Below are 72,089 nucleotides of genomic sequence, written 5' to 3' on the forward strand. Positions count from 1 at the left end.
CCCGAGGCCCCCTCTGGGGAACTGTTTGAGTTTTAGCATCGACCCCATTTCCTTTTGATCGTATTACGCTTGACTCGCTGCAAAACATTTCACTTTCTGCGCCACGCTCGTACGTAGTTTACACTCCTTGCCTTTCATCTGACTTTGCCATCGGGCAATTGTTTGTTTTCAACTGGATTGGATTCCGGACCAAGAAAGATAGGCAACTTTCACTTGAAAGAAAGGAGCTTCAGGACTCTTATATTCCACCGAATAATAATAAGAATAAGAATAAGAGCAAGAAGGGGCTATCTTTGTGAAGGGACCGACACTAGAAAGTAGATCATATGGCCTTTCTTTCGCCAAAATCAAGTAAAGCTCCGGCCCAAGAAATGCAGCAAAGAAAGTCGTCTTTGGTTTGGAGCTAAATTCTCGGATGTATAGGCTTGATTGAGTGCCTTACCTGAAATCGACGATATAAAGTGGGCTCTTTAGCTTGCTCCGACAGAGGTCTGCTTCTCCCTTAGCAGTGAGACCAGTCCCTACCTGTTTTCAATCAATCTTTCATACTGCATGTCTTTTCTACACCTAAAACAAGTTCATGTCTCTCCTCTCTGAAGTCGGACCTTATTGAAAAGTAGCACACTTTCTTTCGTGGTGTTCAGGATCCCATGCTTTGTAGTTCACGCATGGCTTTCTATAACGAAGCTAATGCCGAATTAAAGACCTTAAACGGAAAGACACAGGAGGTGGCGAAAAATGAAAAAAAGAGAAAGAGCTTACAAACTTCTCTGAACCCGGTAGCCAGTAGAAAGGGGGTAGGGATGACTTTAGTAGTGAGATAACATGAATTACTGAGTGACGGCTACCTCCGCTCATTAGTGGAAAATGTTTCTTCTTATTGTTATCACCGTAAAACTACTTGTTCAATAGTCCATACCATAAACTAATCACAAGTCGTAATGGTATAAGCCTGGCATTTGATAATGAAGTTATTGCACTTATTTGGAATCTCATTTTCATCCACTTTTATGGAAATTTTTATTTAAATTGATTGGAAGGTGATTCCCTATCAGCGACTTTCCATTTAGTTCTATTCCTTCTGTGCGTTACATTCATTATGTTGTTTCCAAAACCTATCACTTATACCAACGCAGATTTGATTTATGTGCATCCCTCGCTATGACTACTATTCTTGTGTACAAACCTATGGTGGATAAACCTCTATGGTGCATGCATATCTGTTTCGCCCAACTTTTCTTAGTCATTCCCACATTTCATCGAGTAAAATAGGACCAAAAGATGGAGGTTTCTGAACTTTTTTATGCTGATGCCTAATTTTCCAAACCCGTCTTGAAGGTTACTTTACCAGAGAAGTAGGTCCTATTGACCAAGAAGCGGAAAAAGCATAGTCGATACTTCTTAATGCGGTACGTAAGCTGGTTATCCTGACTAACAATCATGCCTTTCTTGGATTTAGGGATTCGGAATTCTTATTGGGAAAGAGATTCGATTGGTATTCAAGTAGGAGTAGATCCTATTGGTGCAAAGTAGGCATTCTTGTATCAATTAAAGTAGCTATCTTCATGAAATAAGCGCTAAGATTATACTTCAAAGATAGGAGCATTAGCTCTAAATCCAGTCAGTCTAGCTAGAAGTTTCACTAACTACTTAGGGAACTAGGGACCAGACCAGAGTTATGATTGGTGTATTCCATTCCTACCGTAATTGAGACCTCGCTCGAGGGTGATTCCTTATAGCTTGATCCATGTGATGGCTGTTCTCTGCAATGAACCACAACGTGTCCATGGACTTCACAGAGAATTGAGTGAATGCACTAAAAACCAAGAAATGACATAGCGAGAACTGAGCAGCTCGAAAAGCTCGGACTTTGTATACAGAAAGTAGAACTAAAAGCAGATCAGTAGAGATTGAATCGAGCATAGAAATAAGAGACTTTTTCTTTGCTTAGCACTGTTTGGTTTGTCTTTCTTTACAAGTCAATCTGTGCATAATTCTATTTCTTGCAGCACTGAATCCGCTTTTGAAATACGGATTACGGGGCGGTATTCTTATTCCTTGGCTCGCCACTCATTAGGCACCCCAGGCTTTACACTTTATGCTTCCGGCTCGTATGTTGTGTGGAATTGTGAGCGGATAACAATTTCACACAGGAAACAGCTATGACCATGATTACGCCAAGCTATTTAGGTGAGACTATAGAATACTCAAGCTTATTGTTAAAGCCAAGACAGGACATAATAGCTTCTAAGTAATGCCTTTGTACCCGCTTTCATCATGCCCAACTCAAAAACCATTTATCCCATACTTCTTATTTTCTTGTTCCTTCGTATGAATAACAGGAATCCCGGTTCGGATGGTTGACCAACATTATGATTGTGTATGAACTAGGGATTTGGCTCAACACCTGCTGTCTTTCTTTCCCATCCTTTTATCGAAGCTGTTCATTGAGATCCATAGGTTCACGTTACAACCCACCAATAGTCGATTCCAGAGCAGAAGGCGAAAAAGATAGGATGGGGACCCTTCGGGAGAAGGTATATGCCCGTAGTCTCTAGAAAATATTCATGGTTGCAAGAGCGAGGTTAGTCATCCTCACCATCACCATCAAATACCGATACTCGCTTTTTCTACAAGCTTGATTTACGAACTCAACCTTTCGCAGGAAGGAAGTTCCGTATACCATCAACGGAGTCAAACCGCTAGAGGGTCACATATATCTAAATACTAGTTCCGATCATACCAGTACTTACTTCCGTGGAGATACGAGAAAGGGGGAGAAGATGCGATTATGTATCATAAATACTAAGGCCAGACAGACTAAAAGGTGCTTTTGGATACGAAGAAGGTTTTCACGTCTTGCTTTGGGTGGTATGCTTCCTCATTGTTGCTATTCTGTCCTTTCCCGGTAGTCAACCACCAACGAACGCAAGGAGATCCGGACCTGCATGTAATGTTTTTTTGCCAATACTCTAAGGCAGCTTCCTTACATCAACATGGGATTGCAAAAGGGAGGGAATTGAAAAAGTCAACTCCTCCTTAGTAGGAATAGTAGCTGAGGCTGCTTCAACTCATAACGAAGCTATTCCAGCACATAAGTCCGGGATGATCTGAGGTCGCTGGTCTCACATGGAAGAGATACGAGCCTCCGCTGGATAAACACCAGAACTGGTATCAGCTTCTTTTGTTCGTAATGAACAAGCAACGTATTGGGGATTGCCAATAGAAAAAGATACAACCAACCAGTAGCTTCTGGAAACCAGGATCACCCCCATTGTAAAGAGAACACGTCACTCCTTTCCGTAGGGGCTCGCAAAGGTATTATACTGGATGTGCGCAGAGAGCTAATGAAACTCCATTCCTTTTTCTCTATACTCAAGGATCTGCTATAGCTTGCCTTTCCAAGAGTATTGTATTGATCTGATTCCCCAGGAAAGAGTTGATGGTATCTCAACGCAAGAAGGTAGAGAAGAATCCCTAGCGAAGATGTGCCGAGAGCGAGAAAGCTTGTCTTCCCCGAGATTATTTATTCCTCTTATTTCTTATATGAATAACTGAAATCAACCCTCACTTGTATTAACTTCATGGGTGAAGAGATAGAGAAACCCTCAATACCGGCACTGCTCCTATCAAAATCAAATAATTGGATTTGTTTCCCCACTTCCTCCACGAGATTCGTACATGAGATGAGGATTCCTACAACGGTACAACGGATCAATCCATTCAAATCAATGAAACCATTAGGTACGCCCCGGGATCTACTCTATTTTTAGATTTGCTAATGCCGAGATCCGATGTGAAAGCAAAGCGAAGGTTGTTATTCAATAGTTGTTGCCGGTAAAGGAACAACATAACGGGTATCTTCAGCAAAGCAATTTTGATTGGTTGAATTGTATTGAGTTCCGGTATCTTATAGGGTCTTTCTTTGTCCTACTTATAGTATATTTCCACCCGCCTATCGAAACTCATGTTTTTATTAACCAACAACACATGCACTTTGTTAGAACTAAAGAAAAGGTTATTCAATCCACTAGTGCAACTAAAGTGAAGGAATTACCTATTCTGAACCTCCACAACAAAGAGCTCATAACCACTGCTTGTGAACAGTTCTCCTCAACTGAAGGCGCACTACTGTTACTATCAGTCTAGTCTCTCGAGGGCACTCTTTCGATCTCGAACAAACTTACTTCTCCGGAAGATAGATATTTAGAAAACCCGATTTCCAGTCCTGTCTTAAGAACCCGACTCCAAAGAAAGAAAAAAGAAAAGCGGACTAAAAGAGAACAACAAAAGAGAGATCACTTTCGACGATTGAACAACACTTTTATATCCAGATTGGAACTGGACTTGAACCTTCATATCCATATTTCACTCCACTTTCACTTTCATATCAGGAATGTTAGCTTGTACTTTTAATAGTGAATTATTCACTTTTCGGAATTGGCTCATATTCACATAGGCCAAGAAATACGAATAAGACCTTGAACTCCCTATTTCACGTACAATCGAGAGACTCATAATATCAGTGCCTTGGGTAAATGCCTAGCAAAGGGAGAAGATTACTGAACTTTTTTCTGTCTTCTTCGCTTCCTAAAATATTTAGGGAACAAGCTGGCTTTCATGTTCATAAGTTCTCTTTGTATCACTTTCGTCTTTCTTGGCTTACTCAGGTGATTTAATTAATGGGCAAGCCCCACTCAAAGCAATTCAGTCCCGAAGCTCTTTCTTCTAAATGCGGATTCAATAGAACCGGTGACGAAAGCAAAGGATATTCAATCCACTTGTCGTCTTGTGGGCCTGCTTCTTTCCATTCTTTCTCTTCTTTTGCAGAGGTGTGTGTTGCGCCACGCATACAAATCATTTTTTAGCCAAAGGGTGACTTTACCACTCGCTTCTGGTTCCAATGGATATGGGTTAGATGGATGGAGTCTTCCTTATTGAAGTGGGCAAGGCAAGCAACTCCTCTCGAATAGGCTGATCGGTACGTGATTTTGGAATAAAAGCTAGACGACTCAGCCCTCTTCTCATCTCAAAGCTCAACCTCTGCCACTACTACTGCTTCCCTAGCCAAGCCATACTTCTCATTCTTTGCTTGAATCCATAAGAAAACAAATTCCGTCGAGTTTCCTTGCATGGGTTGATTGACCTTGAAGTCCATATATAGATTCCCATAGTTCATCTCAACATGACCAACCATTGAGAATGGAACAAATAGGGGAGATGGAATTCTTCTATATTGTCTTTCAACCCTTGCTCATGCATTGGCTTCGCCTTCCACCTTCAGCTAAGCACCTAACCCGTGGGATGGGCCCTTCGGTCTAGCCTTTGTTCGGGTATGGGACCGACCTGGGATTCTTCCATCCAAGCGAGTACCGCCCTTCTGATTTGGTTTGAGTACGGGACCGACCTTCTCTTTTGTTTGTAATTGGGCTTGCCCGAAACAAAGGAACTTTGGTGTGAGAACCCACCCGAGTTGGTAACCCAATGTTTTCACCTACGATTTCTCCCTCGTCTTCTTTGCCTAGCCTTTAGCTTCTTTCTTGTCTGATCTTAGATTTCACTGTTAGGAAATAGGGCATTACCTGTCACTCTGCCTTTCTAAGAAGGCCTTTCGCTTAGTTATCCTTTCTACTAGAACTTCCCTTTAGCAGTTCTGGAACATCTATAGTGTGCTTGAATGTCGGCAATTTTTCTATGTTCTCTTCCTCCTGTCCATTAGTTCAATTCCTTTCCTTAGTGAAATCGGCCCCCTCCATCTTTCGAGAACAACAAGAGGGAATTCTCAAGCAGACATATTCTTCTTAACTTCCTAAGAAGGCATTTTCTTGCTAACAAGCCATTCTGGCAAACAAAAGAGCTACTTCTATCAAAGAGGAGCAAAGGCTAAGCAGAAGTCCTCCCTTCGTGTCTTCTTCCTTTCCAAGCTTGTTGCGGGGAATCTAGGCTCTTTTTTAGCCCCTAAGGACTGCTATTTTGATGAATGAGGCCTGACGGTCTTAATTCCTAATGCTACTCCTACTGCTATTGCTATTGTTACTGCTTTTGGGAATTGGCATCTTTCTTCATAGGGGCCTAGCCAAGGAAAGCTTTCCCATTAAATGAATGTGCTTGCGTACTCTTCGATTCTTGTGGGAAGTGTGGGACTAATTGAATTTAATTCTTGTCTGCTAAGAGAATTATTCTTCCTTACATCTTGCATTCGATGCATCCACCGTACTAAGAGCTCCTTCTTGAAGAACTGATTCTGTAACAACCCCAAAGGCGAATCTATCTAAATAAACCTAAAACCCCATTATGATTGAGATTGGCTTGCCATTGAGCCCCTTGCCTTTCTTACTGGATTTCTAGTTGATGGGGAAGGCCTGGCAAAGAAGCTTGTGTCGGAAGAGAAGTGGAAAACTAAGTTGTTCGGGCTTAACTTAAACCTGATTGCCCTAGTAGGAGTTAGAATAAGGTTGAGGCTTGAAGACAAGCAACTGACATCTCGGATCTTGCCATTGCCAGGAGCATGGATGCCCAGAATGCCCTCAGTCTATGTCTGTCTATATAGGTTTTAAGGAAAAAGGCAAGTAAGCCGTAAGCCACAAATCAAGGCTTTTAAGGACCTTCGACAGCTTATAAATAAGCTAATAATAGATCTTTTGTGTCTTTCGGGATGCGAAGAGAAGTAAGAAGGTTTACTATTGGGATAATGAAGATATGACCATATTTCAGATCGATTTTCAACAGACAAGATCGGATAGTAGAATAAAGAGAAGGATTTGTTGCTTTCTTAAAATGATAGAGAGTTAGGAGAGGGTCTATGTTAATAGAGATCTTTAGATAGGGAGAGGAAAGACGTAACTAGACCGCAGAAAGAATAGAATCTTTTACCATTACATCCGCTGGAGAAGAAAACTTAGCAAAGGAGATCCCTATACTTTCTCTAGTTGAAGACGAATCTGGATATTCCCGAAGATGCTTGACTTCGAGTTCTTGGAGTGACAGCTTTCTTTGTAAACAAGGGTCCCTTACTCTATTACTTTTCCACTTCATTGATCTGAAAGAAGTGACAGAAGAAAGCTACGGGCATATACCCCTGCCCCGGGGGAATAGGTGCCACCTCAACAGCTATATTCTAAATCGTTAAGCCTCGCAACCCTTTCCTTTGTATCAGATCTTTCCCGCTTTCCTTACTTTCCGTCCTCACTCAAACTTCAAAAAGTCCTTCCATGAATCTTGGGAAGGAAAACCACCTATGACTTCACCAAGTCTCCCTTTCTTTGGTCGAAGGCTTCAGGTCAAGATCCTTTTTCCTATCTATTGAAGATGCAAAGAGAGATGCTTCTTCCTCTTCAAGTTGGAAGTGCAAGAAGAAATGCGGTAAATAGGAGTTCCATCTACCACGCACTCGCCCCACACTCCAGCTAACTTCAGCATCCATACTCAGCTAGGAGGAAGGTGCCGGGGACACTATGTACACACATGTACTTGGTTGACTTCACGTCCCGTCTCACAACCGGGTAAGATCAAATAAACAAACAGCTTGCTTTCCCAATCCCTATTGAGAGGATTTCTTGAGCTTGAACTTCCTTTTGTAGCTCCGCTCACAAGGACTTCTTTTCATCCGCAATGAAGCTTATACCACCACTTGGTCAGTAAGGCCTGATTCAAAAAAAGATCAATCACCCCCTTCCCTACTTCAATGGAAAAGGGGGAGTCGTCCTTTCACAGCCGCCCCTCCACAAAATTTATACCTATCCTTTCGCCTAAGATGATCACGAACGAAGACAGAGAATTGTGTAGATAGGAGGAGTAAAGGAACCAACCCGAAAAAACAAACAAAAGGGAATAAGAGAAATGATCGGAACGATTGAGGAAAGAAAGAGAATGGCAGCCCCTTTCCTTTCGCCCAGGGGGCATCGTCGTCGGGGACAGGCTTCGAGGGTTCTTCCATATCTAGATATAGAGATAGATGATGATAGAGATCTAGATCTTTCTATAGATAGATCCTTTGAGAAATGTCTATTGATCCGCTTTCAAGATCTATGAACAAGAAAGATCCAAAAAATCTCCATGTTAAAAAAGGAGATGAATAGATAGGGCTGAGCCGATAGCAGGACCGGGTACGATGATGGGGCGAGAGAGGGAAAAAACCCTTCGGGATGGATCGGGAAAAGTGACCTCCAGCTCAGCCCACGACTTCCTTCCCTTCGCATAGCTCAGGTGACTCCCTTCCCCCTTTTTCCCAGAATGAATTAGCCCGACACAACGAATCTTGCCCTCCTGTCTTTATTTCTCATTGAATGAACCACTGCCTGGGACGCCCCTATGCCTATGAATTCAATGATTTAAGGGCCCCGGGAGGAAACTTCGGAAAGAAAGCCTACTGGTTGGTCTGGTTGTCCCCCGGCGGTGCCCGGGCGGGCCTCGGTTCAATCTTGCCGATTCTACCTAGACATGGCTCAAAATGAAGGGGTAGGGCCAAGTGTTCTTAAAACAAAACTCAAACTGCACACTTCGGAGCACGGTCTTCCGTTAGGTCCTTTACAGACGACGAAAGCCCCTTGGCTATACTCTACTCTTCGCCTCCGGCTGTTCTGTTCTTTTCTTTTGGCTCGGCGGAGCTGAGCTGGGTTCCATTACACTCTGTAGGAAATGCATAGACAGTCCACGCAGCAAACCGAGGCCCTGTGTGCGCTGTATGTACTGCCTACGAATAATAGGTAGCCCCACCCCAGGCAGAGTTTGTGAGCCATGTAATAGGCGACCATTTCGCGCGGTTCGGGGGGCACTTGAATAAACCGCCGGCACCCGGCTGCGTCTTTACCCCTATCCAATTTTTGGGCCAATTCCCCCTTCGTACTACCAAAAATGATATTCTTGCCGAATCCGAGTTTGCTACCCCAACCATTACAAAACTAATACCTATTCTGTTTAGTACTTCAGGTGCTTCTCTAGCGTATAATGTAAATCTCGTAACGTATCAATTCCAACAAGCCTTTCAAACTAGTACTTTTTGTAATCGACTCTATAGCTTCTTCAATAAACGCTGGTTCTTCGATCAAGTTTTGAATGACTTTCTAGTCAGATCGTTTCTGCCTTTCGGATATCCAGTCTCATTCAAAGCTTCAGACAAGGGTGCTATTGAGATATTGGGCCCTTATGGTATCTCATACACATTCCGATGATTGGTCGAGCAAATAAGTGAACTTCAAAGTGGATCTGTTGTGCGAAGAGTGCATTATGAACCGTGGCCGCCTACCTGCTTTGGTTGGTGGGGGCGGCTCCTCTGTTATGGGTAAACGGGAAACCCGACTCTACGAACCTGAGGAAAGGCTGCACAGCTTCCGTAGGGGCGTTAAGAGTGGAGCTTTTTGTAGTGCTAGAAGGAATGCAAGTGAATGAATCCAATCCCATGCCCTTTGAAATCGGCGAGGTAATACCTTATTGAATTAGGGCACGGTACGACAGCACAGGACTGACGGGGTGGGGGCTTGCTGTCTACTTGGTGAGCCTTCACTGCCCCCTTCTGTAACTTCCCTTCTTTCATCCGTCCACGAGGCAGTCAAAAGAAAGAGAGAAAGGGGCGGCTATAACGTAGGAGTCGTGGCGGTTGTATGCCACAAGGTCGCTATAGACAAGGGGACAAGTTAATCATCGCTTTTGGGTGCAGGTAGCCATGTACCATCCATCCCATTGCATTCCTCTCATAGAGTACTGTACTGTCTCAGACCAGATACATCTATGGAAAGAAAGGATTTCATAGAAATTCTGCATTTTTCTTTTTTTATCCCCATGCATTCTGTTATTCCCGTAACTATGGATTGATTGTCCCTACCTAACTAAATGGTAGTGGTCTAGGGAGCGCAATTGCTAGAGCACAGGAGAATGAAGAGTAATGATTTAAGCAAGAGCAGCTGGACTGACTACTATAGTCAGTCTAGTGACTACTATAGTCTTTTCTTTCTTTGTAGTTAAGTAATAATGTTTGGTATAGCAGCCTTTCCGAGTGAGTCTCTGGGATCTCCTGTAAACCCCCGTGATGTGGTAAAGGGAGGATATTAGGGGAAGCAGTGAGTGGAGATTCCCCTGCAGAGAGCCGAATGAGGGGAGACCCTCATGTTCGGTTCGGAGGGCGGGGGTATCCCGACCCTAATATCATTATGCCTTTGCAATGTTACTTCGTTCAACTCCATTTGTGACCTTTTCTCGTATGTGGGACTCTCTATCTTCTTGGGTAGATTCTAGATCATCTTTCATTTTGTTAGTGAGTAGTTTTCTTATTAATAAGTCAAGTCAAGAGTAATAAGAGAACTGTAGGAGCTTGCCAGGAAGGCTTGGTAAGCAAGCTACCTGTTATGTAGGCGCCAACTCCCAGTTCTTTCTCTTCTTTCTTTTTGATTTTTTATTCTCGTTTTTTTACTAAACGTATAATCTCCTTTCCGGGGAAGGGGTAACATAGACAGAGGCACATGTAGACAGATATAGACTTTTTCAATCTTTTGCCTAAGCGAAGTAGTTGATCCCTCCGAGGTAAGGGCAAATCGAGACCGAAAGCTACTAATAAAATAGCATAATCTGGACACATAGTTGAACACATAGTTTAAGTTGAAACTGTTAAAGCTCCCTGGTCTCGAAACGGCCGGTTTGGTTCAGCTCTCGAGGCCACCTTACACACTAATAAAATCGTCAGCTTCCTTCCCCACTCATCGCCCTCACTTTAAGACAAAAAAAATCCAATTTGATTCAAAGATCGGAATCATACCTCCAGCGGGCAAGGTCGGCTCAAGAAATGGAAGTTGTGAGATGGAAAGAAAACCACTAAAAATTAACTGGATTAGGGATCAATCCATACGCGTCTTGCCTTCTCCCCTTCCCCATAGTAAGCCAGCCAATAGTAAGTACCCTAACTTAAGAAGTTCTCTTAGCTAGCGCATGTCCATTAATGTGACCACCGCATGCTCCTGCATGAGTTTCATGAATGGTTTGTTTTCGAATCCTATCTCTCTGGGGAAAGGTATCTTTTTTCAATTCAAACACCGGTATCCCTACCTGGCAAACTATCCTCATTTTCGAAGTCCCTAATTTTGTCCTCTGCTATAGTATTCCCGTTAGTAGACGGCTTCCTTCATCGGAAATCTAGCCAGTGCTTTCCATTAGGTGTGCAATGAAGGATAGCCTTGCTTTTCTTCTAATTCTGATTCAGTCCAAAGATAGAGACAAAAGAAAGGTAATTATTGAATCGGACTTGGCTTCTTTTTCGGCATGGGCAAAGGTTTGGCAATTCCACCATTAGCAAAGGTTTAATCGGTTGACGGTATCCTTGGCGAAAGACACCTGGTGAGAGTAGCTGCTGCTGTTGTGCTACCTCCAACTATGAAGTTCAGCACATGAACAATACAGAGTACTTTGTTTCCAAAAACAATACAGAGAACAAGACCACAAGAAAACAATTTAAAAGAACTACTTTTAGGCAGCAGCATTTGGACAACAGGCTTAAAAGCTTCCAGAAAAATGATAGCATAGACAGCCGAAACAATTTTCCTAATATTTCTTTAACTTTACCTCTTTGCAGTACATCTAACAGCATATAGGCAAATGCCTTTTTTATATTACATTTGCACCAAACCAAGCTATTCTTAATACTAATTCCTTTGCATAGATACTTTCAAAAGTGTTGAGAATAGCAACAGAGAGAAAATGCTGCAGAAGATATCACAATTGAATTACTAACCTGGTACTTGTTCATAGATTTTCTAGCATCTTCAATAAGCTTTGATTCTTACTCTAGTAGTGTAGTTAGCATGCCTTCCGTTCCTTGCTTTCTTATGCACTTTTGAATTAAAGACGACATTTCAATTCATTATTGACTGGATAAAGTAGTATTAGTTAATATACGCTGATTCAGACAAATCAAAAATAAGAGACAGTCTTTTTCGATACTGTATGCTAGGACAGACCTGTAGGTGAGCACAAGCACACCTAGCCTTCCACCTCTTTATACTTATGTTTAGCAGTGTACCTGGTCTTACTTCTTTTTCAGTTTACGCTTGTGCCCCAAGCTTGCAAGTTCAAAGAAGAGTATTGTATTGACCTTAATCAAGTTGTTTGCCTACCCGCCGTTATGTATTAGCTAGGAATGAGCTGTGAACAAAATCGAAATAGTTGTTACTTGAGTCAATAATGACTTTGTGTCGGTTTGCTATTTTCTATAAATTGGACTAGTACCATGTATTGTAATATAAGCTTTTGTATAAGAGCTAAGATGTAGTTAAGATTACACTTGATCCTCTCTCTATTTTGTTTCTTCCTTCCATTGTCTCCAACAACTGCTATCAACACTAGGAACCTTCACAGCCAGGGTTGATTTTATTAGACCACTATGAACACTTGTAATTGGTTCTTTCTACTTCAGGCATGGTTCTCTCTAGTTAGTGGAAGAGTGTACAACATAGGGATTGGTATCAGTCACACATTTAGGAAAGAAAGTGAAAGGGGAGGGCAAGAGCGGTTCGAAGGTCAATGAAATGATAAAAAACCACCAGGTCGAGTTCGCTTCTCCCTTCCTTTTGGTGTTTAGGATGTAAAGTTGATATAAGAAGAGAGGAAAGGGGAACTACGCTAAATGGATAATTTCATCCTGGTGATGGGCTATTCCAATGGGCATGCATCTGAGATATGGACTTTGAGCGTAGGAACGCCCACCTTTACAAGAGCTCAGTTCTAAGATTGTTTTCGCGCAGGCACTACTACTATTCTGTCTTTTCTTGTTATGCATCTGGTCCTATAAATTTTTTTTGACCGGAGGAAGTGAAATGAAAACGTCACTTCGCTCACCTTGGGGGACCTAATTAGGAGCTTATTGATTTCTTTAATAGATATGAAAATGCCTTGAATGAACTCAAGCAAGCCGAAATAGAATACTATAAGTATTAAGTGGACATCTATGGTTTAATTGGAAACATCTCTTTTCTATTTAGATTTTGCCAGTGCCTCCCTTTGTGGAAGATCGAGCGCCTTGACTAAGATAGATTGACTCTTTCATTCTTTTTTTATTTTATTCTGGTTCCAATCGTTTGAGGAAAACCCCCTTTTGCATCAATGAAACTCTTTTATATAGGAGTTCAAAAACCTCATTTCGTTTGAGAGGTAGTGGAATTTCTTCTTTCAACATGTACATCGATGAGGGTGTCGATGACTTGAGTGAGGAATGGTCATGTGCTAGAGGCCGTACCTTTGGAGTAAGACCTGAACAAGGGGGTGTGCAGTTTAAATGTAAATGATGAGCATGGAGAGGCCAAGGTCATTTGTAATTAGGTGTGGCTGATGCAAGAAGACTGGCGAGTTGTCCATGGTGAGAAAAGTTGTGATGCTACTGTAGGGGGCATCCTGGTGTAGTTGAGGGCGCAGAACTTCTGTGCGGGTACAACTGGCACTTAAAAGACCTTCCATGTAGATGAGTTCTCTTGAGTGAGACTAATCGAGTTACGAAGAAACCTTTGCGATGGTGTTGTGCAGTTGGGTTATCTATGGAGGAACTTTGTTGTGGGGACCAAGGGGTCTTCTTAAGAAGAGTTGCTTTGATGAAAAGAGTGTAGCCATGATGGCAAGTCAAGGTGGGGCCCTGTGAAGGCAAGCCTTGTGTATGTTGATGTGATGACGAGAGAAAGGAAATGCCCTGGAACAATAGCTGTCCGTAGCAGACCCTGCAATGACTTCGACTAGTGGACCAGCCTATCCAATACCCTACTCCATGACCTTAGAAGTTCGTACCCGATGATATTCAATGACACCCGTAGACATTTGATCATTCATACCTCACAATACGCTTTCTTTCTTTTTTTGGACTTTGAATTCCAAGGAAGGAAGCTCAGTGAAAGATAGACTAGGATTTGACAGCAAGAAGAAAGCAATCATAGTACGCGGCACACACAGCTGACGAATGAGATTGATGTCCCAAACCAACACAACTTCAAGACTAAGTGTAGAACCAAGAATGCCGTGGATAGAAAAGTGAGTGCTTCCTCAAGCTTCATGAAGGAAGGGTCCAAGGACCTAAGCGGCAACCTCTATGAAAAAGAAAAACCTATATATAGATAGTGGTATGTGTTTGCTGACACTAAATAGACTTGGCTCGGGGCAGAACTGAGTGGCTAGGATAAGTTCCCTAGTCTTCTATTGGCCTACCCACCCCTACGACATGGAGGCGCTTACCCTTCTCCAACAAGCGTTCCACCACGCGGCGATTGATTACCGCTTTCTGTCTCAATTTGTTCCAGACCACGCCCCTTCTCTGATCGGGGGAAGGTCATTCTAAAACATAAGATCTCCCATTGATGCTGATCAAAAATAAGTTTATCCACCTAGAATATATGATAGTTACCGAAAGATTGGATGTCATTTCTCAACACCAGGTGGGACGAGCAGCCCTATACCATGTGTAGCCACACTCTAGTGTCCTTTTCTACTTAGTTGGATAGATCACTTCAGAAAATTGTATAAAAATCAAGCAAGAAAACGGATGAGCTAAAGCGCAACGGCTTTCGCGCTACTTGCTCAAAAAATCGTATAAAATCAAGCAAGAAAAAGGTTCCGGCAGGCTGCGTGGGACTGTAAATCCTCTTTCGCTTGCTGGGCCCTTTGGACTCGAAATCCAAATGGAGTGAGTGGTTCGATTCCACTCTCAGAACGAGACTGAACGAAATAAAATGCAAGTGAAATGAGACGAGAATCAAATTGTAGGCTTCTTTCCTAAAAGCGGTGGTTCTCACCTCCTCGTGCCTAAAGCGGGGTGGGCGACAGCGCTGCGGTTCTTTTCTTTATCGATCGGGTAGATCCATATGTTTTGAGGTGGGACGAGGTGTAGTGCAGTCTCGTCAGCGCATATGTTTTGGGTACAGAGGGCCATAGGTTTGAATCATGTCACCTTGATGTGGTATGCACACAATGGGGCCGAAGTACAAAGCCCCGTAGCCTATCCGCGGTTGGGAAGGCAGGCGAAAAGCACGCACAAAAGAAAAAGAAAGCTAAAAAGCTTATTTTGCAATCCATTATCTTTGGTACTCTTCTATATTTAGATCATATTATATAGTTATTTCACAGGTTTTATTTACATACCTCAGTCATGTTATTTGTCTAGCCTTCAATCAGAATTGCCTCTCCACCGGTTCCGAAGATTATTTCGGCATCAATGTGCTTTTGGAATCTTCCTATGAAACAAATAACATTCTGGAACAGTTTAGGACAGAACATGCCTCAGTAGAAAGCTAGCCTTTTCATGTATAGCCAGCTCGAAGCCCAATTAGCGCATGGGCTGTGTCGGAGTCAAAACCGGCCGGGTAGGGGGTCCCAAACTGTGCGTCTAAGGCGGATGGTAATAGGAGGCGGGGGACACAATGTTTACCCAGGTTCGGGCCCTCTCGATGGAGGTAATACCCTACTTCCTGCTTGATTGATCTTGATGATATGAGTGTTACAAGAGTTGATCTACTACGTGATCAGAGAGGCTAAACCCTAGAATCTAGCCTATGGTATGATTGTTGTTGTCCAACGGACTAAAACCCTCCGGTTTATATAGACACTGGAGGGGCTAGGGTTACACAGAGTCGGTTACAAGGGAGGAGATCTACATATCTGAATCGCCAAGCTTTCCTTCCACGCAAAGGAGAGTCCCATCCGGACACGGGACGAAGTCTTCAATCTTGTATCTTAATAGTCCACCAGTCCGGCCAAAGTATATAGTCCAGCTGTCCGAGGACCCCCTAATTCAGGACTCCCTCAGTAGCCCCTGAACCAGGCTTCAATGACGACGAGTCCGGCGCGCAGATTGTCTTCAGCGTTGCAAGGCGGGTTCCTCCCCCGATTCCATAGAAGATTTTGAACACGAGGATAATGTCCGGCTCTGCAAAACAAATTCCACATACCACCGTAGAGAGTATAACATTTCCACAAATCTAATCTACTGACAACTTTTCATAACGTGACATCACGCCATGGCTCCGGTTATTATTCGAACCATTTTTCTTAACCAACTAGTGCACATATTGCGAGGCGGTTTTCTTGGCACGTCTTGTCGAAGCAGAGATCGTGTCCCCTTATCACGGGATTCTCATCAATACGGGTGTGGGTAACCCAACCGCGCCATCAATCACGATGCTTGGGGAATAAGCGAGTTTTACCAGGCAAGTGGGGAGGCACGCAGTTTCTACCACCCTTATAAATGGATAATGACTCCTCTTCTTTACCCACGCCTTCTTCCTCCCTGCCCATTCATTCTCGTGCACTCGAGCTCCAGCGCCCAAGTTCGCATCTTTCTCCGCAAAAACACTCCGAACATGTCCGGAGCTGGAGGCAAGTGGATGGCCTCCTCCGTCACGGAGGAGCACATCACGAAGCTCCGAGAAGCCGGATACCTGGCCGCAGATATTGTGCACCAGCTCCCAGGTGCGGGGCAGATCGTTCCTACCCCCGAGTCCCACGAAAGGGTTGTATTCCTTACCCATTTTGTCCGCGGGCTGGGATTTCCCCTCCACCCATTTGTTCGCGGGCTCATGTTCTACTACGGGCTGGACTTCCATGATCGGGCCCCCAATTTCATCCTCAACATCTCGGCGTTTATCGTCATGTGCGAGGCCTTCCTCCACATCAAGCCCCACTTCGGCCTGTGGCTGAAGACCTTCAATGTTAAACCAAAGGTGGTGGTCAGCCAGCAAGCGGAGTGCGGAGGCGCCATGGTGGGAAAAATGCCCAACGTCACATGGCTCGAAGGCTCCTATGTGGAGACCATAAAGGGGTGGCAATCGGGGTGTTTCTACATCACCGAGCCGCGCGACATCAACTGGGCGGCGCCCCCCGAATTCCGATCCGGCATCCCCATGCGGCTCACCTCCTGGAAAGAGAAGGGCCTATCTTGGGGTTCATCGGTGGAGCTGACCGGACTCCAGAACTGCGTTAAAAACATGATAAGCAAACATGGTCCAGGTCATGCTCTTCCGCCGGATTCTCCCGTGTCAATGACGGGCATTCAATATGTGGGAGTTCGACTCGGCAAAGCACCAGACGCTGCCAGAGCTCTTCGACACGATGCACTAGGACATCTGGAGGGTGATGTTCAAGTCTGCCGAGGTTCCTCCTCCCCTTACCGAGGACCGCGGACTCAGCGCAAAGCGCCCTGCTAATTCAGTAAGCTCCTTATATCTCATAAGGTGTTTCTTTCCTTAGTATAGTTATGTGAGGGATCTGAGCCTCCACATTTTTTGACAGGAATGGGTCGTGACAGCGGAGCGGATCGACTGTCCGGCCCCGCTGCCCGAAGATCCAGCAAGTACTCTCCTGATGGAGATGCTGGTACCGGTGCCCTATGAGGCGCCGGAGAAGAAGGCCAAGAAGAAGGCCGCGGGGACCAGGAAAGGTCTCCGGCGCAAGGTTGTATTAGAATCGTCGTCCGATAACACCGAGACGCCCTCCTCCCACGAAGACGAGGAGGAGGAAGAGGAAAATTCTCCCCATCCAGCCGGGGGGATAAGAAAAGGAAGGCCGCCCCATCCGGGGATGCCGAAGGGGCCAAGAAGAGAAGAGCCCTCCTTCCGGACCATCCCACCACGACCGTGTTCAACGACGAGGAGTGGTTGCCCAGGGAGAAGCCCCTGGCGAAGTTGTAAGTATCCGGATACCATAACAGTTCTGGTATATCTTGGTTCATTGTTTCTTATCATGCCGAACATGATCATGCAGCCCACCCAAGGATCGTTTCGACGTATCCTCCTCGGATGGGTCTCTGGGCCTGTCGGAGATGAACAGTGATTCGCTCCCGACCGCCTCCTGCCCCCGTCCTACGGACGATGCCAAGGGGTTGTCCCGAAGGGCACCAAGCCAAGGGAAGGTAGTTCTGGGGGCGCCCCAAGGTGACCTCCCAGACGACGGGCGCATGGGAGGCAAGGCTCCCGTGGGCCCTAAGGACGGGGGCAGCAAGTCCGGCCCCCGGCCGAATAATGCGCCGGAACCTCCCGTGGTTCCGAAATCTGTCGGGCGACCCCTCACAAAGGAGGGTGAGCCATCTGTGCCGATGGCCTCTGTCCATCCAGAGGCACCGGACAACTTGCTGGAAGCGCTTCGTGACGCTTCCATTGACGAAGAGCACCGCACTGTCATGAGTGCGGTGGTAGAGAAGGTTCAGTCCGCTAAAAGCGGACTGACTGAAGCTTGTGCCATCCTCTTAACAGGATTTGAGGTAAGTAATCAATTTATAAGAAAATGCTATAGCATAGACAGTAGCCCCTGATGCTCTGTTTGGCGTTCGCAAAGAAAGGCTGAGCAGAGGATCAAATAATAATCACATGAGTCTAATCAGAATGTGTCTTATGTGAATAAGCAGGCTTCGCTGCTGGCCATTGCCGCTCGCACTGCGGAGGTCTCCGCACTAAAGCGGGACCTTGAGCGGTCTGAAAAAGAGCTCGGCCTTACCAAGAGGCAGCTCAAAGAGAACAAAGGTAAGTAATACCCGTCCGTATATTGATAAGGAATAAAAAGGAATGTGGTTGTTAAGTCACAGGATCATCATGAATTTTGCTAGGGACCACGACATAAGTGGCGGCCCTAAAGGAGGCGCTGTCCGAGGCCGAAGACATAGCGGCCAAGGAGCGCACCGAGCGCGAGAAGCAAGAAGATCGAGTCGGCGAGGTGCAGCAAGAGCTCCAGGATTTCATCAAAAAATACGAGTCCTTGGAGCGTGACTCTAAGGCGCAAGGGTCTGAGCTTGCGAAGGCCCTTGAGAGCGCAAAAAATGCCAAGGCCGAAGCCCACAAGGCCCTCCAGGAGCTTCAGGCGGTCCAGAAGATAGTGGCGGGTAAGGAATTCATTATGCAAAGCAAGCATGTGAAGGAAACTTTCCTTTTACTTACCCGAGTTCGGAGCTCTCCAGGAGCGTTCGCAAATCTTCCCCGCAGTGTATCCGATGCCGCGGAATTTTACCGAGCCGAAGAAGGGAGCTCGACGGAGAAGTTGTTCTGGTCTCAGTATACTGGGACCAAACATCCGATGCCCTTGAGAGACCAGTTGAAGCAATTGGTCGAGCTCCACAAGGCGGCCGAACAGGCCATGAAGGGCCTAATAGTCCGGATGTGGCCTGGCGAGCCCCTGCCTTGCAGCTACTTCGGCCTGGTGAGGCGGCTTGTGAATGCCTGCCCACGGCTTGAAGTCATAAAGCGGTCTGTCTGCATTGAGGGTGCGCATGGCTTTTGCCCGAGTGAAAGTGCACTGGGCGATGATGGACGCCGAGAAGCTGGCGAAGGAGGGGCCGCTGGAGGGCAAGGAGCATCGTCGCCCTGAGAATTATTATGACAGCGTCCTGAAGGGTGCCCACCTTGTGGCGGAGGAGTGTTCTAAGGATGTAATATTTGAATGAATGTACTCATGTGGTCCTGTAATATGAAAATGAGTTCGTCTGCGCTATATAACGCTTGTTGATTTAAAATATTACCTTCTGTGCGGCCATTTATAAAATCTGAGAGTTGGCCTGTCATCGGCTTCTGCACCCATGTAGCTAGTACTGAGGTGTTCAGGATAAATATGATCACTCTTTATCCTAGTTTTGGGTCCTTCGAAGGAGGTGTTCAGCACAACGAACCAGGCAATCAGACTATAAGGCTTTATCGCTCTCACTTAGCCATAGAAGTCTACAATTTTAAATTTTGGTGAAGCCCCTAGTATTCGGAAGGCCGAACTTGGGGCGCTATGAACGCCTAAATCGGACAAGGCCAACTCCTCGCTTGACGCGGAAAAAATCTTTAGGGATTTGGGACCTCTCGAATAGCGACCAGCTCTCGCCGCATCATGACAGTCAGTTTTCCGCTTTCTCTACTGAGGTGCTCGTCTGGAAGAACCGGGACACAATCGCAGTAGTTCTCCCAGTGCTACCTTAGCCGATATAGCGGAACGTAAGGCACCAAACACATGGGAGCCAGGAAAACCCAACTATTGACCCAAGACATGATTCGGAGCTGATGCATATAATGCTATAAGTTCGGGGTGCCGCACTATCGAAAGTGTTCAGACTTTTCTTGCCGGGTTATGGGGTACGCTGAAGCCCTTGGTGTACTGAACGTGCCAGAATGTACGGGAGCAACTTGTCATGAATAGACAAACAAAGAAAAAAAGAAGGTGAAGAAATGTAATAATAAGCTGACGCTGTGCATTGTTATTTATAGGATGCGTCAAAGTGTATGTGTATAAGTAGTACAATAAGAAAAAATAGGACTATCTGACATGTCCGATCCGAGGGCCAGCTGCGTGCGGGTAAGTAAAATAGGTATAACGATCGGCATGAGAAACCACCTGGGTATTCCCTTGTACGTCAAAGCTTCTTGCTCCCTTGGTGCTTCCCTCCCGTAATGGGTTCGATGATCAAGCTATCAGAGAGGGCCTCCAGAGAAAAGGGTCCTGAAAGGAAGAGAATGATAAAGATATATTGGTCCTGAGGCGGTTGAACCGTGTTGTGGGACGTGCCATAGCCGTGCCTCCACCTATACCCATGGTATCTTTAGTCCGTAGTTATGTACACGCGGCGTAAATTTCATCGCTTGACTGGGACTAGGAAGGAGGCCGAATTGCTAGGCGATCTCTGAACGCGCCTGGGGATTCTGTTGCAGGTTATTCCGGACTCGCTTGAATGTGTCTATGGACCTTGTCGCTGAACTGGTTGTTTGCCTCAAAAGGTTGCTTTGCATTTCTGCTGCAAGGGCCGCAGTGTGCTCCTCCATGCGGAGCGAGCATTTTGTGTTTCCGTTAACCGTTATAACCCCGCGAGGTCCTGGCATTTTGAGCTTGAGGTATGCATAATGCGGTACCGCATTGAATCTAGCGAATGTGGTTCGTCTGAGTAGTGCGTGATAGCCACTACGGAAGGGGACAATATCGAAGATTAACTCTTCGCTTCGGAAGTTATCCGGAGATCCGAAGACCACTTCCAGTGTGATTGAGCCCATGCAACAGGCCTCTACACCTGGTATGACACCTTTGAATGTGGTTTTTGTGGGTTTGATCCTCAAGGGGTCGATACCCATTTTGTGCACCATATCCTGATAAAGCAGGTTCAGGCTGCTGCCACCGTCCATAAGGACTCGAGTGAGGTGGAATCCGTCAATTATAGGATCGAGGACCAATGTGGCAGAACCGCCATGACAGATACTAGTGGGGTGGTCCCTGCGATCAAAAGTGATCGGTCAAGAAGACCATGGATTGAACTTTGAGGCGACTGGCTCCATCGCGTAGACGTCCCTGAGTGCATGCTTTCGTTCCCGCTTGGGGATACGGGTTGCGTATATCATGTTCACCATTTTCACTTGGGGAGGAAATTTCTTCTGTCCTCCTGTGTTCGGCGGCTGGGGCTCCTCCTCGTCGTCGCTATGCAGCCCCTTTTCCTTGCTTTCGGCATTCAACTTGCCGGCCTGTTTGAACACCCAGCATTCTCTGTTCGTGTGGTTGGCTGGCTTATCGGGGTGCCGTGAATTTGACACGAGCGGTCGAGTATGCGGTCCAAACTAGACGGGCCCGAATTGTTTCTTTTGAACAGCTTTTTCCGCTGACCGGATTTAGAGTCACTGAATCCGGCATTGACTGTCGTGTCTTCGGCGTTATCGCCGTTGTTGCGGCGCTTGTATCTATTGCGACATGGCTTGCCGTTGCTCTCTCTGGCCTCCGATGTGCCAGGGTTGCTTTTTATGTGTTGTTGCTACGGGCCAACCAGCTATCCTCACGCGCGCAGAAGCGGGTCATGAGTGTTGTGAGGGCTGCCATGGAATTTGGCTTCCCTTAGCCGAGATGTCTGGCAAGCCACTCGTCACGGATGTTATGTTTAAAGGCCGCTAGGGCTTCGGCATCCGGACAATCCACAATTTGGTACTTTTTGGTTAGGAACCGAGTCCAAAATTTCCTGGCTGACTCTCCGGGTTGTTGTGTTATGTGACTTAAATCATCGGCATCCGGTGGTCGCACATAAGTGCCCTGGAAGTTGTCCAGGAATGCGTCTGCCAGGTTCTCCCAACTTCCGATGGAGTTTGCTGGCAAGCTATTTAGCCAATGTCGAGCTGGTCCTTTGAGTTTTAACCGGAGGTACTTGATGGCGTGTAGATCATCCCCGCGGGCCATGTGAATGTGGAGGGAGAAATCCTCTATCCATACCGCGGGGTCAGTAGTACCATCGTATGATTCAATATTCACGGGTTTGAACCCTTCTGGGAATTCATGATCCATTATCTCATTAATGAAGCATGGGGGGTGTGCGCCGCCTCTGTGTCGGGCTATGTCACGACGCATTTCATATGAGTCTTGTCTGCTATGTTTGGCCCGGTCGGGTTTGTTTTTGATATATCCGGCATGACGGTCGTCGTCATGTGTTGGGGCGCGCCCTCGTGATCCGAAGATTGATCTTTTGTGTCCTGCTTTGTTTTCCAATACATCTCGCAGGTCCCACGTGTTACCCCGGGCCTTGCTGTTTTTGTTTGATTAGCGAAGGGGTGTGGGCTGGACTTCAGGCTTATATGCCACTTTGTCGCGGCCACGAGGTGGCCGGTCTGCCGCATCATACGCTGGAAGCGCATGCCTTAATGCTTCCTCTTCAAGCTGGGGTAGCAACCTGCGCTTTGGGAACCTTTTGATTGGGCGCTCGAGTTCGTCTTCCTAGGCTGCCAGGACCTCAGTTCATCTATCGGCTAGCACATCTTGCTCAGCTTGAAGCTATTGTTGCCTTTTCTTCAGGCTTTTTGCTGTGGCAATACACTACAAAAAAAAGACACATCCGTGACATTTTGGGCCGAACAAATTTTTTTCTGTCATACATATGACACTTCTATGACGATAATTGTGACAAAACCCGGTATCATCATAGATGTGGCAGGCTCCTACTTCTATGACAAAAAATCATGATAGAAAATGGGCTTTTCGTACTGGGCGGGCCAGAGACGCAGCTGCATGACATTCTTTGATCCGTCCATGACGGAAAAAACCGTGGTAGAAGTGAGGGCGAGGAAAATTTCGGGGAGGTCCCGGTTACGGTGGGAGGTCGGGGGCCGAGCGATGCGCGTTTCTCCCGTACACATACGCGCGTGTGTGCGAGGCATTGGCTCTAACTGAACCCGAGCGAGGCATTGGGCTCTAACTGAACCCGAGCGATTGCACTGCAGGCTACGCGTTACTGAACCCGAGCGATCGATCGATGGCTGTTCACTGAACCCGATCGAGCGATTCTGTTGCTACTACTGCTAACTAAAGCCGATCGATGGGATGAATAGTGAGCATTGCGGGGGGGGGTGTGTTGATGAACAGTGAGCGGTGGCATTGCCTCTGGATGAACATGACCCCATGGTGTGTGGAGGGCTGGATGAACAGTAGACGGTGGAGGGGGTGCCCGTGGAGGGGTGGTGTCAGGACCCCGATCCTAGGTCACACCGATCTAGCATGTAACACTTCATATCACTTTGCGGCCTCACGCACGGTATTCCCACGGGTGCCACCTTACCTGGCCCGGGACCGTTTGCGCCTTTTGGCTCACGTATATGATAGTGTCGCTAGCTTCCATATGACAGAGAACCCGGGCCGACATGACTAGTCGTGAACCCAAAGTGGCACTAACTTACAGGGACAGGCATACATGAATCAACCACGAACATGTCAGTCAATAGCGTATGAATCCGGGCTGTAGCACTGGGCTAACAGGACTCCGGGAACCCGGGCTGTAGCAGGCTAGGCAGGACTCCCGATGTCACCGCGTGACATTTCCTCGAAAGGACAGACACAAGAACGAAGTGAATCACATGCCGGCCAGTAAAGTGTTCCAGAGCAGTAGTGCTGGGCTAGCAGGACTCCGGTGAACCGGGCTGTAGCGGACTACTATGGCGCATGGAAGCACAAGACTACATTTCCCCATAAGAGAGGCTATCAGAGGTAAACAACTAGGTTGTCGGATCCCACACATAGCAATACACGTTACACGTACGCATAACATGCTAGTATGTGCTGTACAACATGGCATCACAACATAACCCAATCTCATATAGATAAAGGCCCAGAAGAGCCACATAGCATTCAATACAAACAGGGTCTCATGACCCATCATTCAGAGCATACAAGCAACGGACGCATTACATGTCTGAGTACAGACAACTACAAAAGGAAAAGACTAAGAAGCTTGACTAAACACGACCCTCCCAAGGGTACAAGATCGTAGCTGGGATACAAGCTACTCGTCGAAGTCACTAGTGTAACCAACTGCAAAACATAAATAAGCAAACGTGAGTACAAAGGTACTCAGCAAGTCTTACATCAGAACTATCTACATATGCAACATTATCATCAAAGGGAGTGGTGGAGTTTTAACAGCAGCAAGCCAGCTTTGACTCAGTGGCTAACCTATACTACGAGGATCAGAAACTTCTTTGAGGGGACGCACACGAGTCCACATATTCACCATATCAATACTCCACTATGGATCCGTTCCCGTCTCCCCACGAGAAGGCCATCCATAGCACTCACGCTTATCTTGCGGATTTTAGAGTATCCACTTCAAGTTTGTCTATGTACTACATAAGTCCTCCAAGTTTCCATATCCGAGGAAAATGGCTATTCGAATAGATAATGTTAACCCTATAGGGGTGTACTTCTTCACACACGCTCTCGCCACTTATAGCCCTCTACACATCATGTACCTCGGCAACCTTCAAGCGGAAGCCGAGCGAGGGTGTCAATCACGACCTGACTAACCACACAAGTCTCTCGTCCAGGTTTATCGCCTATTCGGGTTCCATCCGCAAGGAGATCCGGCTGGGGTGTCGCTCACGGCCCCAAATGATGTGTGCAGGGTTCCCAAGCCCACCATCCGGGTGCCACTTGGTACACCGTGCCATGGTGCCTAGTCTGTCCCAAGCCCGTCCCGTCGGACACCACCTGGTAGACAAGTAGCACTACCTACAAACGCCAGAACTAGTTGCAACTCCTGGACAGAGATCAAGTGGATTAATAAGCCGAGAGGGGCCGGATAACCGGAACCCAATGCGTGGTAGTAACTGGACTTGGATAACATACACAGAACTCAGTGCTTAGGGACGGTTCCAATGAGACAACCCACCATGTACTCCTACATGGCCTCTCATTGCTACCTTTACCAAACCGTGTTCACACACTTAGCCCTTACCAGTAGGACAAGTTCACCACTCCGGTTCATTCCCGGTGAATCAGACCTGACACAACTCTAAGCATGGCTGGCATAAAGAAATCAAGCATGGATGAGTAGGCACATCAAGGCTCAAGCAACTCCTACTCATGCTAGTAGGTTTCAACTATTTACTGTGGCAATGACAGGTCATGCAGAGGAATGGGTTCAACTACCGTAGCAGAAAAGTAGGAGTTGAATCGTTGTTGTCCTAATGCAGTATAAGGAGCAGGAGCGAGAGAGTGGGATTTATCGAAATGCTCAAGGGGGGGGGGGTTGCTTGCCTGATAGATCCACGAAGAAACACTGCTCCTCAGACAGGTACTCGGAACACCTTCCGGAGTAGAACCTATCGAGAAGGGACGGTGCCGGCAATCAATAAACAACCATATGCAACAATATGATGCATGAAGATGACATTTCAAAGATGCTATGATTTGCCCTAATGCATCTAGCATCAATTTGGTTGGAGTCCATATGAACCAAGGGTTCATATGCAAACCCCAAATTAAGTAGATAACATGCCATTATTACGTTTTCACTTATACAGCAAGTATAAGTTGGTTTTTCACGCATGAAACTGGCATAAATGGATTCCTTGCATTTTTCTGATGATTTTTCATATATAAATTATTTCATTCTGAGCTACGATTTAATTTCTATGATTTTTTAGAACTTTTAACTATTTTCTAGAATTCTCTGAAGTATTTAAAATCCAGAAATCAATTACTGCGTCAGTGTGACGTCACAGAGGCGTCAGCAGGGCTGACCAGGTCAAACCTGGCGTGTGGGGGCCACACGTCAGTTACACAGTGGTTAAGCCCGGGTCAAACCCGCACTGATCAGGGTTTGACTTGGCTCTGGGGCCCACTGTCAGTCTCAAGGGGGTGATTAGGCTGTGGGGTTAGCGCTAATTAAGCCGCTACGTCAGCCTCGCCGGAGTTCGGCCGGCGACGACCAAAACCGCGGCGGACGCTCGCCCGAAACGCTGCTCCGGCATCCATTCGACGCGCGGATGGGTGCTGAGGGTGGCTGGCGCTCGCGCGCATCTAACGGAGCAGGTGGGAGGCCATGGGGTGGACGGAGCTCGCCGGAGCAGGGCTCGCGGCGGCGGCCGGACCTCAATTGATGCGGGGTTGCGGCTGCAGCGCGGGGCGGGCGAACGGGCGGGAGGGGGGGTGCTAGGCAGCACCTAATGGGCAACATGAGCCCACCGGAGCAACTAGCAGGAGCGGAGGGCTCAGGGGCACGGAGCTCGCCGGCCATGGCGGACGGCGGCTTCGGGTGCTCGCGAGGCAGCGGCTACGGGGCGTACGTGAATAAAAAGGCGGAGGGGAGCGATTCAGTGGCTCACGGCGAGTCTTCCGGTGCAGACGGCGGGGCCGGGGAGGTGTCGAAGCGAGCGGGGCGGCGAGGCGAATCTCCAGCGACCCGAGGAGGATGAAGGGGTCGGGGACGATGCTTCGATGCGTCCGGCGCCGCGTGGCCCGACGGAGAGGACTAGGGCGATGAGGCGGATCTTCTGGACTGCTCAAGGGAACGAGGGAGAGGCGATGGCTGCGGTGGCGCATGACGGTGCTCTCCGGTGCGCTAGGGATAGAGGGGGAGAGCGAGACAGAGGAGGGGAGAGGAGGTGTGGGGGATCCATACGGCTCCAGGGGGTCACGTGGCATCTCCAGAGCGTCGAGGCAGCGGCGGGAAGCAGGAGGTGGCCGGGCGTGCGCCGGTGCGCGTCGGCCACGCGCTCGGCGTCCTCCTGGCGGGAGTAAGAAGACCTCCCTGCCCCTGGTGGGCTGGGCCGGCCAGATGGGCTGCCAGGTGAGCGCCAGGTAAGTCTTTTCTTATTTGTTGTTTTCTTTTTCTATTTCTGACATTTGTTTTGTATCTAAAAGAAATGTTAAAACATTTCCATAAATGCTGAAAATATTTGTGGCATCCAGATATAATATTCTAGAGGCCCTCACCAAATCCCAACATTTTTGGATCCATTAAAATATATATATAATTTAAACAGCTCCAAATCAAATATTTATGCATTGATTCAAAAATCCGAAATGTGTAGCAAAAATGTGCATCACCTCTGGTTGTTGTTCCCAACATTTTCCAAAGAGCATGAACATTTTTTAAGAGCATTTTGGGTTCATTGAAAATCCATTTTTAAGTTGAACCTATTGGAAAAAACTTTGGTGCTAGGGTTTGCAACTTTCCCCATTTCAAATTCATTTGAAATTTAAACATGATGCACAAAGCAAGCCTAGGTCATACCAGAACTAGGGATGTGACAACTCGCCCCCACTCGAAAAAATCTCGTCCCAAGATTCAGGAGTTGGCGGAAAGAAAGCGGGGTACTCAAGTCGAAGACGATCTTCTCGCTCCCAAGTAGCTTCTATCTTGGAATGATGAGACCATTGAACCTTGAGAGACTTGATGTTATGACGTCGAGTGACACGCTCTGCTTGATCCAGAATGCGAACGGGGTACTCTCGATAAGTGAGGTTATCTTGGAGATCAAGCGTTTCGTGGTTCACTCCGCGGATGGGATCCGAGAAGCAACGCCTGAGTTGAGAGACGTCGAAGACATCATGAACTCGAGAAAGATGTGGGGGTAGTTCCAACTGGTAGGCAACCTCTCCTCGTTTGGTGAGAATGCGAAAAGGACCGATGTAACGAGGAGCCAACTTGCCCTTGATACCGAAACGATGGGTACCCTTCAAAGGAGTAACCCGAAGGTAAGCCTTGTCGCCAACTTCATAAGCCACTTCCTTATGACGACGGTCATACTGGCTCTTTTGACGAGATTGGGCTGTTTTCAAATTCTCACGAATGATGCGAACTTGCTCTTCTGCCTCCTGGATCATATCCGGTCCAAAGAATTGTCTTTCACCGATTTCTGACCAGTTCAAAGGTGTTCGACATCTTCGTCCATACAGAATCTCGAAGGGTGCTTTCTTAAGACTGGATTGATAGCTATTGTTATAAGCAAACTCGGCGAAAGGAAGACATTTCTCCCAATCCATAACGAATGAGATAACGCAAGCTCTAAGCATGTCTTCAAGAATTTGGTTGACTCTTTCCACCTGACCACTTGATTGAGGGTGGAAAGCGGTACTGAAGGAAAGATGGGTGCCAAAGTAGTTTGGAAACTTTCCCAGAAATGAGAGGTGAAAAGACTGCCACGGTCTAAATTGATCTCTAGTGGAACACCATGGAGTGACACTATTCGGGAGATATATAAGTCAGCGAGCTGACTAGCAGTGATACTCTCTCGAATAAGTAGTAAGTGAGCCACATTGGAAAGACGGTCGATGACTACGAAGATAGCATTATTTCCTTTCTTGGTCCTGGGAAAGCCGATGATGAAGTCCATACCAACTTTGTCCCATTTCCACTCGGGAATAGCTAAAGGTTGAAGGATGCCAGCAGGTCTCTGATGCTCTTCCTTAACGCGACGACAAACGTCATAGTTGGCAATATACTGAGCGATTTCTCTCTTCATCCTAGTCCACCAGAACCTTTGGCGTAGGTCCTGATACATCTTTGTAGTACCGGGATGAATCGTGAGAGGGGATTCATGGGCCTCCTTAAGGATCAGTTGCTGCATCTGTTGACATTTGGGAACCACCAAACGATTTCCAAAGTATACAACACCTCGTTCATCCATAGAGAAATAGCCGACAACTCCCTTGGAAATTTTCTTCTTGATTCGGGAGATTCCCGTATCATGCTTCTGAGCCTCTATGATCTGATCCGTAAGGGTAGGATTCGCCACCAAGGTAGAAAGGGAACCACGAGGAGCTATGTGAAGGTTAAGCTTACAGAATTCCTCATGGAGGGGTGGTTGACATTGTTGCAACATGAGGTTGTTGCAATAGGATTTACGACTTAAAGCATCAGCCATGACATTGGCTTTGCCTGGGGTGTAGGTGATTCCTAAGTCGTAATCCAAGATCAACTCCAACCAATGTCTCTGTCTGAGATTCCGATCCGGTTGGGTGAAGATATACTTGAGACTCTGATGGTCAGTGTAGATTTCACAACGGTTACCAAGAAGGTAATGTCGCCAAGTCTTAAGTGCATAGACTACGGCTGCAAGCTCTAGATCATGTGTAGGATAATTCTCCTCATGTGGATGCAACTATCGAGATGCATAGGCAATCACATGGCGATCTTGCATAAGAATGCAACCTAGTCCTTGTCGTGAGGCGTCGCGGTAGATAACAAAGTCTTTAGTGAAATCCGGTGGCACGAGTATGGGCGCAGAAGTCAGGCGTCTTTTCAGTTCCTGAAAACTGTGCTCACACTGTGGGGTCCACTCAAACCTTTTATCTTTCTTGAGAAGCTCCGTGAGGGGTTTGGCCACTTTGGAGAAGTTTTCAACGAAGCGGCGACAATAACTGGCTAGACCAAGGAAACTCCTAACTTGTTTGACCGTTTCGGGTGGAGTCCAATTGAGAACGGCTTTAACTCTCTCGGGATTGACAGCAATGCCCTTACCAGAGATCACGTGGCCCAGATAGGTCACTTCTGGCAACCAAAATTCACACTTGGAGAACTTGGCATAAAGGCGATGCTCTCTGAGTTTTTCTAACACAAGCCTAAGATGTTCGGCATGCTCTTCCTCGTTCTTCGAGTAGATAAGAATATCATCGAGATAAACCATGACGAATTTATCTAAGTACTCCATAAATATCGAGTTCATCAAGCGGGAGAAAGTAGCTGGAGCATTGGTTAGGCCGAAAGACATCACAGTGTACTCGTATTGACCATAACGAGTGACAAAGGCCGTTTTGGGGTTGTCCCCATTTCTGATCTTGATTTGGTGGTAGCCTAACCTCAAATCCATCTTGGAAAGGACTGAGGATCCAGCGAGCTGATCATACAGGTCGTTGATCCTGGGGAGCGGATACTTGTTCTTTATCGTGACCAAATTAACGGGACGATAATCTACAACCATTCGATCCATACCATCCTTCTTCTTGATGAAGAGGACAGGACAAGCCCAAGGAGAAGAACTGGGATGGATGAAACCCTTTCATCAAGCTGTTTCTTAAGCTCGGCTAACTCCAAAGGTGCCATCTTGTATGGTCTCCTAGAGATTGGAACAGTTCCTGGGATAAGTTCTATGACAAACTCTACATCTCTGTCAGGTGGGACACCTGGCAGTTCTTCTGGAAAAACATCCGGGAAGTCACGGACTACCGGAATATCTTCAACGTTTGGAAGAGGGCTGGCATTAAGAGAATAGAGTTGACGGCTTGCAACTCTACTAGAGACAGTGACTATTTTGCCAGATGGATGTGTAAGTTGAATAGATCTGGTGTCACAATCGATCTTGGCATGATGAGCTGTCATCCAGTCCATACCCAAGATGATGTTAATATCTGAGGACTTGAGAGATATCAAAGAAGCAAGGAATACCAGTCTGTCAATAAGGATTTCATTACCATGGCTTACCTTGGAGGTTTGCCATTTGGAACCAGGAGTCTGGATTATTAGTGGAGTTGGCATATCACAAAATGACATGTCATGCAACCGAGCGTAACCTTCGGATATGAAGGAGTGGGATGCTCCAGTATCAAACAGAACTGAAGCTGGGTGAGAATTGACAAGAAGCGTACCCAGCACGACGTCGGGATCATCTTGAGCTTCTGTAGCTGAGACATGGTGCACACATGCTCGTTCAATGGAGGCTGGCTTGGTACTGATCATCTTGACTGATGTCTTTTCACGGCCAGCAGACCTCTCAGACTGGGGTAGAGTATAACTGGACTGAGGGCAGTCACGTGCATAGTGTCCTGGTTCTCCGCAGGTGAAGCAAGTTCTTGAGGTAGGACGTGGACCTACATTGGCAAGTGGTCACTAATAGGCCTGGGTGGAGCACGTTGCTGAGTTGGGTGAGGCGGCACATCGGATGGCCTCGGTGCATATCCAGGTGGAAGAGCCGAGTTCGGAATCCAAATCCATCGCTTCTGAGAGCCACAGCGGGAGGAAGAACCCAGGTCACGGTTGTGCTTACGAGACTCCTCGTAAGTGAGCTGAGCTGTCTCTGCATTAATGGCCTCGTTCACAAGAGCCTGGAAAGTATCACAATGATGCAGGTGGAGATCACGACGCAACTTAGGGTTGAGACCCTTCCGGAACCTAGCCTGCTTCTTAGCGTCCATGGACACTTCTTCTGTAGCATAGCGGGCGAGGCTTCCAAACTCTCTACTGTAAGCATCAATAGGCAGCTTACCCTGGGTATAACTACAAAACTCTTCCCTCTTGCGGCCAATGAGAGCCTGAGGAATGTGGTGCTCACGAAAAGCCTCGGTGAAATCCTTCCACGTGGAAATCTGGCTAGCTGGAAGCATAGCCTCATAGCTCTGCCACCAAATACTAGCAGGACCTTCCAGGTGATTGGTAGCATAGGTGACCTTGTCACCTTCAGCCACATTCGCAGAATGCAACTTGTGAGTGATGCTTCGGAGCCAGTCATCTGCATCGAGTGGCTCAATGGAATGATGGAAGGTGGGTGGTTTCATACCAATGAAGTCAGTGATGGAAACCAACTTCTTACACTGATGTGCGGTGTTCTGCTCAATCTGTGCTAGCAAGCGGTTAGTCTCACGCTTGTTCCTCTCGGATGCTAACAAGAACTCTGCCATCAAAGGTTGGTCGGAGGATCCTCGTCCCTACCATCTCCGTGGTTCTTGCTATGAGCAACTGAACCTCGGTTAGCAGACGACATCCTGGCACAGAAACCAAGGAAACAAGGACGGAATTAGCATCGACATGAGGATGCGGAATGTAATGCAAAAGCATTGGAAGCTCTTGAAATCCTAGGACAATTTCGGCAGCATAACGGTTGTAAATGCTCAAAAGGATTTTGAGACATTCAACAAAGGAATAGCATAATCAATCAACATCATAATATCAAGGTTCTAGGTCAAACTGAGGACACACGGAAGTAGTAGAACTGTACGGAGACACAACCCAACAATCCTAAGACTTTACGGTTTAGTAACACGTCATCCTGAGAGATAGAGGAGAAGCCTAGGCCATAACCCTCGTAGAAAAGAAGAGGCTGACTCAGAAAGAATGACATGAGGTAAAGGAGTAAAAAGAGCCTTACGTTCCCTTCCACAATCAATTCCCTTATATAACTAAAGCATTTCTAGACTCAACTTCGACCAGTTTGGCTTGGTAATCCCACAGTCAGTCAGGCTCTGATACCAACGCTGTCGGCACCCCGATCCTAAGTCACACCGATCTAGCATGTAACACTTCATATCACTTTGCGGCCTCACGCACGGTATTCCCACGGGTGCCACCTTACCTGGCCCGGGACCGTTTGCGCCTTTTGGCTCACGTATATGATAGTGTCGCTAGCTTCCATATGACAGAGAACCCGGGCCGACATGACTAGTCGTGAACCCAAAGTGGCACTAACTTACAGGGACAGGCATACATGAATCAACCATGAACATGTTGGTCAACAGCGTATGAATCCGAGCTGTAGCACTGGGCTAACAGGACTCCGGGAACCCGGGCTGTAGCAGGCTAGGCAGGACTCCGGATGTCACCGCGTGACATTTCCTCGAAGGGACAGACACAAGAACGAAGTGAATCACATGCCGGCCAGTCAAGTGTTCCGGAGCAATAGTGCTAGGCTAGCAGGACTCCGGTGAACCGGGCTGTAGCGGATTACTATGGCTCATGGAAGCACAAGACTACATTTCCCCATAAGAGAGGCTATCAGAGGTAAACAACTAGGTTGTCGGATCCCACACATAGAAATACACCTTACACGTACACATAACATGCAAGTATGTGCTGTACAACATGGCATCACAACATAACTCAATCTCATATAGATAAAGGCTCAGAAGAGCCACATAGCATTCAATACAAACAGGGGTCTCATGACCCATCATTCAGAGCATACAAGCAACGGAAGCATTACATGTCTGAGTACAGACAACTACAAAAGGAAAAGACTAAGAAGCCTGACTAAACACGACCCTCCCAAGGGTACAAGATCGTAGCTGGGATACAAGCTACTCGTCGAAGTCACTAGTGTAACCAACTGCAAAACATAAATAAGCAAACGTGAGTACAAAGGTACTCAGCAAGTCTTACATCAGAACTATCTACATATGCAACATTATCATCAAAGGGAGTGGTGGAGTTTTAACAGCAGCAAGCCAGCTTTGACTCAGTGGCTAACCTATACTACGAGGATCAGAAACTTCTTTGAGGGGAGAAGACGCACACGAGTCCACATATTCACCATATCAATACTCCACTATGGATCCGTTCCCGTCTCCCCACGAGAAGGCCATCCATAGCACTCACGCTTATCTTGCGGATTTTAGAGTATCCACTTCAAGTTTGTCTATGTACTACATAAGTCCTCCAAGTTTCCATATCCGAGGAAAATGGCTATTCGAATAGATAATGTTAACCCTATAGGGGTGTACTTCTTCACACACGCTCTCGCCACTTATAGCCCTCTACACATCATGTACCTCGGCAACCTTCAAGCGGAAGCCGAGCGAGGGTGTCAATCACGACCTGACTAACCACACAAGTCTCTCGTCCAGGTTTATCGCCTATTCGGGTTCCATCCGCAAGGAGATCCGGCTGGGGTGTCGCTCACGGCCCCAAATGATGTGTGCAGGGTTCCCAAGCCCACCATCCGGGTGCCACTTGGTACACCGTGCCATGGTGCCTAGTCTGTCCCAAGCCCGTCCCGTCGGACACCACCTGGTAGACAAGTAGCACTACCTACAAACGCCAGAACTAGTTGCAACTCCTGGACAGAGATCAAGTGGATTAATAAGCTGAGAGGGGCCGGATGACTGGAATCCAATGTGTGGTAGTAACTGGACTTGGATAACATACACAGAACTCAGTGCTTAGGGACGGTTCCAATGAGACAACCCACCATGTACTCCTACATGGCCTCTCATTGCTACCTTTACCAAAACGTGTTCACACAATTAGCCTTTACCGGTAGGACATGTTCACCACTCCGATTCATTCCCGATGAATCAGACCTGACACAACTCTAAGCATGGCTGGCATAAAGAAATCAAGCATGGATGAGTAGGCACATCAAGGCTCAAGCAACTCCTACTCATGCTAGTAGGTTTCAACTATTTACTGTGGCAATGACAGGTCATGCAGAGGAATGGGTTCAACTACCGCAGCAGAAAGTAGCAGTTTGAATCGTTGTTGTCCTAATGCAGTATAAGGAGCAGGAGCGAGAGAGAGGGATTGATCAAAATGCTCAAGGGGGGTTGCTTGCCTGATAGATTCATGAAGAAGCACTGCTCCTCAGACAGGTACACGGGACCCTTCCGGAGTAGAACCTATCGAGAAGGGACGGTGCCGGCAATCAATAAACAACCATATGCAACAATATGATGCATGAAGATGACATTTCAAAGATGCTATGATTTGCCCTAATGCATCTAGCATCAATTTGGTTGAAGTCCATATGAACCAAGGGTTCATATGCAAACCCCAAATTAAGTATATAACATGCCATTATTACGTTTTCACTTATACAGCAAGTATAAGTTGGTTTTTCATGGCATGAAACTGGCATAAATGGATTCCTTGCATTTTTCTGATGATTTTTCATATATAAATTATTTCATTCTGAGCTACGATTTAATTTCTATGATTTTTTAGAACTTTTAACTATTTTCTGGAATTCTCTGAATTATTTAAAATCCAGAAATCAATTACTGCGTCAGTGTGACGTCACAGAGGCGTCAGCAGGGCTGACCAGGTCAAACCTGGCGTGTGGGGGCCACACGTCAGTTACACAGTGGTTAATCCCGGGTCAAACCCGCACTGATCAGGGTTTGACTTGGCTTTGGGGCCCACTGTCAGTCTCAGGGGGGTGATTAGGCTGTGGGGTTAGCGCTAATTAAGCCGCCACGTCAGCCTCGCCGGAGTTCGGCCGGCGACGACCAAAACCGCGGCGGACGCTCGCCGGAAACGCTGCTCCGGCGTCCATTCGACGCGCGGATGGGTGCTGAGGGTGGCTGGTGCTCACGCGCATCTACCGGAGCAGGTGGGAGGCCGTGGGGTGGACGGAGCTCGCCGGAGCAGGGCTCACGGCGGCGGCCGGAGCTCGGTTGATGCGGGGTTGCGGCTGTAGCGCGAGGCGAGCGAACGAGGCGAGCGAGGTGAGCGAATGGGCAACATGATCCCACCGGAGCAACTAGCAGGAGCGGAGGGCTCAGGGGCATGGAGCTTACCGGCCATGGCGGACGGAGGCTTCGGGTGCTCGCGGGGCAGCGGCTACGGGGCGTACGTGAAGAAAAAGGCGGAGGGGAGCGATTCAGTGGCTCACGGCGAGTCTTCCGGTGCAGACGGCGGGGCCGGGGAGGTGTCGGAGCGAGCGGGGTGGCGAGGCGAATCTCCGGCGACCCGAGGAGGATGAAGGGGTCGGGGACGATGCTTCAAGGCGTCCGGCGCCGCGTGGCCCGGCGGAGAGGACTAGGGCGACGAGGCGGATCTTCTAGACTGCTCAAGGGAACGAGGGAGAGGCGATGGCCGCGGTGGCGCACGGTGGTGCTCTCCGGTGTGCTCGGGACAGAGGGGGAGAGCGAGACAGAGGAGGGGAGAGGAGGTGTGGGGGATCCATGCGGCTCCAGGGGGTCGCGTGGCATCTCCAGAGCGTTGAGGCAGCGGCGGGGAAGCAGGAGGTGGCCGGGCGTCCGCCGGCGCGCGTCGGCCACGCGCTCGGCGTCCTCCTGGCGGGAGGAAGAAGACCTCCCTCCCCCTGGTGGGCTGGGCCGGCCAGATGGGCTGCCAGGTGAGCGCCAGGTAAGTCTTTTCTTATTTCTTGTTTTCTTTTTCTATTTCTGACATTCGTTTTGTATCTAAAAGAAATGTTAAAACATTTCCATAAATGCTGGAAATATTTGTGGCATCCAGATATAATATTCCAGAGGCCCTCACCAAATCCCAACATTTTTGGAGCCATTAAAATATTTATATAATTTAAACAGCTCCAAATCAAATATTTATGCATTGATTCAAAAATCCAAAATGTGTAGCAAAAATGTGCATCACCTTTGGTTGTTGTTCCCAACATTTTCCAAAGATCATGAGCATTTTTGAAGAGCATTTTGGGTTCATTGAAAATCCATTTTAAAGTTGAACCTATTGGAAAAAACTTTTGTGCTAGGGTTTGCAACTTTCCCCATTTCAAATTCATTTGAAATTTAAACATGATGCACAAAGCAAGCCTAGGTCATACCAGAACTAGGGATGTGACAGGTGGTTGAACAGGACCCCTTGGTGTGGAGGGCTGGATGAACAGTAGACGGTGGAGGGGTGCCCGTGGAGGGGTGGTTGAACAGTAGCCGGTGGAGTAGCGCGCGGTGGAGGCTGGATGAATAGGTGCCCGTGGAGGCTGGAGGAGGTTGACGGTATCCCGTGGAGGCTGGAGGAGGTCAACGGTGGAGATGAACAGTATCCCGTGGAGTCCCGTTTTGTGGTACGCCACACCCCTCCCGGTGAACAGGACCCCCGTTTCGACCGTAGGAGGTTCGTTTCATCCGTTTTGCGGTATGGCACACCCCTCCGATCAACAGGACCCCCGTTTCGACCGTAGGAGGTCCGTTTCCTCCATTTTGCGGTACGCCACACCCCTCCCGATCAACAGGATCCCCGTTTCGACCGTAGGAGGTCCGTTTCCTCCGTTATGCGGTACGCCAGGCCTCGTTTCCATCGCCTGTTCCGTCCAAGCCCTCTCGATGAACATGACCACACATTCCATTCCGACCCAGCCGGTTGGCTCCCACACGTTTCATTGCCTCCCGATGAACATGACGCATTCCGTTGCCTCCCCATGAACACGACGCATTCCGTTTCCTCCCCATGAACACGACGCATTCCGTTGCCTCCCCATGAACATGACGACGATGTTGTTTCTCTATTCCGACCCAGCCAAGTACACGAGCCCTAGCCGTACGTATGCGCAAGTAGGCGTTCGAGACCCCGCCCGTATGTACACATACGTGGCTGTATTTTCTTTCTTGCACCCTGGCCGCTGTACGTACGTGTACATGCTATGTGCGCGCCTCTACTATGACACGTGCACGCCTCTACTACGACACGTGTGCGCCTCTACATCGACCAGTATGTACGTACACGTTCGCGACCAGAATGACAATGCTACGTACGGTTCGACCAGGTGGGTCCCAACTGTCAGGCACTTCCTTGCATGCGAAGATGTAGCTGGTGGGTCCCAGCAGTCAGGGGGGCTAATCATTTTGTTTTTTTTGCCCGGACGCACTTCCTTGCGTGCGAAGGTGTAGCTGGTGCGTCCCAGCAGTCAGGGGGGAAACGTTTTTTTCGCGAAATACGGTGGCCCATCTGGTGGGTCCCCACTGTCAGGTGGAGGAATAATTATTTTCCACGTAATAAGGAGGCACTTCCTTGCTGCGGCCATGGACCCAGCTGTCAGCCTCTCCACGTGCAGTCCACGTCCGATGGAAGCCGTTCCTTGACCATGTTGACCACGCCGCGCCGAGAGCACCAGGGCGGTGGACGACGATGAGGCCTAGGAAGGGAACGATGCGGAGTCGGGGAAGATGCGGCAGTGGATGCCCACGCGTAGAGGAGTACGAGGTTTCACTGGTTCGCTGCGATGTGAGGCTGCCGTTACCGCAGAATAACAGGGGGTGTGGGTGAGTAGAGGGATGGCCTAGCCAGCGGTGGGAGTAGTAGGGGGCGGTGAGGCCTCCGCCACATCACAGTCGGCCACGGGAGGCAGGAGCACGAGGCACGACCGGCGCTGGTTTGGGCGGCTGCAGCAAGAAGACCGGATGTTGAAGAAGCACTACGGTCGTTGGATGGACATCGTACGGTCACTGGAGCTAGAATCATGCATATTGACTAAGTTGACAAAGCCCTCCGTCCCCGTCAACTTAGTAGGCCCACAAGTCAGCCTGCCACTATACTGGGTCCCAGCTAACTGGGGGAGTATTCATTTTTTTCTGCGTAATAAGGAGGCACTTCCTTGCGTCCGAAGATATAGCTGGTGGGTCCGAGTTGTCAGCGGCGTAAACGTTTTTTTTCGCGAAATACAGAGGCCCTTTTGGTGGGTCCCTGATGTCAGGTGGAGGAATCATTATTTTGTGCGTAATAAGGAGGCATTTCCTTGCGTGCGGCCGTGGACCCAGCTGTCAGCCTCTCCATGTACAGTCCACTTCAGATGCATGTCGGTCATTGACCATGTTGACCAGGCCGCGCCGAGAGCACCAGGGTGGTGGACGACGGCGAGGCCTAGGAAGGGAACGACATGGAGGCAGGGAAGACTCGGCAGTTGTTTCCCACACAGAGGGGAGTATGACTGTATGGGGGTTTATTGGTTCGTCTGCCGTCGCTGGAGAATAACAGCAGGTGTGGGTGAGTAGAGGGATGGCTAGGCCAGCGACGGAGTACGGTGGGGCGGTGAGGCCTGCGCGACAGCAGAGCCGGCCGCGGGGAGGAGGGAGCACGCAGTCCCGCCGACGCTTGTTTGAGCGGCTGGAGCAGGAAGAGTAGTGATTGAAGAAGCACGACGGCTGTTGGATGGACATCGTACGGTCACTAGAGCTAGAATCGTTCATATTGACTAAGTTGACAAAGCCCTCCGTCCCCGTCAACTTAGTAGGACCACAAGTCAGCCTCCCACCATGGTGGGTCCTAGCTAGCAGGGGGAGTATTCATTTTTCTGTGCGTAATAAGGAGGCACTTCCGGTGGGTCCGAGCTGACAGCGGGGGGAACATTTTTTTCGCGAAATACGGTGGTCCGTCCGGGGGTCCCAACTGTCAGGGGCAAACGTTTTTTCGCAAAATACGGTGGCCCGTCCGGTGGGTCCCAACAGTCAGGGGGGAAATGTTTTTTCTGCGAAATACTGGTGGCCCGTCCGGTGGGTCCCTGCTGTCAGGTGGAGGAATAATTATTTTTGCGCGTAATAAGGAGGCACCTCCTTGCGGCTGCCATGGACCCCGCTGTCAGCCTCTCCACGTACAGTACTCTTCCGATGGAAGTCGGTCGTTGACCACATTGACCACGCCGCGCCGAGAGCACCACGGTGGTGGACAACGGCGAGGACTAGGAAGGGACAACGCGGAGCCGGGGAAGATGAGGCAGTGGATGCCCACGCGGAGAAGAGTACGAGGATTCACTGGTTCGGCTGCGGTGTGAGGCTGCCGTCGCCGTAGAATAACAGGGGGAGTGGGTGAGTGGAGGGATGGCCTGGCCAGCGGTGGGATTAGTATGGGGACGGTTAGGCGTCTGCGGTAGCACAGCTGGCCATGGGAGGCAAGAGCATGCGACATGACCGGCACTGCTTTGGGCGGCTGGGGCAAGAAGCACTATAAGCCAGTGCCATGTCATCTATAGCCCATCTTATAGCCAACATGTACAATAATAGATCAAAAGAGTGTACTACTTTTTTATTATGTGGCCCACTTCTCATTCTCACAAAGTGCCTAGGAGCACGTGCTAGAGCTGGCTCTTCACAAAGAGCCCGCTTACCTTCTCTCTCCTCTTCTCTTTCCTCCAACTAAGCAGAAATATACTAGTTTATTTCTTATAGCCCGCTGACTCAGCTCTATTGTACTTGCTCTAATAATGCAAGAAACCACTAAAATGCCAAGAACCTACTACCACTTGCATACGTGGCAGACTTAAGATAAGACTACCTTATCAACCATTGTACATGCTCTTACCTACAAAAATCCTCGAGTGACCTCCTACCTCTGGCCCGTCCACCTAGTCATCCTCGGCCATGGGACGCAGCTACCGCCGCTGGTAGAAGGCGAGGTCAAAACCGCCGGCGGTGCGGAGCCCATGTTGCGGAAGCCCGGATGCCAGCTCCGTCCGGCGCTCACGGCCGCTAGATAGCCAAGATAGCTCCGTCCAGCTGCTTGTCTGCAAGGTTTGCTAGCTAGATTGGCACGGCAGCGCGGCGGCTTGCTCGCGCGCGCCGCGCTAAGGCCAGCCATCTGGCTCAAGCGAAGGCCAGCACGACGGCTTTGTCGCTCATGAGTCACGCTCGGGCTAGCCTGCCAACCCGTGCGGAGGCCAGCACGGCATCCGGCCTGTCCGGCGAAGCGGCGGCCAACTCGCTCATCACCGGCGCCACCGACGAACACGCATCAGTATTGTTTGAAGTAATGTTCAGGAAAAATAATGATTTGAGGGGGAATAACAGGATAGAAGGTCAGATGTGGGTCCCTCGTGTCAACGGCCAAACAAAATGTGTTGGTTTAAGCTGCCTCGTCAGCACGGACGTGTGAGTCAACCCTGTCATAAATGGGTTTAAATGAACCTAATCGGTAGGAGTACCAGGTAGTTTTTGGCGTGGATTAAGAAATTTTGGGTATGTTTTTGCTATTTTTTGTACAATAGATTCTTCCTAGGGCTGGTTGAAAGTGGTAGTTTTTTGTTAAATACTCTACATATTGTAAGTAGGACTGAAAGTTAAGCTTTGGAAGCCAATAAGCAAGGCTAGTTACATAGTGCATATGTGTACATGATTGAAAGTAAATATCAACCATGAGTGACTAATATCTTGATGGAAAACTCGAAACTATGGAATACTAGGAAAAAATGCATGGTTGGAAATACTAGCAATGTTCATGTCCGTTGCAACGAATCATAATTAGAATAATACTTATTCACAAACTTGGTACAAAACACTCTAATTTTGATATACATATGTCACTAGAGATATATTATGTTTCAATTAGAATATATTCCTTGGGCTGTTTTGGTGAGGTCAGGGAGGGATGTGGTTGGTTTTAAGATACTAATTATGGGTTTTTCTGCAAATTGGTAGACAAGTGGGATGTTGGTGAGAAAAGGCAATAACTTACCTCATAATCGTTAGATGTAGATCTAATGGTCAGAAATGACGGATGGCAGACACACCAGCATCACCAACTTAGTCTTGTGTAGGAGTACTAGCAAGATCCATGCATTGCACGGAACATCAAGATGCATTTTTTTTATAAAACACTTGTTGTGATTGACCCTGCGGGAGTAATCCCATGTGTAAAAACTAATGATATCTCGAGAAATATGAGATAAGGTGAGGAGGAGTGGGTTGTGGTGGTGGTTGGTGGTCGGACTGAGCGGAGGCATGGGGATTGACGACGCCGGCAGCGGCCACTAGGCCAGTTTGTTCCAGAGGCTTCCTTTCTTAATTGCTCAACAATGAGGTTTGTTGGAGATAAGGATGAACGAGGGAAGGCCTTGTCTGCAAATGTGGAGAGGTGCGCGGGTATCTTTTAGTTTAATTTCCATCCGTCAGACATAGATCAGATGGTCTATATTGCAAGATGGCACACGTACCATCATCACCAACTCGGTTTTTTATAAGAGAAGAAATATAAGTATGGAGATATAAACATATTATCGATACTTGCTTCCTAAACTAACATCTACATTCTATTCAATGCCTCGGCATGTGGGGCCTTAGCACAATGACTTCTCAACTGTGTAAAACAAAGATTTTCCCGTCGCCGACAAGGAGGGGGTGACGGCGGCCCGCTTTTTGGCTTGCTCTAGTCCTAGTAGTCATACTAGGTGGTCTAAGCACGTGTAGATTTATTCTTTTTCACGTCTCGTGTTCGCTGTACTGCCATGACTGTTGATGAATAGATGGTAAGTTATTCACGGGGAAACCCTTGTTGAGCGTGTTTGCGAGAGAGAGAGAGAGAGAGCGCGTGTGATATGTTAGAGACTAAGGCAATGATAACAGATTCTTTGTGTCTATGTGTGTGTATGATAGAGAGAGACATGTACATGGGGCTTTGTGTTGTGTAACGTGGAGACACATATACATAATTAGAGAGTGAGTGTGTGAGATACACATGCAGACATGAGGAGAGATGAGGATCCAGGTAAATAGGTGTTTGTGCGTGTCTGTGTGTGTTTGTGCACGCGTTTGTGTGTGAGAGGGAGAGAGTGTATGTGGAGTAGAAGGACCACTGATGATGTAACCTAGTATAAGGGAAGGGGTAATGGTGTGACATGTGTAGTAGTGAGATAGCACGGGTGCGGGCGGGGGGAGCAGACTATTTGGAAGAGAAATCGAGTGTGTGTGTGGGAGAGGGGTGTGAGAGCGAGAGAAAGGGAGAGATAGCGACAGAGAGAGAGAGAGAGAGAGGAAGAGAGGGGGCGAGAGGGGTCGTTTGTGTCCATAGATGGCATATAGATAGGGAGACAATGTTGATGTTGTCTGAAATTGGCCTATGAACGGAGACACAAGGGAAGCGAGTCATCGTGTGCGTGATAGGGACTTCATGAGAGATCTAGAATAGATGGTGTAGAGAACAATGTGCGAAATCGAGAACGATTATACATTAAGGAGATATGCAAAGAGTCACGACATATATGTATACAGGGAAGGAGCTGGGGCAGGTCCGCATGTGGGAGAGATAAAAAGAGGAGAGTGGTGCACAAGGAGACAAAGTGTGCTTGTTTGCAGTGGGGGTGGTGTGTGAGGTGAGTGCGCGAGAACCACATAACTAGGGAGATAGACGTTTGGGGGCGACGTTTTGTGTGTATGGGAACTATACACTCTACATAGTGTGTGTGCTTGGGTAAGAGAGATAGCGGGAGACCTAGAGAAGGAGGGAAGAGATGTGTGCATGCCCAAGAGACAAAGTGATAGAGACCTATGTTGGGGTCCGGACTTTACAAGAGAGAGGGGTGTTAATGTGCTCGTGTGTTGGTGTTTGGGGGGGAGAACGACTTCTCTATGTGTGTGTGTGTGTGGTGGAGGGGGGGGGGTTGACTTCAGATAAAGAGTGAGGTGTCTATATTTGAGGGACTTTAGCGTAATTGAGATATTGTGCACTCATGGTTGATCAATATGTTTCACAGTTTGTACTATGAGATAATGATACTTTTGAACATGCATGATATACCTTGATTTACCAGAATTACAAACCTAAGATTGGAACTTTGGAATTCGACTCCATCATTAGCTTTTGTAATTCATTTAAACGGAGGTACTCCCTCCGTTCCAAATTACTCGTCGTAGAAATGGATGTATCTAGAACTAAAATACATGTAGATACATCCATACTTGCGACAAGTAATTCGGAACGGAGGGAGTACATTTTTTAAGCCGGGATTTCATGATTTCAAATTCATATATCAAACCTAGAGACATATACATACGGGCATGTTCAAACTTTATAATCATCCACTTTATTCATACACATACACATTTTTGCTTTTGTCATCATATTTAGGATAAAGACATTTGGAATTTCATTTGAATTGGACCGTATGATGGTATTTTCTTGTAGTAGCTCAATGATCCATATTTGAATTGAATGGACAATTTAAGTTTTGAGTTGGAGATATTGATTTTCAAAAGTTGCACATTTTTTTGCGTGCAAAACAAACAAATTGTCGGCCATGATATCATAGTCGGTCGTACGAGAGCAGAATACTTATAATTTTAGGCGCCAAAAGCTTTCAAACTTCCCGCTCACATTGAAATATCATGCGCCCGAAAGTTTAGCCCTGCGATATTCCTGTTTTACCCCTGCCACATGAACGGAAAAGGGCTGCTTTGGTAACTCCATTGTTTTCCCCTCTTTGCCCCCAACATTCTTCCCCAGAGCCCCTCCCCTTCCCCTCCCCGACCCCCCAACAACGGCAAGCCGCCGAATCTAGTCCTCCGTCGCAGTGGGGGACTTCACACCCCACCGGATCTACCTTCCGCACCTTGGAACCCCCAACTGCCAACTCACCACTTCACTGGAGCCGCTTCAGCGACTGGCTTGTCCACCGCTCCAGATCTCCTTGACCGCCATCATGGTCCACCGCACCGGATCTGCTTAACCGGTGCCCTCGTCCACCATAGCATAGGCCCTTCACTGACTCCCTCGTCCGCCCCTTCGCTGGCCCTTCATACAAGCCCTCGTCCGCCGCAACAGATCCGCCTCACCGAAAGCACTGTACAACGCGCCCGCTGAAGCCTTCGTCCACTGCACCTGACCCACTCCATGGACGCCATATTCAACTCCACCGGCCCTGCTTTACCGACGCCGCAGCGTCATCAGGTTATTTTGATTTGTACTCCTTCGGTTTTTCTCTTTATCGTGCAACTGTTCACTTACCACAGATGAGCTTTTTTGTATGTCGACAGGCGCCGCAACCGTAGCACCGGAGCTGCTTCAGCGACGGCGACAGCCGGCCCAAACTCAACCGCAACACGATCACCATCGACGATCCTTAGCTATCAAGTATGACAACGATACCCATACGCGCCGAGAATTAGGTACTATTATCCAACGGCCAGCGCCTACGTTCACTTTCCTAGCATAAGCACCGCACCTTTGAATTTCTTCAGGGCATCATCCAGTTTTTCATGAGATGCGTTATTCTGCTTGCACCTGTAGGGCCATACTTCTGGCAGTGAACATGTTACATGTGCTAAATTACATACCAGTGCACATATAGTTAATATGATTTAGTTTTGTTCTGATGCCAGCTGTTGGTTCCATCAGACTGCTTAATGTTCTCTATGCTTAATTACACATCAGCAAACTAGCATGTGGTTCCGCTGCTTTTTGTTCGTTTTACCCTACATTTTCGAATGCTAGCTATTACATCACTGCTCCGAGCCTCTATTCATTACTTGCTTGTGTGTTCTTGATCTTCCCAAGTTGCATGACTAATTTGATGCTTCTATTAATTATGGAGCTTCCAACCCCATCAAGCAAAATATTTGTTCTTTTGGGGCTGGCACCTCGAACAAGCATAAAAATAGAGGGAAGCAGATATATTGTCGTGTATGCACGCACCCTTCTTTCATTAGTTTAGATGAACCATTGATGATCAATTCGGACCAGTGCATGCGATTAAAATTAATTTTACCTAAATAGATGGTGCAAAATAAACTATAACTAGATTTGCAACCACGGGATGCTGACGATATCTTCAAAGAACATTGCAACAGCAGCTAGGCTTCACAGCAACATATGGTAAGCCAGTGTGTTTTTGTACATGTGAAATGTAATGCGAGTGGGCTGCTTTCTTGGCTTGTTCCCTCAACGTGTAATCCTACCGAATTACAAATAGTTCAGTTGTCTGCTTTGCTGTATTGCTTGATTCGAATGCTTATTTGTTCTTACGCTATACCTGAGTTGGCCAATATGTTAGCAGTGCCTGCTATACTATCGTAAAGAAATGCATGCCTATTTCATTTGAGTCCTTAACTTTTCCTCTCAACTTCATCACAAGACTGTCTTCGTAGTTTATATGAGGCCACACTGTTAAGTGCTTTCTCAGATTATTTCAACTGCTTAGATGCCTTGGCAATTTAAATATAGCGGTTGTACACTCCCTTTCAACTAGGGATGTCAACTGGGTCCCATTTAATCCCGATTAAAGTCCACCAGTGGTATGATAGTTCAAAAGAGTTTTTGTTTTTTGAGGAATATGAACATGGGAGGTAGCAAAAACTAACTAGATGGGACCGGCGGATGTCGTTTATTTGCCACTGACATCCCTAGTTTCATATTACCATTTTAATTTATTTTCGGATGATGCTGCTTCGAACCATTTAAATATAGTTTGACATGCTCGGCAATAATTCGCCCGCCGTTTACCATGTAAGCTTACTGCCTAGATCATACGATAACTATCTCTTACTGATGTCCAGCGGAAACCTTTCAGGATGCCGTTCACACTAGTACACAATGTACAACCCCAGAATCTATTTGTGGAAGCAGTGCGCCATCCATGTTACTAGATGGTAGCAGTTCAGAGGCAACACCGCCGGAGAGCAGTCTGAGCACAGATATTATAGTGCTTGAGGCTCTACTAGAGGCATAAAGAGATGGTGTGGCTGCCATGAATGACGTAATCTTTATCTTGAGGCTGGAAATTACGGAATTAGCGGCATGCATTATGCAAGCAACCCAAGAATTGGAGGAAGTAAGAATGTTGCATTTGAAGACGGAGGAGGTCCTACTGTTTCTGCTATCTGAAGCTCAAGGGAATCTCGATTCTTCTTTAGATACCTGTTGAAATTGTCATTAGATTATCGTACTTGCATGTTGTGTCATGTCTCTGAATGGATTATGTTGCAAGACCCCCTATGTTGTCCATGTGTTGTAATGATCCGAATTTTTTAGGCGACGTAATCCTAAGTACTTGTATGATTGACATAAGGTGAACTGTTTTTCATGTAAGCATATTGTATTGGATGAAATAACTGTTTGACTCAGAGTGTACCCAACCTACTGAATTCAAAGATCACGGCATTTCTAAATCATAATCATATACAAAGGTGGAATAAATCTTTGTTGTGGTTTTGAAGAAATAAATAACAAACCATATAATGATCTGTGGATATTCGTAATCGAATACAAATTGGACTTGAATTTAGTTTGCCAGGTCCCAGGGAAAACGTGAATGCTAATTCTCCCAAGTTTTGAATGAAGCAGCTAAACACCCACTATAATTTGTGGGATGCCCGAAGCAAGTGTTTGCGAGATGGAAATTACTGTCTACCCCTGACACTTGACATCCTTATCGACCGGATTTACTCTGCTGTCGATAGGGGTAGACTAGTAACTTCAATCAGACGTGACACAATGGCCTCTGAGACTATTCAGACACGGTGGGAGCCAAAAGTGGGCGGCAAAACACATTTGATTCAAGCTCGTCCGAAAGACATGTGTCTCTTCCTCCATTTCCCCATTCATACACGGTGGGCGGGAAAACAAACTCTCCTCGTTCGAAATCGATGTAGGCTAATATTTTAAATAGCGGCAGATGTGTAACTTCCATCAAACGTGACACAACCGCCCTACCTGTCAGCCCCGTTCATACACCATGGGCGGAAAAACACCCTCTCCTCGCCCAAAATAGTTACCGGAAAATATTTGGGAGATGCGAGATTACCGTCCTATCCCCAACCGACGCGATGTCCGAAATTTTAAACGGGGGATAAGTTCGTAACTTTCCCCCATTTCAGAGAAGCGCGTCCTAAAGTTTGAGATCCCCCCTCCCCTCCATTTCCCCATTCATACACCGTCGGCGGCACGACAACCTCCGCATTGCGGCTAGCCTCCTCCATCCGCCACCCCATCCTCCACCTTGCCGGAGCCGCTACCCCTACCCCGTCGTCCACTGCAAGAGATGGACGCCTCTCATCCACGGTGTTGGACCAAGATCCTTTCATCGTCTCCTCTCGCTTCATCGGCGCCGTCGTCTACCTTGCCGTTGCCGCTCCTACGACTGCCTCGTCCACGGCAACATGATATATCCCCCGACCTGGCCGTCTGCCGTCTAAAGTCTTCTTCCCCGCTGCCGACAGCCATCGCACCAGCAGCACCCTCAACGTATCAGCATAGGCCTACACGGCATCGCAAGAGAAGTGGTACTCTTCCATATGTGCTTAACTTATTGATCTCACCCAGAAAATAGATCGTAATTTGTTTACTGTACTTTTCTTGTCCGTACCAAATCGTAGTGGCTAGTTGAAAGCAAACATTGGTTGCGAAGTAGCTTTGTCCGGTTTGCACCTTCAGATCCACCATGGCACGGACACTATACTCGTAAAGCTTATGGTTTCCCCCCTTTATATTCACTACCATCATCGTAGGTGCTTCATGTTGTGCTAGCACTGCTCCTCAAGACCTCAACCCAAAGCTTACGTGTTGAAATACGAATCTGATATGATGCTCATATCACTAAAACAGAGAATGTTTAATTGGTCACCTAATGTTCCTATATTCATTTCGAAAAGCATGTGCGCCACCCACTGGTCCAGCTAGTTCCACTTTCCTGATTTTTCTCTTGATTCTTAGGATTTTCCCCTTTTATCTACTCTACTATGATCTGTGTAGGTGCTTTCTGTCGTACTAGCATTACTCCACCCTTCAAGCTAAACAACACAACACTCAGAATTCGAAAGCTTAGTTGTTCAAATATGATTGTGATATGATACTAATATTAGTTAACCGACACATTTAATTGGTTAGCTAAAGGTCCCACTTGAGTTTCCAAATGCATGTCACGACATATAGAGAGACAGCATAATTGCATTTCTTTGTCACTTGTTGATCGTACTTTCTTGTCCATACCAAATCTTAGTTGTTATTTCAAAGCAAACATTGGTTGCTAACTACCCTTTGCGTGATTTGCAGCATCAAATCTGCCATCCCACTGCCACGGTCAACACTGTACTCATCATGCTTATGTTTCCCCATTTTATGATGACCACAATCAGCCTACGTGGTTCGTGTCGTAATAGCACTACTCCACCCATCGAGCTAAACAAGCTTAGTTGTACAAATTCATATCTGATATTATTGCTGATATTAGTAAAACTGAGAGATGTTTAATTGGTTAGCTAAATGTTCCTACTTTAGTTTCGAAATGCATGTGAGCCACATATGGAGAGACCAGAAAGAATAGTATTTCTCTGTGCGCTATGGTTCATCATGGGTGGCCAACCAACATTGTATTGAAAGACTTGTAATATCTTCAATCTGCTTGCTCTTCTTCTCTTCTTTAAGATGATACTCTTCTCTTGCGGTCGACTGGTCAGGTCGAGTTGTTCTTCCTTAGTGTATTTTGAATCTGTCAGGTCAGGTCGACTTGTTCTTCTTTACTATATGTTGAAGCTATCATCTGCGAAGTGTCATCACTTCTGGAGCTCTCATATTTTGAGTAGTAGGACACATTATATTAATGCACACAACAAATTAGAGTATGCATGGCATCTTTTAAAAGAATTGCAGAGGTAGCACAAAGGGGTTTACAGGGAGGCAGTATTGGATTAGAATCACATCTGCATTACAAAGAAAATCTCACTTGTTTTTATGTTTTAATGCATGTCAGATATTGAACATTATCAAAATGAATATGAGAAGGGGCGCACGAGAGGAATATTGCGGAACGATCCACTGGCTAACAAACTTGGCATGGTGGAGGATGGCCTATCTTATTCACCCATCAAGGTGCTTGCTCTAACTTTGCAAAGTTGTATTGGTTGCACATATTTTGCATCTGACCTCTTGCATTACTTCTACTATGTAACACTATCTGCTTAGTTTAAGCATCATATATGAGTATATGCCATACCTATCCATTTTCTGTACCTATTCCATGTGTCGTCACACTATGTTTTTCCAGTCAAATGTTGTTCTTTCGTAATAGATGTCCAAAAGGAAGAGGGTGAGTGCAGATCCTCAAGGAGTACAAACTAGGTATTTGGAAAAGGTAGTGATACCTGTTAAATCAGATAGATCAGCGGCCACAGAAAACACAGGCCCAACTGTACCACACTTTACCCCTACTCCAGTGGCCAAACCCCTATTAGAACTGTTGGGAGCCCAGCGTCAGGTATTGTCTATGATATCAATTCAAAATTTGAACTCCTAAATTTCTGCTTGTGCCTTACCTTCTCTCTTGTATGAAAACTAATTTCAGATGAATCTCCTTGATCAAAGGATGATACGATCTCGAAACAATAATGGGATCTGCATTGCTCTTGTCAGTACCTCTCTCCCTTTTGCCTTGTAACATTGTACTTAATTAATTGCTATTTGATTATGTATCATCAGTCTGCACCTGAGCTTCATTATCCTCTATTTCTTCCAATATTATTTGATCTATATTTACTCTTTGCAAAATGTAGAATAATGGCAATGCTTATAAAGAATTTCCTTTGGGGAATTTCTTGAATTATCCTTCCATCAACATGGAGAAGGGCTTTGTCCAGCCCGTGTTAACATGTAATGTAAGTTCATCCTTCTCAAGCCTTCAAACTTTGTTCTAGTATAGATTTGGATAGGCATCATTTCCTCCACTGCTGTTTGCTTTGCTGTTTACATCTGATTGGATGTTTGCAACAACTACCAGTTTCAAATTGTAGTTATAAAAACATGTTCCTTATGCAGAACAGATGCATTTATTTGCTTATATAATTGTGAAACCTATTACGTGTCTCCTTGTTTCTCTTTCAGACTCGTATCTCTTACGCCAGGCAGAAATTTAGGGAAGATAGTGAGCCAAACCATCTTGAGGACAGCGAGATGACCCCAAGGTCCTGTCTTGATGAAGATAGTGAGTTGAAGCTACTCACCAGCAGGTGTGAGACAACCTCTGTGCAGTCGCTGCCTCAATCAGTTCGACTTCTTTAGTCTCAACTTAAAGCGGAAAGGCTTGCTTCAGCTCAGCTCCGACTTGTAGTCAAAGATGCAATGAAGATGTCAGAGGACTACCGTGCGCACCATCATGCCTTAAATCTAGTGTTGATGCATCTATCGTTGACACAACTGAGGTCTACTCAGCTTCTTCAGCTGTTTGGGGGGCCCGACCTGGCTAGGCCTAGTGCCTTCTGAAGTGCTCTCAGTTTTGTATATTCTTTTGTCGGCGTGTTTATTTGCACTGGTGGCAAACTTTGATGCCCAGTGGATGTAATATGTGTGATAGCCGTGATAGCCTAACGTAAGTTGCTTGCTTATTTATTTCCTTGTTGTCTTGTTTATTTGTTTGCTTGTAGTCATTGCAGTTCTTTTTCCGCGGTTTGCTAGTGGCTGCAATAACCTATTTTTTTAAACTAGGCCACAATAACCATGGCCTAATATTTACTTTAGTGACACTGGGCCTCCTACGGGCCGTACAAACAGTGGGACTTCTACGGGCCGTAGAAACAGTGGGCCTTCTATGGGCCGTAGAAACAATGGGCCTTCTACGGGCCATAGAAACAATGGACCTTCTACGGGCCGTATCATCAATGGGCATTATAGGGCAGTATGATCGATTGGCCAAACATGGGCCAATAACAGGCCGCATTATGGCCTTAAATGGGCTAGAGTTGGAATCGTCCGTTCGTGGGCTGACCATAACGGGCCATCGTTAATAGGCTGTATTTGTAGCGACCCGACCTCAGATGGTCAAGTCTCTGTGCTTCAGTGTCATCCCTGGATCGGTAATGCTGACACACAGTACTTGAAGGATTTATAACAGAGTAGCAATCACACACTTATTACATCGAATGTCTCAAGAGAGAACTTATTACAATAATATGGCTTAAGGCCATCTAATGCGAAAACAGCGGAAGGCTTGGAGGATAAAGTGAGTCCATCAACTCCAACGGCATAGCTGAGCTGCACGGCAACGACCTAACGAACCTTACTCCTCGTGTGAAAAGTCTGTAACATAATACGTTGCAGCCCGAAAACGGGTCAGCACATGGAATATGCTGGCAAAGTAACACAGTAGAGCAAGAACAGAATAATGCTATCACTACATGCATATTTGGCTGGTGGAAAGCTCTATGGTTACAGTTTTGCGTAAAGCCAATTTTCCCCTACAACAAAGGAATAGATTTTTATTTTAACTATCATGGTAGTTGAAACATTGAGAAGGTAACCCCAACTCAATCCCAATTACAGTATTTAATAACCCAACAATATTAATTAAGAGTGATGAGACACATGTGATAACTCAAGTACTAGATACTCAAGATTTGTCCATAACTAGGGACACGGCTAACCATGATTAGATTGTACACTCTGCAGAGGTTTGCGCACTTTTCCCCACAAGACTCGATCGCCTCCGTGGATTTCTCGCACTACATGGTGTTTGAGAAACGGATGACCGAGACACAGTCTTTCAGAAATATTAACTCTATACTCCGGGTAGACCATACCAAACCTACAAAACCCACTACCTGCTGATCTACCTCTTCAAGAGCTTCACGTAACTTACTCAACTATGCTAGAGCCCATAATAGCTTGTGGCTGCACACGGAAGTTTCTAGCATGAATCATCTCAGTTCCCTTTGAGCCTGGGTGGCGGTCCATAGGAAGATCACACGGGTACCCTGGGATTTCCAAAAAAAAGAAACAGGCAACACTGGGTTCCCCAGGTGCCTCAATCCACCCAGATGTTAATTTAAGTTGCCACCTTAAGTTGAACCATTAATTAACAATCTCACATCTGTCATGGATTTCACTCAAACCCGAACCACGTCTACGAGCATAACATAGCAATATAAGCAAGTGTAGAAGTAACTCCCAAGGGTTTGATAGTAGCATGCTTCGCACTCCGGGTGTTCTATTGCAAACAAACAATAACATACATAAGAAACAAGCAAAGATGCGCAAGCAAAACTCAAATAAGAGAGGTTGAACAGAAGTTCAACTTAAGAACTCCGGTTAGCAAAAGGAATCAAAACAAACGGAGCAACGAAACTCAAACGGCAGAAGAAACAAGATCCGTTTACTAATCTGGACCTAGGTCAATTTTACAGTAGCAAAAACTTGTTCAGGTTGATTAAACAGAAAGAGGGTTTCGAGACGAAGATCTAGGCGCTTGAGTCGCCTGATTTCGACTAACAAGCGAAAAGATAAACAGAAACTAAGATCGGATTAGAAATCGCGATCGAAAATAATCATGGAAAAATCCGATAAAAGAAAACTGATGAACGGACTAACGGACGAGCGTTCGTTAGCTGTAAGTAACGGGCGAAAACTGTTCGTTAGAACGAACGTACGCACGAACTCCGCTAACTAGAAGAACCAAGAAAAACTGGCGAACCGAAAAAAACGGATCTAGGATTTCTTAAAAAACCAAACGGTTTTTTAAAGAAAAACCGGCGCTCGGATCCGGCACGGTACCTCCGGTGAGGGGCTCTGGCGAGGCGGGGGTTGGGCGGCGGGCGGTGGCTGCGGGCGGCGTGGGCGGCGGTGGTGGTGTGGTGGTGGGGGCTCGGGCGGCAGAGTATATAAAGGGGCGGGGCGGGGGTGCTTGGAGGAGGGGCCAAGGCGGCGGCGGTGGAGTCCGGCTCGGAATCCTCGTCCAAGTCGGCGGCGGCGCCCGCGTGGGGAGGTGGTGGCGGCGCAGGCCTAGCTCGGCTGGGCCTTAGGCCCAGTCGGGAGCGGGAAACATTTTTTTAAATAATTTCGCCGACAGAAATAAAATCCTAGAAAATAAAATAAAAACCTAAAAATGCCAAAACAAATTTTCACCGTCTAAATAAAATATTTAGAACGAGATGAACATTTTCTTGGCCCTAAAATGCAATTTTGAAAACGTGCAATTTTTCTAATGCAAATAAAATCCAAACAAAATCGAATAAAATCAAATAAATGATTTTAATACTTTTCCTCCAATATTTCAATTATTTTGGAGAAGTCATATTATCTCCTCTCATATATTTTAATATGAAATATTTTTAGGAAAGAAAAATAATTAAAATCCAAATCCTCGTTTCATTATTTGATAAACATCAAATATGAAAACCGGGAAAATCCCCAACTCTCTCTGAGGGTCCTTGAGTTGCTCAGGATTTTGAGGATCGCAGAACGAAAATGCAATAAAATATGATATGCAAGAATGAACTATGTATAACATTCCAAATTGAAAATTTGGGATGTTACAGTATTTGATGACGCTATGAAAACGGCCCAACGTATTAACGGACCACAAATGGGCTGACTGTAACCACGGGCTAAATTTGGCCCACAAGCAGAAAATGACAGTAACGGGCCGTAAGTAAACGAATGCTGGAAATGAGCCCAAGAATAAATGGGCTCTGAGAAGGCCGAAAGATAACATGGATTGGAAACGGCCCAACGGAATAACGGGCCATTAATGGGTATAAGGTGATACACTGTTCATTACGGGCCAGTTTCACAACGGGCCGTCAATGGGTGTAAAGTGATACACTGTTCATTACGGGCCAGTTTCACCATGGGCCGTTAATAGGCCAAGAGTTACATAGGGCCTCATATGGGCCGAAAGACGTCATGGGCCATACATGGGCCAGAAGTGAAAATGGGCTGGAATCATATTGGGTGGCCCAGATGATGCTACTGGGCCTAATTCGGATAGGGCGTAACGGGCCTTGGGTTAGCGGGCTGTAAATGGGCTATATGCGAACAGGCCATTAACAGGCTTTACATGGGCCGGCCCGCCACCTTTTGACCAAGTCAAACGGGCCGGCCTTTTCACAGGAATGGGCCTCTATTGGGTCATGCCACATGTCGACGTATCATAGGCACCTTCTGTCCAATGAGTGGATGACATCTGTCCCAACAATGAGCCGACACGTGTTTCCTCCAGCCAATGCTGATTTTACACGTGGAAAATCCCCGTTGGTCGGGGCTGTTAACGGGTTATCGGATCCAAAACCCGAACCGGTAGCTTAACGGCGTTCCGTTACGGTGGATGCCATGTGTCGGTCACCCTTGATGAAAGCACTTCTGTGACGCGGGATTTATCATCATGGAAGTGGACACTTCCATGATGACAATTTTGGTAATGTCATGGAACACTTCTATGACAGCACAGGTATGACTATCTTGATTCTGTCATAAAATCGTCATGGATGTACATGCATGACAGAAAATGCGACCTACTATGACAAACACGTATCATCGCTAAAGTGTATTTTTTTGTAGTGATAAGCCGGCGCTTGAAGCGCTCCTGTTCGACGGGATCCTCAGGCACGATAAATTCTTCGTCGCAGAGGCTCACCTCGTCTTCGGAGAGAGGCATGTAATTGTCATCCTCTGATTCTCCGTCTGCTGCCTGTTCCTTGAGGCTGTCTTGCCCATCCTCCTGCTCAAAGCCTGGCTGGAGGGGATTGTCTTTGTCTTTGGCACTATTTGCGACGTTATTGTCTCCTATGCTGGTATCGCTGTTTTTGCTATGGCGGGACTTAGAACGGCGACGAGGACACCTGTTCTTGGATTGCTTCTCGGGGGGATTATCCTCCGTTGCCTTATTGCCATCGCTTTCTTTGGGGGTGTCCACCATGTATATATCATATGATGAGGTGGTCGTCCAGCGCCCTGTCGGCGGTGGTTCCTATTCGTCTCCCGCATCGTCGTCCATACCGTCGATGTCTTCAGAGTCGAAGTTGAGCATGTCGGTTAGGTCGTCGATAGTGGCTATTAAATGGGTGGTGGGTGGGGAACGAATTTCTTCGCCGTCCGCTTCCCACTCGAGCCGGAAATAGTTCGGCCATGGGTCTCCTGACAAGGAGAGAGACCGTAATGAGTTTAGCACGTCACCTAGGGGTGAGTGCTGAAATATATCCACGGAGGTGAACTCCATGATCGGTTCCCAATCAGATTGGATGGGCACGGACATGAGCGGTTCGGAGTCTGTGGCTGGGGACGAATCCGAGTGTCCGACAACATAGGTCTCATAGGAGGTGAAGTCAGTATTCGGCTCTATCGCCGCTGAGTGTACGGCCTCCATGGCGGGGTCCATCCACCCGTCCTCAGACGGAGTGATCTATTCCAGATTGAGGGCCGGAGTAGTTATAGGTGTGATCTCCCGAACACTATCCGATGGCAGAGTTAAATCATGCTCATCATGACTGTGTGGCGTACCTGACATTGGTTCGAATATGTCGAAGATCAAGTCTCTGCGGATGTCGGCAGTATAGTTCAAGCTTCCAAACCTGACCTGATGGCCAGGGGCGTCGCTCTCGATCTGCTCCAGATGGCCAAGCGAGTTGGCCCGCAGTACAAAGCCGCCGAACACAAATATTTGTCCGGGGAGGAAAACCTCACCCTGGATCGCATCGTTGCCGATGATCGAAGGAGCCATCAAGCCTTGATTGTGACGACACAGTTGAACTTTCAATGAAAGCACCAATGTCGGTGTCAAAACCAGCGGATCTCGGGTAGGGGGTCCCAAACTTTGCGTCTAAGGCGGATGGTAACAGGAGGCGGGGGACACAATGTTTACCCAGGTTCAGGCCCTCTCGATGGAGGTAATGCCCTACTTTCTTCTTGATTGATCTTGATGATATGAGTATTACAAGAGTTGATCTACCACGAGATCGGAGAGGCTAAACCCTAGAAGCCCTATACCACGTGTAGCCACACTCTAGTGTCCTTTTCTACTTAGTTGGACAGATCACTTCAAAAAATTGTATAAAAATCAAGCAAGAAAACGGATGAGCTAACGCGCAACGGCTTTCGCGCTACTTGCTCAAAAAATCGTATAAAATCTAGCAAGAAAAAGGTTCCGGAAGGCTACGTGGGACTGTAAATCCTCTTTCGCTGGCTGGGCCCTTTGGGCTCGAAATCCAAACGGAGTGAGTGGTTTGATTCCACTCTCAGAACGAGACTGAACGAAATAAAATGCAAGTGAAACGAGGTGAGAATCAAATTGTAGGCTTCTTTCCTAAAAGCGGTGGTTCTCGCCTCCCCGTGCCCAAAGCGGGGTGGGCGACAGCGCTGCGGTTCTTTTCTTTATCGATCGGGTAGATCCATATGTTTTGAGGAGGGACGAGGTGTAGCGCAGTCTGGTCAGCGCATCTGTTTTGGGTACAGAGGGCCATAGGTTTGAATCATGTCACCTTGATGTGGTATTCACACAATGGGGCCAAAGTGCAAAGCCCCGTAGCCTATCCACGGTCGGGAAGGCAGGCGAAAAGCACACACAAAAGAAAAAGAAAGCTAAAAAACTTATTTTGCAATCCATTATCTTTGGTACTCTTCTATATTTAGATCATATTATATAGTTATTTCACAGGTTTTATTTACATACCTCAGTCATGTTATTTGTCTAGCCTTCAATCAGAATAGACTCTCCATCGGTTTCGAAGATTCTTTCGGCATCAATGTGCTTTTGGAATCTTCCTATGAAGCAAATAACATTCTGGAATAGTTTAGGACAAAACATGCCTTAGTAGAAAGCTAGCTTTTTCGTGTATATCCATCTCGAAGCCCAATTAAAGCATGGGCTGTGTCGGAGTCAAAACCGGCCGGGTAGGGGGTCCCGAACTGTGCGTCTAAGGCTGATGGTAACAGGAGGCGGGGGACACAATGTTTACCCAGGTTCGGGCCCTCTCGATGGAGGTAATACCCTACTTCCTGCTTGATTGATCTTGATGATATGAGTGTTACAAGAGTTGATCTACCACGAGATCGGAGAGGCTAAACCCTAGAATCTAGCCTATGGTATGATTGTTGTTGTCCTACGGACTAAAACCCTCCGGTTTATATAGACACCGGAGGGGCTAGGGTTACACAGGGTCGGTTACAAGGGAGGAGATCTACATATCCGAAACGCCAAGCTTGCATTCCACGCAAAGGAGAGTCCCATCCGGACACAGGACGAAGTCTTCAATCTTGTATCTTCATAGTCCAACAGTCCCACCAAAGTATATAGTTCGGCTGTCCGAGGACCCCCTAATCGAGGACTCCCTCAGGCTGCCCCCTCAACTCAACCCTGACGAGTACGCAAACATGGTCAGGGAGCACTTAGACGGTGCAGTTAGTATTGACCACTACCGCCAAGTCCATAATTCACAAATTGATGAAGTCCACATAATGGAGCTCAAAAGCGATTACCAAATCTACTTTTTTAGCATCTTGAAACCGCACATAAGAAATATTATGAATGAATCACCTTACAATAACATACGAGAGACAGCTTCCTATTTTGTCGAACAACAAGTCGAACCCAATGAACAATTCCATTCAAAGGAATGTTCTAGAGTTTTTTCCACTATATTCACGATATTTAACAAAATGGAATAAATTCTTCACGATTTCTAGAGTTCCGGGATTACTTCACTGATATCGATTTTCGCCTAAGCACGGCCTCTAGGTTAGTTCAAAGTGTAATACAACAAACTATCGATACACCGAAAACGAGTCAAGATGGATACATAAAATGGAGACATCGTGGATTACCCAAATTGGGATGACGATAGGACATTTCACTTTCTTTCGCAATATTTCTGATCATGACTCAACCACTAGGAAAGGGGATTTCTTACTCTCAGCCACGTTTTCGCTTATGCTTAGTCAAGTGAGGATTACATTCGAAGTAACGTAACAGGAGCACCATCTTCAAAAATTCTCAGGATCCGGAGTTTTTCGATAAAAGGTCCAACCTTCAATATCATGATTAGGTCAACCAGGCCAGATCATAAGTCAAATAGTTTGATCGGGTCGACCAGGTCAGGCCCGATCATGAGTGAATAGAAAATCGAAAACGTACATAGTTGTTCCAGTAGAAATACTTTGTTTAATTCTACCACTTCTACTAGGAATAGCCTTTTTAGTGCTAGTTGAACGTAAAGTAATGGCTTTTGTGCAACCTCGAAAGGGTCCTGATATAGTGGGATCGTTCAGATTGTTATAACCTCTAGCAGATGGTTTGAGATTGATTCTAAAAGAACCTATTTCACCAAGTAGTGCTAATTTCTCCCTTTTAGAATGGCTCAAGTGGCTACATTTATGTTAACTCTAGTCGCTTGGGCCGTTGTACCTTTTGATTATGGTATGGTACTGTCAGATCCGAACATAGGGCTACTTTATTTGTTTGCCATATCTTTGCTAGGTGTTTATGGAATAATTATAGCGGGTTGGTCTAGTAAGACGGGGGGGGGGGCGTTCGGTCGCCTATGATATACGGACCAATTGGTCAAAAATGGGTTTGTGCCGTAGGTGTTGAACGATCTACTCTACACAGGTGTGGGCTTACAGGGCTAGGGCTCATAAAAAGAGATGTTTCTCTTCGCACCTCATATCAAGAGGAAAGGTAGCTTGTCAAGGTGGTCTCACTATTGGAAATTCTAGCTTTTTTTTCACCGGCTCTTCTTCTTTGTCAACTCTACTAAGGACTCGACGGTTCGCCTACTTGATGGATGACAGAACATGAAAAAGGGTTCTAAATTAAAAGGCTAGAAAGTCCACTACAGTACAATCAAAGTCAGCGGCTGAGTTTGCCTAGCCTCGCCTACTCATTTTTGTAGGCGAGCGAGTTAGCGAAGAGGCTTAGGGATAAGAGAGTGTCAGTGCGTATGTAGCCTTCATTCTACTACGCTACACAATGTCACTTAGCTCAACGTTAATTAAGGGAGTAAAGGAGGAATACCCTACATAGAAGAACCACAGTTCGCTTACAAAGGTATAACCTTTAGCTCCCTGGGGCTAAGCTGCTTCGCACCACTGATAGTTAATTAAGATTCCATTTCAAAGCCGCTACTTTGTTTCGCAAGCCTTTGTCATTGTAAGTCAACTAAGGTTGGACCTCGGCCCCCTGTGAATCCGCAAATTAGAGAGCATGCCGCAAAAAAGGATGGTCCCCTATGCATTTCATTCTTTCCGGAACGCAAAGAATTAAAGTACCTGACCCCCCATCATGGTGAACCTCTCCTTGTGATCGGGATGAGGTAGATGCCTCCCAGCCGTGGGGCGGGAGGATCGAATCGGAGTTTCCTTAGGTAGCCACCGACCTACAGTTCTCCTTAAACTTCTATGCTTGGTGGAAAAGAAGCGAACAAAGGTACGCTCGCTTGCTGTCTTGTTCTTTGCCATGGACAGGGATCGCTTGCCAGCTAGGCCCTCTAGAAAAAAGTTGGGGCAACATTGTATGAGAACATATTACCCATCTTCGGGGACATGGGGCGGAACGACCTCTCGATCTACTTACTGCAGCCCAGGACGGGCGTCGTCGTCTAGGCGTGACTTCTTGTTTTGATCTCCCCTACGCCCAGGACGTTGTCTAGGCCAAGAGCCATAGTTAGTTGTTGTTTCCATTTGGTTCTTCTTTCTCGTTGTTGACACCGGCAAGACCCAGCCAGATGATGATGCCTGCTGGTTGGTAGTGAGAGGACTCTTAGTACCCACAAAAAAGGGGCGCTGGTGAAAAATACAATCATTTGATTTAGTTTCTTGCTCCCCCTTGGTAGCAGGAAAGGAGTCTATCTATCTTCCTAGCTTTGGTAGATTTCCCCCAATGCAATTCAAAAACGGAAATTCCATGAATCACTGAGGTGGATAAGTCCAACGACTCAATAGCAGTGCGGAATTGAGTTTCTGGTCCGGTGGATCTGATCTATAGTTAGGGGGCAATACATACCAAAAGGTTCGAAGAAGGAAGGCGCAGTACATAACCAACCCACCCATAGCCGGTCTAACTGCTGAGAGAGAAAAGTGCTTTTCTTTCCCTAAGAGTCCTCGAGTACACACAACAATTGCAGATCCTTTGCGAGATCAGAATTTTTGATTCATAATTTAGAATCAATCAATGTTAGGTCAACATCGAGACAGAGCATCTCAGTTGGCTCTGTCAAGGAAGTGAAACAGGCATTCCTAGGTTGAGGTTACCATAGGATTGACCCTCACTCAGGCCTCCTATTCCAAGGAGTTGATTCAGCAAGTTCCCTGCGCTACCCCGCGGGAAGTCTAATCGGATCAATCGGTGGTTCTGTAATGAGTAGTTGAATACACATTGAGGGGGCCTTGCCTCCTCCTTCCCGCCCACAAATTCATTCTTTTCCTCCTCTGATCTTACTAAACTTCACTCCAATCTTTCTCCATTAGCAACAAGAGCGGCTCTATCTATCGGCCCTTGATGAGTAAGCTTAGCTATACTGCTCAGGTTGCAAAGCAGCAAGCTCCCTTCTAATGTGTTATTGCTTGGAGCCTTCTTGCTTAGTAAGCCGCCTTCGGCCCTTCCACCTTCTTACTCTTTTTGGTATTCTCTTGCGGGTTTGTTTACAGGTTCTTTCGTTCTTGGTTGGCTCTCTCTAATGTTGTTTGTAGATCGTGCGTCCTGCGCATTGATCCGGCAGTGAGACCCGCCCTGGTTGTAAAGCAAGCGAGCTGTCCTTCCTTTCATTCATTGCTTTGTCTTTAGTTTGTTTTTAAACTCGACCTTCTATCGGGACTGTGGTGACGAACCTTACTCCCCTCGGTCAAGTGGTTGACCTGTCTGTCCAATAAGTTTACTAAGTGAATGGGAATCCTATAGTTTGACCAGCCTGGGAAGAGTAGTAAGAGGCAATTCGCTAATATGGAGCTGTTTATATCGGCTTTCTTTCCTAACTATCAGGAAAAGAGAGACATGCGAGTTCGACTCTCGTTATATCCATGTTCAGCAGTCCCTTTCCATCTTGGTACTGTTGATGGTAGTACCGCTCAACTACGAGATGCTTGAAAGTCGATGTATCAATAATGTTCCCAAGAGTAGCATCGAGCGTCGAAACGGCAAGCCATGCTTCAAGCTAAGTCGGTATGGATCTAATTGATTGCTAAACTGAAGGAACAATCTCTGTCGACGATTCTCATTCTCAAGTAGGTGCCTAGCTCTAGAAGGATGGACGGGATCATACATATTTGAATTGAAGAACATTTTGTAACACTTGTTTTTGAGTGGGGAAGGAAAATAAGCACACAAGAGAACAACCATCTAACCATCAGTCTGGACTCCCAGGATCGGTCCATCAGTAAGAAAAAGCTTCCGTTTCCATCATTCAGAAGTGGAATGGAATAGTTCGATGGTATTGATTGTCCAACCATTGATTGAAATGTCTATCGTGATAAACCATGTAATTCTATAAGCTAAGCAGATGAGGAAAAAAGAACCTAACCGTCCTCTCTGATTGACTTCACCAAAATATTCCTATAGTCTGGTTTACCTTTGTTATTTCCTTGCAACCTTGGATCGACATGGTTCATTCCTAGGCTATGCTCTTTCAATGGTTGAAAGAAGATGGGAACGGGCAAGGATGATCAGACTACTTGGTTCGGTTCGTCGGAGGTATTAAAAGAAACCTTCTTTTTGGTCTTTTCTTTCTTGCCGCCACTTTAACAGGTGCCGCCGCAATGAGAGCGTAAGTTGCGGAGTTTTTTTCAGGATTCTTTTATTTTTTGGTGCGCTCTTCCTTTTTTTGGATAGAAAGAAGGCTTCAGTGCGAGGGCAAGGGGTAGTTAAGTTTTAGGTTGGCCCTTGTGTTTTTCCAACTTTCGTAATAGATCTGGGCATGGATGGTTTTCAATAGATAACCCTAGGCCTTCTTCGTTTCCCCACGGGCATTCACTTCTCTTCAAGATCGGGATTAGCGAAACATGGATCCGACGCCCATCTCTTTTTCCACTTTGCAAGGCTGAGAGACTTTACCAATTGATAAAAAAAGCATGAGCAGGATCAGCAGAGGCAAAATCGAATAAAATTGCTTATTTGCACCTTTCTTTGGTAGGCAACAAATCTCACAGAATGTGGGAATCTTTTACAGATGTGAATTCTCGCTTTAACGCTTCGATAACATACTTATCATCAGGTATCTTCAGGAGCGGGGCTCGCCCTCAACAGATATTGTCTTTGCTTCCGCTGATGTCGAGTCAATTGCCCGAGGGAGCATAACACTGCAGGCCGCAATGAACATGCTCGCCGCATCTCGGATAATTGCTCCAGTTGCGCCAATTCTAGTATCTAAGACAGAAACCAGCATCCACGTGAACTTTGACTGTTCATAATATGGGAAATTCCGAGGTGAAGGATGCCTGCTCAGGTCATGATATCACTGATGCAAACTATGCTACACCAAATCTGAATCCTGACTAGGTAGCGAAGCGTGTGCTCTGCGTGAATGTCTTTATTAGTCTATTTCATTTAAGCCCAAAGGATCTTCGAATACCGACTGGTCATCCCAATCCTATCTCCCATCTGCTTATTCCAATTTTTCCTATTCCTACTGAATCAAATGAGATTTATGTTCTTCCATCAAGAGGAGATAGTTATCGATAAAGCAAAAAGAACCTATTGACATAGAATGCAATCGAAATAGAGACAACTAGGCGAAAAAAGACCGAAATAAGAAACTTATACTCTCTAGGTGGTTAGTTGCCGCATAAGACATCGGTGGAAGCTGAAGGAAAGAGTGGGCTTTGAATCTAGGTATGCATTCTAAGGATTGCGCTACACCTAGCCTACCTTTACGAACATACCTCTATCTTTCAAACAAAGCCCTGTGTGTGGAACTACTTAGATTTGTTTTCGAATTGCTTTTCTCGGGCCATCGAGAAGTCAGTCAGCGGTTGGCTTGAGTCCTCAAGTTGGTCTTTAAGACTTAGCAGGGCCCTACACATAGTACACCTTAGTAGAAGGTAGATTTATCTCACCCTATGTGCAATCAAGCTCAGAGAGTTGAGCCGCAGAATTCCTTGCCCACTGACTGAAGAAGCTCCCTACAGTGTCCAAATAGAGGGATCAATCCAACAATCTTCTCCTTTACTCAAAGGAGTAGGTGGAAGAGTTATGAGAGAAATCAAGCGATAGTGCTTGACCAGTGAGAAGTGCACCAGAAGTGTACTTCGAGCGATGGGAAGCTAGCCTGAAAAGGTAGAGCAGAGGTGCTAACAATAATAAGAATCTTTCATCCTGCAAGTTACTCATAATTGAGAACTGGTAATGTGGATTTTCTTCCATGCAGCTACACCTTTTCGAATGCAAATTCAAGGAAATCGCTTCTTTCTTCCCATCCCGACCTATATCACTTGACTTTTAGATTGGCAAACTAATACCAGGTTGATGACTTCACTCCTCTTGGGAACTTGCTTCTTCCTTCACCGAAGTTAGTAGTTAACTTTTATGGGCAAGGTGCCATACTGGGAATCCAGTCAAATGGTCCAAAGCAATCCAAGGCATAAGGCCCGTTTTAAATAACTAATCTCGTGACTTTTGCTACCGGGGGTAGGAAGGAAGCAGTGAGATCCAGGGAGAACAAGCAAGACCAAGAAGAAGAATGAATGCTAGAGCATATGCAAACCCTAGATTATTGTGATGGCAGCCCGGTCAACTGCACGCTGGAAGAGGATGGCATTCCCATTACAAGCCTGCAGATCCCTGGACTCTATTTAAACATTGGGAAGTCCTTCACAAGAATGCTACATTAAGCACTTGCCACACTGACATATTGATGAGCAAGCCCAGAGCCCGAATCCGAATGCATGCTTAAGTGCTCGGAGGGCAGAGCCTGGGCCCTGATCGAGCCAATATGTAGATCGATAACGTTTAAGCTCCTTGTCCCTAAGATCTTCCATATATTAAGACTAGTTTGATATGCCTTAGATAAACATATTCCAATAAAAAGGTTAACTAACATATATAGGTATCTGCGGGCATTTTGAATCAACTAATCTATCTAGAAGTGAGTCAATATGTGTTCATCAGTGATTATGCTGTAGGTGCTTCCCCTCTGTCGAGGCTGGCATGTATAAATGGAGTATTGACCTTAAATTTGAGTGTGGGTTCCGGTTTTGAGTGAATGGATTGATTTCATTGTTGTTAAGAGTGTGTTGGCCTGCTTGAAACACCGATGTGCTATAGATACAAGTACCCTTCCCTTGGGGATCGATTAACGGATTACTTAGTATCGGATGGGTGAAAGACTTATCCTTCACCTTTAAGCTCCTTGTCTTTAAATAAAAGCCATCAATAACCTAGATCGGTCTCAATATCACTGCAGGGCATTTATCTCCCCTACTATATGGGTCTACCCACCTGGGCATTGTCCACTTGACCAACCATCATGGCTATATAATCTATTTTAACAAAGAAGTAAATAACTCGAGTCTCCCTCTGGGGGTTCTTACGTGACCTATTCCAGACAAGGAGTCCGAGCTAGGAAGAAAACCGGGGAATCCAGATTCCATAAATGGTCAGGATAGCTCAGTTGGTATACCCTTGAAGATCTTAGTTCTTTCGCGAACTATCAATATTGGAAAGTTGAGGTACTTGAATTCAGGAATTTCATTGACCGGGAACAAGAAGAATTCTCGTGACCGTGTCTAAGCCCTCTTTTTCAAATCTTGTACTTCTACGGATTATATAATTTATATCGATTAGAAATATTCATTTGATCTCCTTTTTTGGCGTCTATGCATGTAGCTGATTTCGTTTTGCTGAATCTCAACCGATGTATCTCGTCCGTAGGGATGGATCAAGGGACTACCTTCTATTTGGCACAAGGTCTATTTTAATAGGACAATCTAGCCTATTTGTCACTTTACCCTCCTTTCGAGCCTTCACGAGGTAGGCAAAACCAGCTCTTTGTTACTCGGAAGCCATTACACATCTGTTTTCTCGCTGCAAGCGAAGCATTAGAGATAGATTAGGAATGAAAGTAGGTGATCGATCGAAGCTTAATGGCGGATCGATAGAATGCCTTTCACTATGCGCCGTAGGAAAAATAAGAAAGAGATGAACTTCCCTTGCTTTGGCCAACTAGAGTAGTGTGATTTCGCTTCCGCAGTCTTATGCTTTACCGCCATCTTTGAATTATGATTCCCTCCATTAAATAACCTATTACTCTTTATGCATTAATGAGATCGTTTCAGAAGTGGAATATAACCTCCGCTATAACAGGGATTTCCGTTTCCAGTTTCTATAGAAGAAGGATCCGACTAGCTGGTTGGACAACGCGCACCCCCAAAAGGCGTATTCGGGTAAGAGGCGTCCCCCCTCCCTAATTGATCATAAGTAAAGAGATAGGGGTCACGGATTCAATACGCCCGCTCTCTCTCAGATGTAGTAGTTCCAGTTGCTCTGGTTGTCTCAATTCATTCGACTGTGGTAAGGCAAGAAAGCTAATAGTCGAACAGGTGGTGAAGTCACCAGTACGGTAATGATGCTCGGCATGTGGAAGTTCTCGTTTCTCAACGTGCCATTTGGTTCTAACGAATTGAACTACTGACAAAACAGGACTTCTAGCTGCCTCCTCCAGTGAAAACGAACCAGTAAACATATTATTAGACCTAGGAAAATAAGAACTCGTCGAACAGAAGAACCGAGTACTATGGAATCTGAAACACACATATGCGAGCTATTAAACATACCATTCCTATTTCTAAATAACAAAATATTACCGCAGCGCTAAGAAAAGGGTTTGAAAGCTCTAAGTGGTACGATAAGCAGAATGACTCAAACGAAGTGCATCATGAGGGTTGGGGATTTAGCATACTCTCTACTATCAATTATAGGTTCACCTATGCCCCAAGAAAGAGGTCTAGAGGAGGAACTCAATAGATTTAAGAAACTTCAGTATGCGGGTAGAAATGCTTTTTGGAATCCAAGAGAACTTTGAATCGGAGGAACGACCAACACAGCTAGCATGGCTTTGTTGAATCAGGATTTGATGACAGGAACGTTGTTGAAATAACTTCTTTACCTCCCGTAAAATCATTTATGCCTGATTTCAGTACTAATAATAAATGGCTAAAAAAATCCTATTTTTATGGTAAAATATGGAAAATCATATGGGAAACGAATAACGAATAGAAGTAGCCTAGCCTTTTCTTTCAGTCTCGGTCTCTAGATTCCCTTGTTCTTACCGTAGCTAGCACTTGTTATTGCAGTCAAGGAGCCAGGAGCCTTCAATCACATTTGAGCTTTATGCTCTTCTCCTTCTTGGGGGGTGGCCTGTAGTAGCAGGCGTACAGGATGAGGCCGAACAGCGCACCGAGGCCATTGGGGATCTGTAGTGCACGAACGAAGACAAGAGCCGGCACGGTTAGATAGACACTCTCAAGTTATATAAGAATTGGTTGGAACCTGAAGATGGAGATATTACTGACCGTGAAGTAGAGGTCTAATTTGATGAGAGCGTAGGACGTCCAGCAGACGCCGTTGAGGAAGCTCAGCAGCGACAGGAAGAAGGGCATGTACTCTACGCTCTTGGTCTTGATCACTTTACCCTGCACGCAACCCACAATAGACATTAATTCCTCCCTACAAAAATATATGTTCATTAATTCCAAGCACAGAATGCAATAGCTTGAGCGTTCCAAATATATATATATATATATATATATATTTAAATAGGTAATTAACAAGATTGATTCTATGTTCTATGTAAAATATAAATAAATTCAGCAGGTAATATTGGTGAACTCTACACCTGGACCACACGACCCACGAGAAGAAACCGACATACAGGATCCCTTTTCTGTTTCAACGTGATCATCTCACAGAGTTGGCAAGGGAAGATCACAAAAAGCACAGACTGGTACAGGGACACATGTACTATCTCCATCCAAGAAAACACGATTCGAAATCTGGCACACCAGAAACTTGCATCCCCTAGGTGAACACATATGTTTATGATGAAGCTGAACATGGCAGATTTCATTAGATGAAATATTCCTCCCGTTCCAAACCCGTCACTCAACAGCCAACGAGTTTGGTGAGAACAACAGAACAAGTTTGGTTGGCTAATCAATTGTACAACATAACTACCTGTATTGAATGCAACTGCAAGTAACCAAGGATACCACATCGATAATCAGAGGACACGTAGGGGCTACGGTATCTTTTTAGGTAGAAACGAACAATAGGCATTTTGAAGGAACATAGAGCAACATGTTCTTGGGATGTGCCACACGAACACCATGACAGTTTAGCCCAAAAGGTAGCACGTTGGTTTTTACTGGTAAAAAGGGGGAAAGAAGGGATTTGACATGATGGTGAAAACAGGACCATTGATGCATCTTTTAGAGATGGATTTGGTTCCAAATTTGGCTCCCGCATCCATGCTTCCAGAACAAACAGCAACTAAGGTATGCTAATAGTGGTACATGATGAATGCCTCAGCTATAACCTGATGAGTCACTTGCCCTGAGTAGGATGCAAGATCCTTCACAGATCACTGTGTCTAGATCATGCAACAGATTTGAATGACGATATCCAATTATGAATTGGCTAGAGGAGGCATAGAGATAAGACAAAACTGATGGTAAGGTAAATCAAAGGTTTTCATTTACCTTATCATCATCGTAACTTTCTTATCTATTTGTGTATGCTATTAGAAAGGGAAATTCGATACAACCAACATGCAAAACCTCCCGTCTTTCCTATGAAAACAACTTCCGCCTGGATAGAATAGTTAGCCAACATGAATTCCTGCTTATTGTCCTTCCTACCCATAAGTTAGAGCAAGGCCGAAGTAGAGCATAGAGCTTAGAAGTAGGATCTGGTAATTGGTTCTGCTTAGCAGATGCAGAAAAGAGGTGTTTTTGGAGTGAGTCGCTTCCAAGCGGCTTTTGATGACGGCATCGTCAATGTACACTTCTACATTAGGACCCAACTGAGACCTAAGGATGAGGCTCATTAGGCGCTTAAATGTGGCGCCGACATTTATCAAACCGAAGGGCATCCGCTTGTAGCAGAATGAAGGGGCGATAAAAGTAGTTTTTTCTTTGTCTTCCTCAGCCATATAGACTTGCCGATACCCAGAGTAGGCGTCGAGGAAGCTCAACATCTTGCACCCTGCGGTGGAGTCAACCAGTTTAGTCCATTTACTTCGGTGGAACCAAATTCCAGTGTATGGATTGCAAACATTTTCTGCTTTGGGTCTTAAGTGAATGAAAGGGTGGGTTAAAAAACCAAGGTCAGCCCCCCTCAAGAAATCTTGCCCATAGGTTACTGATGGGATGCTAGCTGCCAGTATACAGGAAAAACATGGTGCAGAGCACGAACAAGACGTGCTAACACATATCCCTTATATTTATTGGTTCTACAGAACATGTATGATAAAGAGCTGGCATTAAGTCATGCAACGCGCTCAGGCTTTATAAGAGGAAAGACTCTTGCCGGTATAGATTGAACATACGACGCTTGCTTACAAGACTGCTACTGAAAAAGGCTACCTCTTCAAACTGTTGAATGCCCTATTCCATCTATCTTTCCCTGAAAAAGCGTATACTTTTGTTCTATAAGCAAATAAAGCACACTTCTTTTGCGAATCAAGCAGTCTTCTACCTTGGTGGGTAGCGGAGAATCAAATCAATATCGGAGTATTGCTCTAGCTGCTGCTGAATTAACCTGGATTCAATCGTGACTCTCTGAAGTAGGTTGTACTTTGTCTTCCCCTCTGGACCTTGGAAATGGAAAAAAGTTACTGGTGCGTAATTGAAGATTCGGTGAAAACTAGTCGACCTTTCATCACAAATTGAAGCAGAGGCTGTTAGTTGAAAATCCATTTGCAGATCCTGTTGTTGAGGTAGAACCAGCTTCACCAATAGCATAGACTCTATCAGTCGAAGAGATCAGCATGTATGAGGATAATAGAGACAGAGATAAAGGCTTCGTCAGCAGAGACGAGAGCGGGGCCCTTTTGAAAATCAGAAATAAAAGGGGCGATCAACAAATTGACCAGGTGTAAGCAGAGGGAACTGGAGCAGAGAAATATGTAGCATACTTTTCCATTCGAGACCTATATCTAGACCCTTGTGATCGATAGTCGGACCCATGCTGACGGCACCGAAATCGTGACTCTCTGAAGAACTTTGAGCCGGGTGGGGAAAAGCCATGGTTCATGTGATCAGAAAAGATGATAACTTCACCATCTTTTGGATTGGGCCGTTCCTCCTCCGGGTCAGGCGCACGGTAGGACATAATATTCTTCCCTGGCAAAAAACCTATGGTAAATAAATCCTTCAGAGTGTCCTCAGTGACTGTTGAGGGAATCCAGTTGCAGACAGTCGGCGCTTTGGACGGCATGATGTTCAAAAATGAACTGAAAGGAAAGCAACATGCCGGTTCAATTCAATGATAATGGTTAAATTAAGTGATAATGGTACAGGGGAGTAATGGCGGCTTAAATAAGGGCTAATGTCATATAAGGAAAAGTAAGCCGGCACAGTAAGCCGCCATGACTATAGATATTTAAGAAAGTAGATTCAGCTAAGTGTTCAGACAAACAAGTTTCCCAAATTGCTTGGTATTATTCCAGATCAAATGGCTGTTCAAAATGGAAAAAATTCTAGACCTAAAAGTTTAGCGCAGATGAATTTGTAAGTCCTAATGAAGCCCTAGATTGGGGAAAGGGGTCTACCAGTGTCAAGAGCAAAACAACTATCGCATAAGCATACATCTCTTTTTGGATCAAGAAGAGGCGACAGTGGAAGAACTGCGAAGAACCGCGAAGAACTACGAAGAACATGCAGGAAAACCTAGAAGCTCTAAATGTGGATATGAGGAATGGAGGGCGAATACTTACGGCCACGGATCCTCCACAGAAGATCGCCGCCATTCTCTGAACCGATTCTTGTTGATGTAGTGGCCACAGTCGACGATGATGAGATGCTCTGTGATGGCGGCGGGGCTCGAGCTTCAGTGGAGTTGCGGGAGGAAGAAGACAAAGAAGAGAGAGGAATGAGAAAAGACCAGGGCATGCCTATTTATAAGGGGATAAGCCAACAGGCGGGCGTGATAATCGAGGAAGACCCGAATAATGGTTATCTAACTAAATGGACGCCTCGATTCTCGGAAGGCATTAAAGATAAAGATCTGTTGGGAGTTGACGTCATAAAAGTTTTTCGTGTTTTCAAGAGATGACGTCATGGCGGGTTACAAAAACCTCCATGAGGATAAGATGATGGATTTTGTTTACGTGTTGAAGATTGACAAAGAACAAAGTTCAAAGTCAACCTGGGGCCTAATGTTGGGGATATAGCTATCAGTTATGACCCGCCCAGGAGGGGCCGGGTCAGCCCCAATGGCGGGTCACAAAGGGAGCCCAGTAGACATTTAAGGCAATAGTTTATTAAATCTTATAGAAGTCCTAAAGGCCTAGAGGCGGCTTAAGGCCCAATATTGTAAACCGACGTATGTAAAGAAAGACTTTTAAGGAAACGAATGTAAAAGAGGTCACCGAGCCGGACACGATTTATGAGCCGGCCGGGACTCTGTAGGCCACCAGGCGTCAACCCGTGTATATAAGGGGACGATTCGATGGCGGCTTAGGGCAAGAAACAAGAGATCGATAACCAAGCCGGTGAACTAGCCTCTTGGTGATCGAAACCCCAGCAATATCAACACAACTAGACGTAGGATTTTACCTTCATCGCAAGGGGCCAAACTAGTATATAACCTCTCGTGTCCTTTGTCCCGATTAACCCCTTTAAGCTTCCTAGTTGCGATGGCCCTACGACTAAGTCCTTTTGCTAGGACATCTGCCGTGACAATTCCACGACACTGCCCCTCCCGTGGAACTAGTACCACCAATAGATAGGCCCATCCCTTCTTGGGCAACCCTGAAAGTATCTTCTTGTATGGACTGAAATAAGACAAACTACTCGTGGGACCCACTTAAGATCTCTTTCTTTAGTTTTCTGCTTTATTCCTTTCTTAGTAAAAAGTAGCGCTAGTATCTTTTCATAATGATGACTTTTTTCAGAGCTTCCTAGATTTTGAGAAGCTGAGGCATTGCCGGCTAGGGGGAAATTTGATTGAAACTAATAACAACTAGTCACGACTAGGGACAAAGCTCAGCTAGTATACGTAATGTGTTCAAGGCGCATTTCCTCCAACAACTCACTACAAAAAATACACTTCTGTGATGATACGTGTTTGTCACAGTAGGTCACGTTTTCTGTCATGCATGTACATCTGTGACAAATTTATGACAAAATCAAGATAGTCACACATGTGAGGTCGAGTGTCCATGACATTGCCAAAATTATCATCACGGAAGTGTCCACTTCCATGACGATAAATCGCGCGTCACAGAAGTGCTTTCGTCAAGGGTGACCGACACGTGGCATCCACCATAACGGAACGCCGTTAAGCTATCGGGTCGGATTTTGGATCCGATAACCCGTTAACAGCCATGACCAATGCCGATTTTCCACGTGTAAAATTCTCATTGGCTGACGGATCCACGCGTCAGCTCCGCGTTGGCACAGGTGTCACTCCTCCAACAGTCGAGATGGGCCTATAATATGTTGACACGTGGATCGGCCCAAAAGTGGCCCACAAAGAGTAAATGGGCCGGCCCAACCGAAGGCCCATAAGATTTAGCGGACCATAATGGGCTGACCCAGCTAAAGGCCCACAAAATTTAGCGGACCATAATGGGCCGGCCCAACTAAAGGCCCACACGATTTTGCAGACCATAATGGGCCGGCCCAGCTAAAGGCCCACAAGATTTTGCGGACCACAATGGGCCGGCCCAGCTAAAGGCCCACTAGATTCTACCGACCATAATGGGCCGGCCCAGCTAAAGGCCCAACATTCTCTGTCAAATTGGCCTGTCAACGGCCTGTCCTAAACTTGTCATCAACGCGGCCCATGGTCACTTCTGGCCCGTTAACAGTC

General features: G+C 46.3%; 2 pseudogenes; one reads left to right on the forward strand and one right to left on the reverse strand.

Moving 5' to 3' along the window:
* The first annotated feature begins 35,444 nt into the window (after positions 1–35,444).
* Positions 35,445–58,615, forward strand: LOC125532776 (annotated as a pseudogene).
* A 671-nt stretch (positions 58,616–59,286) lies between these two features.
* LOC125532777 lies at positions 59,287–60,118 on the reverse strand (annotated as a pseudogene).
* Between the last annotated feature and the right edge of the window lie 11,971 nt (positions 60,119–72,089).

Source organism: Triticum urartu, chromosome 1, assembly GCF_003073215.2.
Source record: "Triticum urartu cultivar G1812 chromosome 1, Tu2.1, whole genome shotgun sequence".
Classification (NCBI taxonomy): Eukaryota; Viridiplantae; Streptophyta; class Magnoliopsida; order Poales; family Poaceae; genus Triticum; species Triticum urartu.